At 40.8% G+C, this 72,089-nt stretch overlaps 1 protein-coding gene across 1 annotated transcript; it reads right to left on the bottom strand.

The window, feature by feature from the left end:
• Positions 1 to 18,795: 18,795 nt before the first annotated feature.
• On the bottom strand, positions 18,796 to 63,718 carry LOC142433750 (anaphase-promoting complex subunit 13-like). Its single transcript, XM_075538459.1, has 4 exons — positions 63,626 to 63,718; positions 63,382 to 63,504; positions 27,245 to 27,254; positions 18,796 to 18,899 (listed from the first exon to the last, which is right to left on the bottom strand). Exons 1-4 carry the CDS (start codon positions 63,716 to 63,718, stop codon positions 18,796 to 18,798), a joined length of 330 nt encoding a protein of 109 aa, XP_075394574.1.
• Between the last annotated feature and the right edge of the window lie 8,371 nt (positions 63,719 to 72,089).

The following is a 72,089-nucleotide window of genomic DNA, read 5'->3' as shown; positions in this document are numbered from 1 at the left end:
TACCAAATATGAAAAGGTCAGTGCCAAACTTCACTTGCTGATAGGACTCAGGCTGGCTTGAAGTGAGTAGATCTATGACACTGTGGTTTTGAGCTGCTGACCTAAAGGGAAAATGACAAATAGTTCAGTAGCAAACGGAAAGGGGAAATTTCCAATTTGAACCCATGGGAAGGTTGAATCCCAGCTCTGGCTACAACTTGCTCTCGCTGTTGGATACTGTCAAGCCAGCTCCGACTTATCTCGACCCTATGTACAACAGGACAAACACTGCCCAGTACTACTCCAGCCTCACGATTGTTCTTATGTATGTTGATCTTTAGGAGTGTTTTCTGGTTGAGTCTGATGGGGTGCCGTGTCCTGGCCCCACAGTTTATTTTTTCTTTTCCTCAGGGTCTTCCTTGCTCTTCTCCCCTTGCTGTTCTGTTGCACACCCTTCGTGTGGAGGGGACAGATCAGGCACAGTTCCTGCTCTGTGTCTCCAGTGTTGTCCCCCGTAGCGCTACTGTTCTCTCTGTGCATTGGGTGCTCTGAGCAGGAATATGGTCCTCAGTGCTTGGTGGGTCAAGATGTGCTCCACTCTCTCTCCCTAGCATTTTGTTTGCTCCTGTGTGTTCTGATCAGACATGTCCCTCTATTGCTAGGTTTTTCTCTTTTTTTGTCCTTGGTTTTGTTTTTGTTGTAGTTTTGCTTTCTTTTGTTACTTTGTTTGTGTTCTGTCTTGTTTTTGTGCTTATTGTTTCTGCATGTCTATGTAGATTCGGTAGGCTGGATAACTATCTGGAGGAGAACACAATGAAACTGATGGCTCTGAGGTGCACATGAGAGAGGGGGAGGCTGGGGAAAGGAAGTGGGTGTTAAAAATCCCAGGGAAAAGAGAACAACAAGTGATCCAAAATCAATGGCAAGGAGGGTGTAGGAGGCCTGGTAGGGCTTGATCAAGGGCAATGTAACCGAAAGGAATTACTGAAACCCAAATGAAGGCTGAACATGATAGTAGGACAAGAGGAAAGTGAAAGGAAATAGAGGACAGAACTAGAAGGCAAAGGGTATTTATAGAGGTCTAAGTAAAGGCATGTACATATGTGAACATATTTATATATGATGATAGGAAAACAGATCTATGTACATATAGGTTTAGTATTAAGATAGCAGATGGATACTGGGCCTCCATTCGAGTACTCCCTCAATGCAAGAATACTTTCTTCTATTAAATTGGCCTTCCATGATGCTCACCTTCCCGACACGAACACTGAAGACAAAGTGAGTGCATAAGCAAATGTGGTGAAGAAAGGTGATGGTACCCAACTATCAAAAGATATAGCATCTGGGGTCTTAAAGGCTTGAAGATAAACAAGCAGTCATCTAGCTGAGAAGCAACCAAGCCCACCAGTCTGTGAAATCATGAAATATCGATAGGATCAGATACCTGGCATCAAACACCCAGACCAAAAATTCATATCAATGTGAATGAAGTGGGATGTGGAGTGGAGACCCAAAGTTCATCTGTAGGCAATTGGGCATCCCCTTAAGAAGGGTCACAGGGAGGAGATGAGCCAGTCAGGGTACAGTATAGCAATGAAGAAACATAGAACTTTCCTCTACTGCTTCCATGCTTCCTCCCCCCACTATCATGACCCCAATTCTACCTTACAAATCTGGCTAGACTAGAGGATGTACTTTGGTACAGATAACAACTGGAAGCCCAGAGAATCCAGGACAGAAAAACCCCTCAGGACCACTATTGAGAGTAGTGATACCAGGAGGCTAAGGGAGGTGGGGGTAGAAAGAAGGAACTCATCACAATTATCTACATATAACCGCCTCCCAGGGGGATGGACAACAGAAAAGTGGGCGAAGGGAAACATTCAGTCAGTGTAAGACATGAAAAAAATAATCATTTTTAAATTATCAAAGGTTCTTGAGGGAGGGAGGGTGGGGATATAGGGGAATAAAATGAAAACCTGATACCAAGGACTCAAGTAGAAAAACAATGCTTTGAAACTGATGTTGACTTCTGAGCTAGATGGCCGCTTGTTTGCCTTCAAGCCTTTAAGACCCCAGATGCTATACAGAGAAGAAACACACAGCCTAAGCAAATACGAGGTGTTGAATGGACCATGTAGCAGACACCAAGGAACAAAAACAATCATTGGGTGAACACCTTCCTCACATAAACGCTGAAGACGAAGGTGTGCATAAGCAAGTGTGGTGAAGAAGGCTGATGGTGCCCGACTACTGAGAGATATCGCGTCTGGGGACTTAAAGGCTTGAAAGCAAACAAGCGACCATCTAGCCCAGAAGCAACAAAGCCCACACGGAAGCAGCACACCAACATGGGTGGTCGTGAAGGGCAGAGGAGACCAGGTCTCAAACAACAAAGGCGGGTGGTGGGGGTGGGAATCACATCACCGTGAATGAGGGGGAGTGCGTGATGGGGGCCCAATGCCCATCTGTAGACTGCTGGACATCCCTTGCAGAGGGGTCGTGGGGAGGAGATGAGTCACTCAGGGTTCAGTGTAGCAACAATGAAACTCAAAACCTTCCTGTAGTTCCTGAACGCTTCCTTCCCTCGCAATTATCATGACCCCAATTCTACCTTGCGGACCTGGTTATACCAGAGGATGTACAGCGGTGCAGTAGGGGTCTGGAAACACAGGGAATCTAGGACGAACGAACCCCTCAACACCAGCGGTGGGAGTGGGGACACCAGGAGGGAAGGGGGTGTAGAAAGGGAGAACCAATCTTGAAAGATCTATGTGTAACCTCCTCTCTGGGAGATGGGCAATGGGAAGGTGGGTGAGGGGAGATGCCGGGCAGTGTAAGATAAGATAAAATAATTATTTATAAACTATTAAGGGACCAGGGGGCAGAGGGAAGTGGGGAGGGAGGGGGAAGGAAAAAAAGGAAACCGAGCTGATTCCAGGGACCCAAGTGGAAGGCAAATTTTGAGAATGACGAGTGCAACGAATGTATAAGGGTGCTTTGCTCAACTGATGTATGTATGGATTGTGATAAGAGTTGTATGAGCCCCAATAAAAAGATTTATTAATTAAAAAAAGAAACTGATGTTGGCAACAAATGTACGAATGTGCTTGACACAATGGATGTATGTATGGATTGCAGTAAGGTAAGAGTTCTAGGAGCCTCCAATAAAAGGATTTTAAAAAATCAGGCTTGTATCATTTCATCATATGCATTCAATCTTTCTGCTGAGCAAATAATCTGAGAAGCTAGACTATATGAAGAACATAGCATTGGATTGGGAAAAGTTTATTAACAACCTGAAATTGGCATATGACACACCTTGCTTGCTTAAAACGAAGAGGACTTGAAGCACTTACTAATGAAAACCAAAGCCTACTGTCTTCAGTACAGCTTATACCTCTTCGTGAAGAAAACAATAATCCTCACAACTTGACTGTCGGCAACATAATCAGAAAGAGAGAAATATTGCCGTCATCAAGCATTTGATATTACTTGGATATACAGCTAACATTCATGGAATCACCAGTCTAGAAATCAAATGATGTATTTTATTGGGCAAATCTGCACAGATCAATTCCAAGTGTTAAAAAGCAAAGTTTTCACTTTCACGACTAAGTATGCATGACCAAGGACTTGGTATTTTCGATCTCCTCATATGCATGTAACAGTTGAACAAGGAATAACAGAGTCTGGAGAAGAATAGATGCCTTTGGATTATGGTGTTGGAAGAGAGTATTCAAAGCACCATGGTCATTGATCCACCCACCCCTGTGTCTCCTTTTATAAACTTCTAATTTATTTTGTTGGTTATTTACTTGCTTTCTTGCCAAGTGGATGTGGTTTTATTTTGTAATTATTATGATCATTCTGTGTCCCCAGCATGGCCCAGTTCTCCTGCAACCCTTAGGAAGGGCCTTGCTTCCCTTGGCTGCTGCTACCCACCCAGCTAACCCCAACCCTGACCCCTGCAGGGTCACCTCTTCCAATGTCTTCCTGTGGAGGGAAAAGCAGCATCCCTGAGCAGCGCTCCAATCCACTTGCTTGCAGTGCCAGAGCACCCTCTGGCAGCCCCAGAAAGGGAACGCTTAGGACATAACTTAGGCTCCCTGGTCATCTCCTTTCCGGACTCCCTAGCCCAGCGGTTCTCAGCCTTTGAGTTGCGACCCCTTTTGGGGTTGAGTGACCCTTTCACAGGGATCGCCTAAGAGCATCAGAAAACACCACTCCTCTATCCAACTCCAGGCAGGTCCACCCACATGCAGAGATGCCCACATAGGAGTACCCGGCGTGGAGACGGTTACCCATGTGACACCATGCTTCAAGACAAAATTTCATTGATGTAGAACTTGAAATAAATATTTCAAAATATATGACATTTTTGTGATGAATCACTATGCTTTAATTATATTCAATTTATAACAATGAAACTACATCCTGCATATCAGATATTTACACGACGATTCATAACAGTGCAGCTAAGTAGCAACAAAAATAATGTTGATGGGGATCACCACAACATGAGGAACTGTATCAAAGGGTCGAGGCTTTCAGAAGGTTGAGAACTACTTCCATAGACATAGTGGGCCACTGCCAGGCTACGGCATGGCAGCAGGTACTGCTGCCTTCCCTCTAGTCCTAGGCTCAGGGACCATAGAAAGGCCACTTCAGAATATGCCAATCTGTCTGTCTGGGCACAGGCTTTGCCTGGCCAGTCCATGGGGCCAACCTGGTGCCAGTCAGCAGCAGCAGCAGAGGTAGTGGTGGCAACTGAGCACCATAGCAGCCACCACATACTGACCACCTCAGCCCTGTGTCTGCCAGTGCAACCGCCATTCTGCATGCCCCCTTGTGTGCTTCCAGCAATGTGTGTGGTTCTGCCTCCTCCAGGACCAGGGCTGTGCACCCTCCCACACTTCCCGCTGCTAGTGCTTTTCCTTACCATTTTTGAATGTGAATTTTAAAGAGTGGAAAATTAGACTGTGTTTTTATTTCTTTATAAATGTTGCCTGGCCAAAAAGAAAGTGTATGTGGGTGGGTGGGGGTGTATGTGTACTGTGGACTTCCTGAAGAACAAACACATGTGTCTTGGGGGAAGTACAAACAGAATGCTCCTTTGAAGCTAAGATTCAAGACATCCTCACAAGCACTTTGGGATTATTACCAAGAAATCCTTCCCTGGAGAGGGAGACCATACTCGGGAAAGTAGAGGATTAGCAAGGAATAGGAAGAGCCTGGACAAGATGCATTGGCACAATGGCTGCAAGAATGGGCTCAAACAATTGTGGGCATACCGCAAGACAGGACAATTGATTTTCCGTTGCATACATAAGCTTGCTGTGCGTTGGAGCCTACTGAATGGCATTAGGTAAATATTGGAAGTATCCATGAAATGGGTAATTCGCCTCAGCATTACTTCCTTATTATGCTTTTACCCAAAATCTTGTATTTTAAAATATGAATATCATGTAAAAGACTCATATTGATATCAGAACTGGAAGTCTTTTATTCTTTAACATTGCTTTGTTTCCACCAATGCTTTTCTCTTGAAAGCTATAGTACTTAGATGTATTAACGTTGTGGCGTACAGCTTTGGTAAATGGTTCCTCCTGTGGAGAGAGGTAAACACACTGAGAACTACTATCATTGTTTTCTCTTTCTATGGGGATACATTATGCATGCTATCATTAGCTGATTTTTTCCTACCAAAGTATATCAATTTTTTAAAACTAGCATGGTAACAGTGTACTGCTAAAGCATTCTTGGGCTGTGAGAATCTTTGAGGCAAATGAGATGTACTCCTGGATGGTTTGGTTGACAGCCGGTGAAATTCTGGCTAATGACAATTGAGGACTGTATATCTATAGATGCCAGCTGGGCTGATCTTTTCTCTCCAAACTAATTGCATGTTTATTGATGCAATAAACACTATGAGGGCTCTAGTCTTTAGTGAGAGATGTTAACATATTACCAAAAGACTGGCAAATTGTATCGCTGCTGATTCTTTTGTTCCCAAGTCTAAGGTTTAACACTGTTTTAGAAATAGAGAATTATATATCATTATAATGTTCTGACTTTGTAGTTCTGACTATGCTTTGCTGTATGTATACATTCTAAAATGTAGCCCAATGGACTGATACAGTTTAAATCCTTTATAAGAAGCATAATATGCTTTTTTCTTCTGGGATGCAATTTCACTATATGCCACATCAACTGCACTCTTATCAATTACGTAGCATGCCATCTGGAAGCGTTAACCACTTTAGAATGTTAGTAATTAGATTCCTTGGTTAGTATATAATGTCGTGAACACAGTGCATTTCAGGTAATTAACTGTCTACTGGGCACCCCTTTAGCACATGTTTTTTCTTACAACCTATTTTTTGAGTAATATTTGTGTCTGTTTGCTTTTTTGTTTGAAACCAACTTGTATGTCACAAAATAGTTCAAGTCCATTTCAAGTTTCCTTTTCCTACTATAATCACTCCATTCAAAATTTAGATCAGATGGGTCAGAAATCTGGAGAGCTTTCAAGGCTTTGACCCATCTTTCTTTTTACAATATTAGCTTCATTTCTATCTATCTATCTATCTATCTATCTATCTATCTATCTATCTATCTATCTATCTAATCTGTATTTGAATTTCCCCTTTCTGTTCGTGGAATATAATATATACAAAGAAAAACATTTGCACAGCCATTTCATCAAATCACTGACTCGTTTAGAACTGATTGTCATTGAGTCAATGATGACTCAGCAACCGTCTATGACAGGGTAGAACTATCTCTGTGAGTTTCAAAGACTGTAACTCTTTAGGGAGTAGAAAGCCCCATCTTTCTCCTGAAGAGTGGCTGACTGATGGTTTCAAACTGTGGACCCTTCTGATCGCAGCCCAATGAGTAACCACTAGCCCACCAGGGCCCCTAAATCAGTGACAGTATCCCATTAATCCTCCAGTACATGTGGCTCTTTTTGTTTGTTTTTCCTCACCCACCTCCCATTCATATGTTCCTGGCCCCTCCATCTACCTCTGCGCCCCTCCCCCTCATCATAACCTTTAAAGTCATATCTTTCAGTGTTAAAACCATCTTTCTTTTTTCCCCCTATATAATATTAGTGTGAGACTTCTGGGAAGATGGCGGACCAGGGGATCCGAATACTCTGAGAGTTCTTTCGAACAAGGTGGGTTTGGTGTCCAGGTAGCCGAGTGGAAGGAGTCTGGTGAGTGAAATAACCGCCCAAACAGCACCCCACCCCCACCCCACGCATTTGTCCTGAACCAGGGCCTCGGTGATCCAGGATCTGATTCTTGGGACATCTCGGGTCATTAGGTTGCTGCCACCAAGGCCAAAACTAGCTATAGCTACAACTCCATCGCCAGACTGGGACCCCACATCCAGAGTTGCTTGCCCGCTCTGCCGAGACACGTGCAGTGGCAGCGGGACACCCTACAGCAGCTGCCCACTTGTGGGACTCCTCTAGGAGAGAAGCTTCCCTTTCCTGTGGTTTCCCTCTCCCCACATGGCAGCGATCTGCACATGTACCCGCATCCCTCCCTCCATTCATCCAAGGCCCAGGTAACTGACCAGCAATCTAGTGGAGGCTGCCTGGGTGACCACCACGGGGGACTGACCACCACGGGGGACCATCCACCCCCATTGCTGTCTGGGACCTCTCCACCAGCATCCTGTTTGCCTGGCCGCCCACTCCTGTTAGCTTAACTCGAGCTGCTGCGCTGCGCACTTCCCGCCAGCATGAGCCTGCAGCTGGAGCCCATCTGCTTCTATCCACTACACTGTGTTTCTGCTGGAGCCACTTCAGGCTGGCCCACGTCACCATGGAGCCCTGCCTGCAGGGGGCGCTCCTTCCAGCACTGACAGCGCCGGAGGTAACAGTGGGTGCTTGTGCCTAATGGGAGCCTGAGAAACAGGGCTTTGCACTCGCATGGAAGCGGCTTTGCCCTGCTCTGTGCCCTGCGTGGTTTCCAGCAGCTGGCAGCTCTGAGCACCAAGCCTGCCCGCTGCTGCATGTCCCTCTCAGAGCGGAGGGCAGGCGCCATTGCCCACTGTTTACCGCCAGAGCAGCTGCTGTCCGATCCAGCATGGACCATGTCGCTGAGGAGCCTGCTGCGCTCACAGGGCCGGAGGCTCAAGTGATAAACATCCCACCTGCTAGGTAGCTTAGGACAGGGCTTTGTGGTCCCTGCCAGAGCCGTCTGTGTGCTCCAGCCAGCCCTCACCACCGAGGTGCCCTGTAGGATCCCCAGCACCAGCTGGCATAGAAGGTGGGCGCTGCAGCTGGTGCCTCTCTCAGCATCCCTTGTGGCGAAAGCCTTTTCTGCCCAGTGCAGGAGGTTCTTGCCCCTGTTTTGCTTCTCTTGCCTATGTAGCCTCTGCCCACAGGCTTTATTCTACAGGCCTGCAGGGACATGGGAGGACTTGCTGATCTGAAGAGCATTTCCCCCTCACATAGCTCGGCTCCGGAGCCCAGACAGCACCACGTCCATGGCAGTGAGGCCTCGCCTACCTCTGCCTTCTATTAGGCATTGCTAGAACTTGGACAGAAAAGAAGGGGGAAAAATTCATATATCATTTATCTTTGCTGGTTTTTCGCTTTTTTCATTTATTTTCTGTGTTTCTCTCTTCTTTCTTCCTCCCTTTTCATTGTTACTATTACTTCTCTTCTGCCCCTTTACTATAGGTTTTCTTTTTTGTATCTCTTTTTTCTTTTTCCATTTTCACTATTATCACTTCTTTTCTCTCCTCTTTTATAGCTACTCCTTTCTCTATATCCATTTTTCTGTTTCCTCCACCAAAATTTTAAAATTATTTTTAAATTTTTAACTTTTTGTATTAAACAACAAAAAAAGAGCTGCTAGGGGTACCCTGACAGACCAGATCAAAGCAGCCTGAGGGCACTCACTGAGGCTCCAGCCCCCACTCCAGTCGCTGAACCATCTCACCACTGCTGGTCACTAAGCCGTCAGGGAACTCTGACTACACAGCAGTCTGACCCACCCTTATAATAAGTCATTGGCAATCGCCTGAAAGAATCCTTAACAGTAACACAGATAAGAACCCCCTGGCCTCCAAGAAACATAGGGCCTATGAAAGGATTGACGAAAATTCAACAGACTACATCACCCCCAACAACAACAAAAAAAACAGAGACAAAACATAGTAGCAGAGCTAACATCTCTCATAGAAGAAACAGATAAGGATCTGCCACAGAAGGAAATCTTCAGAAGTCTGTTTGTAGTGATACAGTAGCTGATGGAGGCACTCCAGAATAAGGATGCAATGATAGAGGAGATGAAGTCCACAATAGAGGGGATGAAGTCTACAATGGAGGGATAAAGTCCAGCCACCAAAGGGAACTGCAGGAGCTAACAGAGGAGGTAACAGAAACCACACACAAGGTCACAAAATTATGATTAGGCTTGAGGAGGCAGAGAACCGTAGCAGTGATCTCGAGGACACTCAAACAGACCTAAGCAAGTGAGAAAGACAATCAGATAGGAAAATTAAAGAAGCAGAAGATAATCTGAAATGAATGACAGATGCTATGAAGAGGAATAATACTCAAATAATCGGTCCACAGGAGCACAACACAACACACAAGTCGACAGCCAAGATAGCAAAGGAATTTCTGGAAGAAAACTTTCCCACCCTAGCAAGAGAACCAGACACTCATACAGGGAGCAGAAAGGAAGCCAACTAGACTAGACCCCAAGAAGTACATGCCAAGACATATAATAGTAAAAATATCCAACCTCGAGGAAGAAGAGAAAATTTTAAGAGCAGCAAGAGAAAGGAAGACAGTCACATACAAAGGAGCCCAGGTAAGAGTATGCTCAGACTTATCAGCAGATAGCATGAAGAGGAGGAGAGAGTGGAGCAACATCTTCCAAAAGCTGAAAGAAAAAAAAAAACAACGCCTCTCACAGAATTCTGAACCATGCCAAGTTATCCATTAAGATAGATGGTGAGATAAGGGTCTTCCAGGACAAGGAAAGACTCAAAGAATATGCTGCAAGACACCCGACCCTGTGGAAGATACTGGCTGACTCACTATGGCCAGAGGATCAACCTCCACCAAGAACAAACAGGAGACCACCCTATAGCCCATCTCCATCTAGAAGCCACCATGCCAGCAGCAATTACCAGGACAACAGGATCTCAGATGGAAAAGAAGCCAAGAAAGAAACTCTCAACTCAAACACAGCACACTGATAGTGAGATAGGTAAACAACCAAAACAAAACGGTATGACAACTATGAATCCACAGATTGTGATAATAACTCTAAAATCAAATGGGCTAAATTCATACATTAAAAGAAAAAGGCTTGAGGACTGGCTCAGAAAACACAATCCGTCAATCTGTTGCCGGCAAGAGACACATCTTAAGCGCACAGACAAGAATATGCTAAGAATAAAAGGCTGGCACAAAGTTTACAAATCAAATGATAACTCAAAAAAGGCAGGGGTAGCTACCTTAATTTCCGACAAAATGGACTTCAAGGTCCAAACCATATAAAGAGACAAAGAGGGACACTACATAATGCTCAAAGGGTCAGTAAAACAAGAAGCACTTAGGATATTGAATATTTACACTCATAATAATGGTGCAGCGAATTTCGTTAAACTATTAAAAAGTTGAAAAAAGAAATCATAAACTCAACAATCATAGTAGGTGACTTTAACACTCTGCTCTCAGAGAAAGACATCACTGGGAAAGAAGTACAGCAAAGAGGCAATAGAGCTAAACAATGTAATTAGGCAACAGGGCCTGATAGACATCTCTAGAGCTTTCCATCCAAATGCAAATGAATCCACATTCTTCTCAAGTCCACATAGATCTTTTTTAAGAATAGACCACATGCTGGGACACAAGTCTAGCCTGAGTAAACTCAAACACATAGATATTATCCAGACATCTTTCTCAGATTACCATGCCATAAAGCTGGATATTAATAATAATAGTGTCCTAAAATATTTATTTATGAGATGTACTAAATTTGTGAGCATAATTTTCTCTAAGTGTATCTATGTCTTAAGGATACATCATATTCCATTATATGAATTTAGCAGGGGTTGTCTATCCATTCCTCTTTAGTTGGGATATTTGGGATATTTCTGTCTTTTTGCTAGAATAGAAATTACTGCAACAACAAAAAATGTAGTGCATATATTAGTTCAAGTTTTGTACTTCATTTTTTAGGGTGCATAACAGGTAGAGAAATTGCAGGATTATAAGGTAACTGTCTTTGCATTTATTTAAGGACATGCCGTTCGTACTTCCATTTATTATATCTGTTTTTTTGTGAGTGTCAGTGTGATGTGGTAACTCAATATTGTGTTTTCTCTTATGGCTAATGAACATTAACATGGCTTCATATAATTGGTGGCCACCTGGATATAATCTGCAGTAAAATATCTTTTGGTTAGCTATTTTAAATGAAATATTTCTTTATTGGCACTGCTTCCAAATATAAACATTACTACAATCAATTTAGAACATTTTCTTCTTTCTTGTACTCATTGTTAGTAGTATAATCTCACTGATTTCTGTATATCTTATAGCCTGGCTAGGTTGCTAAAATTTAAAAATATATATTCATCACAGATGTTGGTGTTGTTGGGTCCTAACCCATAAAAAAATTTATGCACAACAGAATGAAAAACTTCTCGGTCCAATTTGTTGAAGCCAAGGTGTCAAACCATCTCTTTGAGAACGTTTTTCTTTTTAGCGGCCCTTCTACTTTAACAAGCATGATGTCTTCTATAGAGACTGGTCTCTCCTGAAATGTCCAAAATATGTGTGTTAGTCTAGGTAGACTAGAGAAACAAATCCGAAGGCACTCATAGATATATGTAAGACAACTTTATATCAATCAGCAATTGTATATTGAGCAAACATCCCAGCCCTGTCCAGATCAAGTCCATAAGTTCCATATTAGCTCACAATCGAATACTAGTCCATAAGTTCTTCTTCAGACTCATAGAGCACATGCAATGATGCTGAAGGCAGGGTGATCACAGGCCAGTGGGTAAAAAGTCTTGTGGATCCAGTGGCAGTGGAAGGATCTCAACACTGACTGCCATGTGACTTGTCAACACGAGGGTGAAGCAGAGAGAAGGCCAAAAGGAGGGATCACCTGATTGACAGGATAGATTCCACCTCTTTATTCTTATTTATCACGTTGACATGAAATTGTGTAACTACCACAGTTTGTAAGACAAAGTCTTACCATCCTTGCCTCTAAGGGGCACTCTGTCTAAACTTCTTCAAAGGCAGATTGGTTTGTCTGTTTAGGAGTCGATGGTACTTTCAGTATTCTTCTGAAGCACAATACAAATACATCAATTCTTCAGTCTTCAGTATTCAATGTCCAACTTTTGCATACATTTGAGGCAACTGAAAAGAATATGGTTTGGGTGAGGTTCACGTTAGTCTCCAAAGTAACATCCTTGCTTTTCAGTACCCTAAAGAAGTCTTGTGCAACAGATTTACCTAATGCAACTTGTCTTTTGATCTCTTCATTGCTGCTTCCATGAACAATGATTGTGGATCCAAACAAGCCATCATTTTTGATAACTTCAATCGTTTCGTCATGTATCATGATGTTAGCTATTGGTTCAATTGTGAAGATTTTAGTCTTCTTGACATTGCATTATAATCTATAGTGAGGATGTGATGCTTGATCTTCACAAGTAAGTGTTTCAGGTCCTTAAGTCAGGTTATGTCATATACATACCTGAAGTTGTTAGTAAGCCTTCCTCCAATTTTAATGCTATACAAATCTTATAATCTTCTTCATATAAGCCAGAGTCTTTGATTGATTGCTCAACATACAGGTTGATTAAGTATGGTGAGAGGCTACAACCCTATCACACACCTTTCCTGATTTTAAATCATGCAGTTTTCCTTTGATTAACACAACTGCCCATTGATCCATGTACAAGTTCCTCCAGAGCACAAACAGGCCTCTGCGTACTACTTTTGCTCTATCCCAGAGATTTTGGTGTGTTATGTTTTTCTTATTTGTTTTAAGCAATATTTTTATTATGTTCTTTATATCTTCAATTATTTATTTTTTTTAACTAAAGTGTTGTATTTCCATTTATTTGACTCTGTAGGGTTTATTATTCTATGGTTGATTTCTAGTTTTATAGGAGTGTGAATTTATAGGTACTTGATTTATGGAGTATGCCCCATGCACACTAGAAAAGAATGCATATTGTGCTTTTGTTGGGCGAAGTGTTCTGTATATTTATGAGAACAAGTTGATTAACGATACTATTTGGTTCTTCTGTACCTTTGTTGATTGTTTTTCTAGTTGATCAATCTTTGTAACGGATGTATTGAAGTTTCCTCACATTATCGTATTATGTTCTGTCTCTCTTCATTTTTATTAGTACATGACTAATGTATTTGGAAGATCTTTAATTTGCTGTACAGAAATTAGCTATGGTTGTAATTTTTGTTCTACTGAAACTTTCATGATTATATAATGAACAACTTTGTCTCTCATATGACTTTTACTTTTATGTCTACTTTGTAAGAAATTAATATTGCTACTCTGGATATTAGATTTTCTACTTCACATCATGGATTAACACCATACTCTAGTAAGGGTGGCAGACTTATCCATATCTTTAGGGGTAGAAATAGTATTACCAGTGCTGTTAAGCCTAATCAGGCTGGAGAGCCAATTTGAGAAGTCCATATTTATTATCTTGTTTCTCTGGAATCACTCCTGGTACCAATTGTGTTAGACAGTGTTCTCTAGGGAAAAAAGACCAGAACACTTATGAATAGATAGATAGATTGATAGATACACCACAAAGGAATATAAAAGCCAACTAGTCCACACAGCAGTACAGAGAGCTCAGTTCAACTCCCTTCTATGAAACAGTTAATGTACTGGAAGTCCTTCAGCTCACGAGGGCTGCTGGGTCCAAGATCAGACAGCCGAGTCTTCCTTAGAGCAATACAGGCAGTTTGTTCACAAGCAGCAAGCAGCAGGGTGGGTCACCAATAGTCAGCCAAATGACAGGGTCCCACAGCCCCCAGTTCAAATGATGTATGCACCAGCAGTGTGGCAAAACAGGTCTCAGAGGAGCCTCAAGCTCTAGTGACACAGTCCAGAGGTTTTGGTGTCCAACAGGTACTCACAAGTTGAGGCAAAGGTTGAGGCAAAATTGAGGCCACACAAGTTGTAGCTCACAAATTGAGGCAAAGAACCAGCCAAGGCAGCCACAAGCTGGTCTGATCACCAGAGAATCAGAGAGGTTGAGGGTGGGGGGTTTGTTGCAGAGCCATTTATGTCTTTGCCCTCCAATCAAACTGTGACCCTATTAATCCCAAATATTCTTATTGGCCAGGTTGGCACAATAAACCGACCTATCACAGTATACAAAACACAAATGTAAAGCTTAACAAATTATCACAAAGCAAGTATCCCTGTAACCATCAGCCAAGTCAAAATATAGACCCTTGATGTCACCATAAAGGCCCTCCGTGACTTTATTGTATTTTTAAATTAAAAGTGATGATTTTTTAAATTGAGGCTCTGCATATTACAAATTGGGAATCACTAGGTTGGGAGGATTCTGAACCAAGTTATCTGAAGAAGATACAATCTATGTTTTTATAAGAAAATACAAGGCATTTCAATAAAATATTCCATGGTTTGTTAGCATTTAGGTAATAATTTCAAAACTGGGTACATCTGATCAGACCTTGAAACATCCTGCCGGAATCACTGATGGGAGGACATGTGTAATTCTAAAGTTTATTTTGATTATTTGCTCTAAGAAGTGTTCAAAACCCAATATCCTGAGCAGCCTATAAACCTAAGGAAGGAAAACTCTGACACAAGTTCACGTTATTCCCAAAAATTGTTTACCGGGGGTGGGGGTGGAGGGGTGGATAGTGAAGGGGTGGAGTGTTATGGAAATGGCAGGGTATAATCCAAATGCAGAAGATCCTTTTGTTTCAAAGTTGACTTTGGGCCACAATCTCCTACCTGGAGATCTAAACTTATTTGGGATGTTCTTATTCACTCCCCATGTTTTTGATTTGCATATATGTGGGTGTGAAAGTGTACATGGCCCAAGATACACTATTTCACCAATTTGTCCATGCCCCCTTCTTCAAGTTGTGCTACCATTCTCACCAACTTTTTCTACATTATTCCACCACCATTCTCTAAAACTCTTTGGCCTATAAGCTTCCTGTCTAACCTTTCAGGTTATCTTGGCTTGACTTTTCTTTTTAAAAAGTGCATTGGCATTGATTTTAACGATTTTTGGACAATTCCTGAAATACAGTGTGATATAATGAAACCAGATATAGAAAATATTGTATTATAAAAGTAGAGCTCAGTAATAAATCTGGGACACTTCTAGTTGAAGAAGAAAATAGATCAATGTGTTGGTGAAAGTGGAATAAAGTCAGTGGAAAATCTTGTATATGCTTGATTATTGAACTAGTGCTCGTCCTACCCACCTTCCTCTGGGAATAATGAAAAAATCAGTTTCTAGCTGGGGAAGTGGTAGACCAACAGAAAGTAACACTTCTTAGTTCTGAGATATGAGCTAATAAGATTTTATTGATATCCGCTGCAGTGAAAGGCATTTCACTTGGCCTTCACGAATCCACATCATATTGCTCTAGAAATATTTCATCTAGTCCTCATACTTGATCTCAGTCTTAAATAATTCCTCAATCATATTAAAAAAACAATACGTACATAACAATTAGTATGTGCCTGGCACTATTCTAAGCAGTTTCCACATATTAACTCATTTGATTGTGATGATAATTTAAGAGGATGATGAAAGGGAGGTACAAAGTATTTAAGTAGCTGTTTTAAACATAGGCATTAATAAAGAAGATTGCATCTAGGTTTCCTTTTGTGAGCTGCATGAAAATTTCACATGTGCCACAAATTCAGAAACAATTTTTCATGGGTTTAAGTTTGTTAATAAAAAGAGGATATCTCATTTTTGGAGATAAATCTTGACAGGGAATATCTATAAATGAATGTTTGTACCTGCATGGGCAGTGCTTATTATTAATGTTGTAGACAGTCTGTTCAAAATACTACTGATATAGTTTGGACCTTTACCTTAAATCACGCTAAGGGGGCATCAATGTATCATTATTGTTTTTGTGATATCCATGGAAACATAGGCACAGAGAGATAAACAAACAATGTCTAAAGGGTTTTTAGGAAAATGGTGTTGATTTTGTGGACCTCATGGGAAGATCTGAAAGACTCCCAAGGATCCATGGAGCACACTTTGGTAACCACTGTGAGCAAAAATCAACTACTCTTTCCCTATTTAGAAACAGTTGTACTTTTCTGAAATCTTAGTTATCACCTCTGCCATATTTGGGATCATGGCTCTCCTGCCACTACCTGTTTTTTCATTTTTTAATTTTGCTGACAAATTTAATTCTCCTGGATTTTCACACTCATACCATTTGCAGCACCAGGAAAGGATAAATCATTATAAATGGAGTTCCCAAGATAAGAACTCCAGAACTCAGGATCAAGTTCTACTGTGATTTTTATAACATGACTTTCTTTCTGAAACTCCTTGAATTCTAGACAGTCTGGTCCCATGTACAGTTATCTGCTCAGGGTACCTTTATTTTCCACTGGAACTTGGCTTAGCAAATTGGGTGACTGGTAGAAGGCAGTTGAAATAAAACAAAGTAATAAATAAGGTTGGAAAATAGAGGCCAGTTAGGTCACTAGCAAGGCAGCACAAACTATAGTCAGGAGTGGCTTTCCTATGATTGTGTGAAGATGAGCTGAGTTACTTCTAAATCACTGACAAGCAATAATTACTTCCTGTGATTTTTAAGGATGATGTCTTCTGTTGGGTTCTCTACAGATATAAAACAGTGAAACACATATATGCATATGTATTGAACAAAGAAAACACAACCCCCCCCTTAGCACCATTGAGTCAATGCTGTCTCCTAGTGACACTATAGGACAGAGTAGAACTGCCCCTGTGGCTTTCCAGGACTATAAGTCTTTACTGGAGTAGAAAACCTCATCTTTCTCCCATGGAGTAACTTGTGGTTTCGAAATTCTGACCTTGAGGTTAGAAGCCAAATGCATAGGTATATATCAAGGAAATGGTTGACACATTTGCACAGGCAGGAAAGTTCCAAGTCCAGAATCAAATATCAATCTGGAGGCTTCTCCTGACTCACATAACTGTGGGGACTGATGAACTAACCTGAGATCAGCAGGTTGAATGATAGATCTCTGGCTGCAGATGAAAATGAATCCAAGGCTGAAAAAGATGGCATACTGCTGATGACTCCCAAGCTCAACAGGCAGTACAGCAGGCTACCAACTAAACCCAAAGGACCAGAGGCTAGATAATGATCCAGATGCAGGACCCTGACTCACAAAAAACAAGCAAGCATTTCTACAGTTCCATTTATATTAGAAGCAGGCCATTTCCCCAAAGAGTTCTTATCATGGGGAAATCACTACGTCTTCATTTCTAATCCATTGAGAGCCTGGCCCAGACAAGTTGACACAAAACTTTATCTATCACAGATGTGAAGTTTTAGTCATTCTTAGAAGCTTACTCCAAATATATATATATATATATATATATATATATATATATCCCAGTTGCCCTCTTTCCACAGGCAAGCTTAATGGTGATTACCTTAAAATGATGGATATGTTTGAGGCTGAAACATCTGTTCCATTTTTTTCCACTTGCTTATTGTAGCTATACAACTTATTTGCGGGGGGGGGGGTTCTTATTAAGGACTCCTAAGGGATTAGATTTCATGGGGTTCTTGACCTAGTTACTTCTGACATGAAAGGAAGTATAAGAGGACTTTACATTAGAGCAAGCAAAGGGTGAAAGTGGGAAAGAAGTCTCAGTCTGGGAAAATGTGAGAGCAACTTTAGCCATCATCATTAACATTAGACTCTTCTCTGCATAACTTGAAGATTATCTTCAAAAGCCTTTTCCTTCTTCCCACTGACCCTTTCATCTTTTTAAATACCTGATGATCTTATGACAGCTATAGTTAGGATGACAAATCTTCTCCTTATAAAAACATGTCAAAGTCTTGAAAGCTGGCTACAATTTCTTTTGGATTATAGGTCATTTTAACTCTTGTAAGGAACCCCAGTGGCATAATGGATCATGCATTTGGGCTACCAACCACAAGGTCAATAGTTTGAAACCACCATCGGCTTCACAGGAGAAAAATGAGACTTTCTGCTCCTGTAAAGATTACAGGCTTGGAAACCCAAAAGGGCAGCCCTACTCTAAGAGGGTTGCTATGAGTCTGAATTGCCTCAATGGCAGTGCATTTTTGTTTGTTTGTTTTTCATTTTTGAACCTACCTACTGGTGCTTCCGACGACAGGCCTGGTGCAGCATTTAAAACCATGTGAACTGTTCTATTCTGCGTTCATGGGAACACCATGAGTCAGAATTAACTCAACAGCCAGTAGACAGTAGCAACTAAGTTCAAATTACAATAAAGGTACTTTAAACTGATTCTTCATGTTTACTATAGTGATGAAAGATCTTTTTAGCTAAGCAAACATTTGGGAAGCATTTGCTAAGTGCAGAGATCTGTTAGAATTGTAAAAGGCTGGAGACAATGTATTTGCCCACCTTCTTGAAAATCTCCAATTGGGTCCAAAAATCTAAAGGAAAGAAGACTCTGCACTGGCTTACTTCAGTTTGATCCCCTGAGGAACACTTGCCTTTCCTCTGCAGATATACTGACTCACTATCTACATAACAATCACCCGGGAATCTTCTTAAAATATAGTTTCTGATTCGGGATATCTGCCTTAGAAATGGCAATTTTCAACAGTAGATAAATCCAGAACGAACTGGTCCCAAGCCCTAGAAAGAAAGAATATAAGGTATGAGTTACCTAAAATAGAAGCTAGTGGATGCAGAGGAGGCAAGGGAAAGGCTCTGCCTGGTGCCTGTTTAGCTCAAGGCTCTAATTATAATGTTGCTGATAAAAACGGACCTGTCCCAGAGGCATGAAAGTACCCATGGTGAGTCCTCCCCAGCCATTCAGACACAGGCACTGGGGGTTGATGAAGAGTCTGCTATTCAAACATTGACCCACTGGTAATGGACGTAACTGAGGCATCCAGATGTAGGTGGAGCTAGTTCATGGAGATGGATTTCAGTCTCTCCCACAGCTTTTTGCCAAGACACTGCACTTGGAAGCAATGGGTCCCATCTGGGACGGAGCTCTGTTCTCCTCTTGTATTGCATCCTGAAAAGTTATTATTTCTTAATTTTAAGAGAAGATAGGGAAGATCCCTAAATCTCAGAGTAGTGTTCAGGCTGTGATCACTAACAATAAGCAGTTTTCTCAAAAGTGTTTCTGTTTACCAGTTAGGGGATTGCCATCAGAAACTATGATGGGGATCATCAGAGAGTCCAGAGTGTCTCTTTCTAGAAAGATAGTAGAGGCACGGTCAAAGAGCAAACAGAACCCCCTCTAACCCACTCAGCTTTGATTTGGCAAGGAGATAGTTAACTAACAACATCAAGAAAGAAAGTGGCAGTTATAAAGCTTGCTTTCCATTGCATGCTTTTGCGGCAGCAATTACCTCAGCTACAAATCTCATTTACAGAACTCTTTGAAAGTGCTATCTGGACGATGGCAGAATACACTGGAAATCAATGGAGGGTGATTTCATTCCCAAATTGAAGTTACCATTTAAGAGTCAGGGAAAAAACACACACATGCATACCCCCACCTCATCCTTATTTATTAATAGATTCCTCAGTAGCAATTATGAGGTTCAACTTTCACAAACCCAATTACTCCTGGAAAAAATATGAATGATAAACATGCTTTACAATTGAAATACACTTGCATCCTAGCATCCAGAAGGAAAATAGACAGGAGCTGTTGGAAACGATCCTAATCATGATACTAATAGGTAATGGCCCAGCACGTAGCCAGAAAAACAGGCCAGCGCATGTCTTTATGCACCTACCGTTAAGTGATGTTTTCTTTCCCGATTTACAGTATCCTAGCAACCGGCATTCGCCTTAGTCTTAATGGATTTAAAAATGACGCGCTGGGAAATCTGTCCCTAAGGGCCTAATGCTTCAAGAAGGGGCACTTTCTTTTTAGAGGGCATGTCAATAGCCAAATAGACGCGTAGAGATTAGAGTTGCTTTCTTTGCTCTGAGATTGTCTTTGCCCTTCCTGGTCCTGCGTAGTCAGAGTCTGTAATCCAGGCTTAATCTAAACAGATGACAGTGCTGCCTACAGATTACAATTCCAAATGAATATTCAACAACAGAACCGAGGAACCTGGGGATGGGCATGTTGCCTGCTAGAGATGACCTGAAGGCTAGCAAAAATGGGTCTTGATACAAAGGCCCTATATTCCTACCTTCCTTAGCATTTATCGATTTAAGGCCAGAAGGACACTTCTGTCAAAATGTGCACAAAACCCAAGGATAGGAAGGCATTAAGCAATTCTCATCTATTGTGAATTGGATTCATTAACAGCGTGATCAGCAGCTCTATTAGAAAACAAGGCCTTCGTATTTTTGATATGGAAAAGGAAAGATTTAGACCTAAGAACTGATGAATAACCAGGTAAGAGGTAGCTTGGAGGAAGTCCTTCTATCCTTAATTTGGCCAGCGTTTTCCAAAGGCGGTAATGAGATGCTTTCAGGGACTTTTTCTGATAGGCCCTGTTTGATGAAGTAGGCCTAATTGATGAAGTACACCTGAGGGAGTAGGGTGGGCATTATAAAGTTGAATGTTCCATTAATATCATAGTATTGTCAGAAAAGATATTTTGCAACTAAAAAAGATAGGGCTACGTAATTTGGGAGTCTTCCATTCTGGCCTCAATCTCTGTGCCTTAACCGTGCACCATCATAAAGGCAAAACTTGCTTTCTACCATCACTGAGAACAGTTCTGATCCATGATTCTGCACTCTGACCCTTGATTAAAACCATCATCTCCTGTTAAATATATATTTTTTGCACTCAGCATCAATTTACTCCATAATTAAACCATTAGCTCAATTCTCCAAGTCTTTAACCCTCCACCATGTTTTGCCTTCATATTCACTTGACTTCTGTGGGCAGCATCTAACCACCTGCTATACCTTAACACTCTGACATTGTTGTCCTTCTTGCCTTGTCAATCCAAATCCTGGATAACTTCCACCAGCCACTTTGTTTGCCTTTAAGTACTGGGTGGTTCTAAAAAAAGAAAGATTTTTGTTAATCACTTGGTTCTCTATTGTCATACTCAATAATTTCAGCTGGGCCTTCTTAACTATTTATCAACACTTTTATTTCATCACTTATTGGCTTTCTTTTAAATTCATCCATCCATTCATTCAACAAACAATTGTTAGGTGATCCTTATTTTTCAGTTATAACTTTCAGAACTGAAGGTACAGTATTGATGGAGGCTGACCAGGCTCCTTCCTTCAAAGGGTTTATCATTTAGTAATGTCATTGTTAGGCTCCATAGAGTCACTACCAACTCATAGTGACCCCATGCCCAAGCGAAGGACAGTACCTGGTCCTGCTCATGTTCACAATTGTTATGCCTGAGCTCATCATTACAGACAGTTTCAATAGATATCCCTACGAATCATTCTCTATTTCACTGACCTTCTACAATACTAAACATGATGTCATTGTTCAGAGACTGGTCTCTTCTGATAATGTGTTCAAAGTAAATTAAATGAAGTCTTGCCACACTCACTTCTAAGGAGCATTCTAGCAGTAGTTCTTCCAAGACTCATACATTTATTCTTTGGGCAAGTCAGGGTTCTTTCGATATTTTTCACCTGCATGATAATTCAAATGCATTGATTCTTCATTCTTCCTTATTCAATACCCACACTTTCACAACCATATGAGGTGATTGAAAATACTATGGTTTGGGTGACCACACCTTAGTCCTTGATATGACATCCTTGCTCTTTAACACTTTAAAGACGTCTTGTGCAAGCAGATTTACCCAGTGCGATGCATCGTCTAATCTCCTGACAGCTGCTTCCAAGTAAAATAAGATGCTTGATAAAGTTGATCTTTCCCCACCATTTATCATGATGATACCTATTGGTCCACGTGGGGGAGGATTTGGGTTTTCTCTACATTCAGTTGTAATCCACATTGATCTTTGTCTGCAAGTGCTCCCAGTCTTCCTCACTTTCTGCATTCTTGTTTACATCATCCCACTTCTCTGGTTATTTGCTTAAAATACAGGTTATAAACAACCTTCAATATGCTGATATCACAACCTTGCTTGTTGGAAGCAAGGAAGCCTTTGATGACAAAAATCAGACTGGACCTTCACTATGGATTACAGATGATTGTAAAGAAAACCTAAATCATAAAACTGGACCAATGGGCAACATCAAAATAGGTGGAGAAACAATTGAAGTTTTAAAAAATTTCATTTTGCTTTGGGCCATAGTCAATGCTCATGGAAACAACAGTCAAAAAATTAAAGGATGCATTGCATTGGGCCAATTTGCTGCACAAGACCTGTTTAAAGAGTCAGGATATCACCTTGAGGACTTTGCCAGTGTGTTTTCAGTCTCCTCATCAGCTTGTCGAAGTCGGGCAGTTAACAGGCAAGGCTGGGGAAGAATTTCATGCATTTGGACAATGGTGTTGGCATAGAACACTGAGTGTACCATGGAAAGCCAGAGGAAAGAACAAACAGAGCTACAAACAGAAGTTTCCTTTGAAGCAAAGATAATGAGTCTTTGTCTCTCATTCTGTGGGCAAGTTATCAGGAGAGACTAGTCCATGGAAAATGCCATCATGCTTGGTGAAGTACAGAGTCAGTGAAAATGAAGACTCAAGGAGATGGGTTGACAATTTGGCTGTAACAACAAGCTGCAGCATAACAACAATGGTGAGGGATAGTGCATGGCCAGGCAGTGTTTCATCCTGTTGTCTATTGGATTGCGATTAGAACCAACTGGACAGCACCTCTCAACAACATCATAAGCATCCCTTCTCTCATTTCTTTTCCTGCCCATCTCCTTGGCTTGTACACCCTTGGTACCCCGCACAGCTTCTTGCTGCATCCTCCCACCTGCCAAGCTGAAAAATGGTGATTCCTAGGTGAAAAGTTCAGTGACCTTGAGAAGCTTTAAGGAGAGAAGCGGTTCAGCAGGATGGAGCATACAACCCTTCAATGCAAATCACATGGGGAGCCACTTTCGCCTCAAACATAAGGCCCATCTCCATAGCAACCACCCTTCTCACTATTTCTTTATGGCTGTTCATGGAAATGCCAGACTTCCTGGGGGGGGGGGAATGGTGATGAGGGAGGGGTGAAGAGAGTGGTGCTTTCAAAGGAGCTAGTGAACCCTGTCATGTTATTTCATATTTGTTGAGCACTGGAAAGATTTAGAAGTGACTAGAAAATTGATCTTGATCTGTGCATTTCCGCTGGACTCACATCATCTTTTATTTAGCAAGCTCAAAGCAGTACCAGTGCTAATGTGCATTACCTTGTTAATCTCAATGTCACAGCTGTGAGGCCACATCAGTAGTTAGATTTCTCATTTTCCAGATCAATCAATCAGCACAGATATTTTTAAAGCATGTTACTAGTTGGAGCAGCCTGGCTCAGACTTTGGCCTGAGATACAGAAATATGAGCCACAGCTCCTGTAGCATGGATGCGGGCTCAATATGTAAGAAGTTATCTGAAACCAACACAGTAATTAATCATGTGCTAAACTGATCATATCGACTCTGATTTTATCCTGAGCTTTAAGAGTGAAGCATTGGTGTTTCCTTTTGATGTTAAACTTGCAAATGTCAGACCTGAGAAAGGACCTGTAGTTTCATATAGTCATCTCATAAGTAACAAAGGATCTGAGACCAAGAGAGACTGAATTAATTAGCCATAGTCTTGGAAGAGTCAACAGTAGAGCCAGACGGACCCAAGTGGCCTCTGACTTCCAGTCTAATGTTCTTCATGCCCCAACAAAGTTCCCGTTGGTCATATTTTCAGTGTGCTGCTCTGCTGTGGCACTTTATTGGCCATTTGACTAGGATGCTATTAATGCAAAGGGAGAATTTGCAGTTTCTTCAACCATGTAGGTACCTCACGCAAGAATGACTTCACTGGATATCCTATATCCAGGGCCCAATGTTGTGGGGCACAGGTCCCCAAGATAAATATGCAGCTGCTCACAGCATCTATCCATAATCTTCAGGCCCAGCTCTGTGCTCATGTAAATAATCAGCAAGGGATTGACAGCAACATTTGTGGGCAAAACTCAGAGATGAGTTGGAAGAGACTTGTCTTTCTTTGCAGGGAAAGCTTAGAGTAATGGGAAAGGCCTACTTGCAATAAAAAGAGATACAAACCCCAATTTCAAGAAGGCCCATAGGTTGAGTTAAGAGAAAGGAGAAGAAAACCCTAAGCATATATATGACACACAGAGGATATACACACCCCATATCACATTCATGCCCCAAATTGTCATGTATTGACAAGAAAACAATCACAACTGAGTAAGTTCTTGAATTGGAGCTTTTTATTTGAAAAGATATCATGTTTCATTCAAGTGAATCCATATGACCTAGTTATATGAAGAAACTAGCAGCACTAGAGTTTCTCATATAAAATCTAGAGTGTGTCAAAATTCAAGCATTGCTCTAATTGGTGTGCACTTTGATATGTTGATAAGGACAGATCATTTCATTTAAAATAAAATATCAGCTCACAGTGGTTGTTGCTGTTGTGAATTTTTGTGGAGTAGACCCTGATTCACAGCAACTCTATAAATGGGAGAGGCTATGACTTTTCAGAAGCTGATTTCCAGGCCTGTTTTCTGATATGGCTCTGGGTTCCAACTGCTAAATTTTCAGTTGGTAGTCAAGTGCATAGCCATTTGTACAATCCAGGGAGGGGTATAAATGAAATCTTGGCCTTTAATTTCCTCTTTTTAGATATTATCATGTAGTGTTTAACCTTGGCACAGGGAGAAGTCTAGAAGTGAGGGGAAAGAAGCTGGTCTACTTATGTCATATACCTTATAAGAGACATGTACATTAGTCCAATTTCGACAATGAGATAGCTAAGGCTGTAATTGGATTGTAAAGCAGATCTGTTTTACTCAGAACTCTGTGCTATCACATTACAATATACAATAGATCATATTAATATCTCTAGCTAATATATAAGCAAACAGTTGCCATTGAGTTGATTCCAAGGTGTTTTGGAGTAGAACTGAACTTCATAGGACTTTCAATTGCAGTGACCTTTTGGGAAATAGATCCCAGACTTTCTCCCAAACTGTTTCTGGGTGAGTTTGAACCACCAATGTCTAGGTTAACTATATACAACCCAAACCATTGCCATCATGTCGATTCCAATTCATAGCAGCCCTAGAAGAAAAAGTGGGTGCTTCAAGTTCCCAAGGCTATGAGTCTTCATCAATGCAGAAAACCACAAGTCTTCCCAAGAGCCTCTGGTGGGTTCAAAGTGCAGACTTGCCTGTTAGCAGCTGAGCTCTTAACCCCTGGGTCACCATGCCTCCTTGGAATTCTATATATCCTTGCTATTGAGTCAATTCCAACTCATAGTAACCCTATAGGACAGTATAGAACTGCCCCTGTGGGTTTCTAAGACTGTAACTCTTTACAGGAGTGGAAAGCCTTACCTTTCTCCAGACTGGTGATTTCAAGCTGCTCATGGTTAGCAAGCAGCACAACCTTTAACCCACTACGCCCCAAGGGTTTTTGTTGGGACTCAATAGTACAGCCATTGCTTCTTAGAGGCAACAATGGTTAAACTTCATATCACATACTTACATACTTCAAACATGTTATCAGGAGAAAAAAGTCCATGGAAAAGTACGTCATGCTTGGTCAAGTACAGGGTCAGTTAAATAGAGGCAGACCTTCGGCAAGAGGGGTTGACAGAGTGACTGTAACAATGGGCACAGGACTGGGTGGTGCTTTCTTCTGTTCTATTTTAAGGCACCTAGCAATGGCAACAGCAACAACATGGCTATTTTGAAATTCTCTATTTAGGTTTTGACCACTGGGAATGGGATGTAGGCAATGAAGTTTTCCCAAAACTGATAAAAAAATCTCCCAAAATATTCACTTAAAATATATATTTTTAATTTTGTATTTTATTATTATGTTTAAATACTTTTATTGGGGGCTCCTACATCTCTTATCACAATCCATACATTCCTCTAATGTGTCCAGCACATTTGCACATAGGCCGCCATCATCATTTTCAAAGCATTCTCTTCCTACTTGAGCCCCTGATATCAGCTCCCCATTTCTCCCTCCTCAGGCCACCCTCCCTCACGAACCCTTGATAAGTTATTTTTGTAGATAACCAATACTGCAAAAATCTTGACTAGGATGTGAAGAAAGCAACAAAGCAATGCTAGAATTTGTTAATGAACTTATCCTATGTCTTTAGTTGTTTTTGAGCAGTGTACATTTTCCTGATTTGTATGAATCAGAAAGCAGTTAATTTTCGTTTTTTCAACCCCGTTTTGTCTAGTACATGCAATCAGTGAACTCTAATCCAAGCCTACAATTTGAATAAAGGTAGCAGTAAAAGGGAAACATAAAATAGATATGAACAAACTTCTGATTGGTTTCAGGCACGGAAGTTTCCAGACCAAGAATGAAAATTTAGGATTTAAAGGCAAGTAGGAAATGATGTACATTACAGCTGTTGTGCAAAGCCGCCATAGAGTGTTGACATATTCATCATGAATCCTCCTCTAGTAATGCACTTTTCCTGAGTGGTGAAGTGAGAGATGTTGAATCTCCATGTGGAACACTCACATTATAGCATTTCAAATACTTTCTGCATCGGCATTTTTCCAGTAAACCCTCACTTACCTGCCTCAGTCTAATAAACATAAAGTACTATGTTATCTTTTCAGAAAGTTCTCATGCAGAGGGGGTGATGAAACTAGTTCAAAAAATGAAGTCATCCCACTCGCCTAATCATGCGGGTCTGATAAGAACATTGTCCCCTCGGGTGGGCGGGGGGAGAACTTTTTTTGAACTCTATTTTTTTTCTTTTCTTAGTGAGTAGATTAAAGTATCAGTTGAAAGTTCAGAAAAGTTACAAGAATAGTAACTTATTTAAAATGATATGCCAATACAGTTACAAGTTATGTGTAGTGAAATCATACACTTAGTCAAACAAAATGTGGGTTCGTTGCCATTACCTGCTTCTTCCTGAAAGAAAAAAAGAGGAAATTAAGCAAAATTATGTCATATCAGGTATTTAAACCAATACGAAACCAACTAGAATCAAGTTACTTCCTAGTCCTAGCCACCTGTATAAAATTCCTGAGACTGTAAATCTTTACAGGAGTAGGCAGCCTCATCTTTATACTACAAAGTGGTTTATGGATTTGAACCACTGGATTTATGGCTAGCAACACCACCAGAGAGATACCACTAACTGTAGGATGTCCGCAGCTTGATGCAAGTGCAACCCAGTCACTTATATCTTCTGGGTCTTCATAGTTAGGGTCCTGGGTAGTAAATACTGAAGTTCCTAATGATGACCACTCAAGAGCTCCAGGCAACCAAGAATGATGGACTCTAAAGGAGAGAGGTGAGATAGTATGGAAAGCTTTTTCTGACAAAAATGGTGTAATTACAAAGGATTTTCACAGGGTACGACAGAATCTCGGCAGGTTAGAACTATGGAGTGATGCTAACAAGATGAAATATAATAAGAACTCATGAAACATTCTGTATTCAACGTCGCCAAGGAAAAAAATAGATGAGGAAGCCAAGGTTGAAATGATTGCCTGGTGAATAAAAGCCTAAGGACTGTAGTTGATTGTGAAGCCCAAACCAGTCAAAACCAATGCTGTAATCCCCAAACTAGTGTAATCTGAGACTACACTGTATGTTGTCTAGAAGAAAGTTAGTTCTCTGTGCTGTCCATATCCCATCTATCACATGGTGAAGGGGGAATTAGGGAAAATATTGAGAAACAAAGGTTTGATAAATAAAGATGGCTAGAATGTTTAATCATCTCCATAAGCAACGGGTGAAGAAAAGGAGGCTGTCAAACCTGAGTTGAGGGTAGAGAGCTTAACTGTCCATACATAACTTGTGATATGCAAAATACAACATAGTTGTTTATCTGAGGCTACCGAAGTTCTTCCTATGACCAATGGACTTTAAAAGATAGAAATACTTAATATGCTCTATCAGTTGATTTCTGCACTCTGTAGAGAGTGATATTAAATGGCCTTGAAGATGCCTTCAGGTTACAGCTTTCAAGCTTCTGAAATGCATCCAGTTGATTGTTAAAACTCTCTTCACACACACACACACACACACACACACACACACACACACACACACACCCTCACTATACAACATTCCTTTGGCTGGAAGAGACTATTGCACTGATTCATTTTGAGCTGAAGTCTTTCATACCAGATGTGTTAGTTGTGTGGGTCTGCTATAACCAAAATACCACAACTCAACTTGCTGCCATTGAGTTGATTCCAACTCATATGGATTATATAGGACAGAGTAGAGTTTGCAAGACTGTAACTCATTGTGGGTGTATAGCACCTCACTTTTCTTCTGACTTATAGTTTTGAACTGCTGAACTTGTGGTTGGCAGCCCAACACATAACCTACTGTACCACCAGGGTTACTATGAAATGCCATAAGTGGGTGACAAAAATTCATTCTCTCACATATTAAGAGACTATAAATCCAAATCCAGGGTGCCACCAGAGGACTCTTACTGGAAGGTTTTCTGTTGGCTCAAGAGAAAATTCCTTATATCTTCTGAAGTTCTGGTCCTGGACAATCTTCCAATGACTTCTCATATCTTTCCTCCACCCTTGGTTTTTAAATATTTATTTAACGGGATTGACTCAAGACAGTCACTACAACCAATCTCGTCTCATTAATTTACAGATGACAATTCACTCCCAAATGGAATTACAACTATAGGCTTAGAGTTTAGGATTATCCACACATATGGAAGCACACAATTAAATTCATTAACATTTCTCATTTTTGTCCCTCAAAATTCATGTCCTAGTCACATGAACAAAACATTCATTCACCTCATCTCACCATCCTAAAAGTCCAAGTCCAAAATCTTATCTTCTGAACCATTTAAATCAACATTCCTCCCTGGTGAAAAATTTTCTTCTGAGAACTTGTAAAATCTAGACTACAGGGACAAGGTATACAATTATATTACAAATGGGAGAAATTAGGTGAGAATAATGGATAAAATGCAAAGCAACTCTAGAACTCAGCAGAACAATTTACATCAGCTCTCAATGCTTGAAAAGAAATATTTTGTTTTGTTCTGTTTTTTTTTTTTTCCCTTTGAGACCTTCTAGGCATTGGACCTGACCAGCCAAATCTGAGAGTTGGCCATGATTTCTGGATTCTGAGTGGAAGCCCACTGGCTCTTTGCTTCAGGTCTGTCTTCCTAGCCCCCTGGGATGACAACTGTGCTTCCTCAACTTTGGGTAGTCCCAATGTCCTAGTCTATATAATAAACCCTAAACCTGTGGCCCTAGCTGGCTCTATTCTAGTCTATATAATAAACTCTAAACCTTTGGCCCTAGCTGCCTCTATTTTTCTATCCCTTGTGCATGGAAGCTCCACCTCCTCAGTTTGAGGTAGCAGTACCATCCTCCTGGAAGTTCAAGACTCCAGAAACAAGCTGATAAAGATCTACCTCTTTGAAACCTAAGAAGCTATGGCCTCACCCTTTGAAACCAAAAAGGTCCTGCTTTTTGTGCCCCTTTCAACTATTCTGCTGGCCTTTGAGTTGCTCCAAGAATAGCCAAATCCTCAAAATTCAACCAGTAGGTAACATCATGATAAATGGAGAAAATGTTGAAGTTGTCAAGGATTTTTTCCCCTTGGATCCACAATCAATGCACATGGAAGCAGCAGTCAAGAGATCAGAAGACATGTTGCATCAGGTAAATCTGCTGCACAAAACCTCTTTAGAATATTGAAGAATAATGCTGTTACTTTGAGGATTAGGATGTACCTGACCCAAGCCATAAGAGTCTCCATTGCATCATATGCATGTGAAAGTTGGACAATGAAGAAGGGAGACCTTTGGGAGTATCCTCCAAACAGTTCAGATGAGGTGCCAAGTGTTGTCCCCAGTCAGGAATCTACTTTTGGGATTCCTCTGAGACTTCGTGGTTTTGTTTCCATTGTTGATCTGTTGGAGTACCCTCTTGGTTTAACCATGTCTTGGTAACATCCAATGATTTGGGGGTACCATGCAAATAGGGTGTGTGAAACACTCAAAAAGGGGCTGGCCACTTTGGGTTGTCACTCCTATGTATAAGAGAGCTCTCTCAGAAGGAGGAAGAGAGGGAATTCCTGAGACCATCAAAGAAGAAGTGCAACCAGTGGAGCACGTTCTCTTGAGATCACTGCCTGAAGTGGTGGAGGCAGCCAAAGCCATGGAATGCTCAGACAAGAGGAGCCATAACACAGAACAAAGACCATGAGAATGTGAAGCAGAGAATCAGGTGAGTTTCTAGGCCCATAGTATAAGGCAAAGGCCAAGGGACCATGGGCTTGAGAGGTTGAAGACCAGAGAGCATTGATTTCTGCCTGAAGAGAGGCCTTGTTGTGAATCCGACACTGTAAATATTTTGCTGTTGCTGTTGTTTGTTTTGGTTGTATTCTGGTTTACAGTAACATGTTAACTTCCTAAGAAAGCTCCGTACTTGTTAGTATTGTCTGTGTGTTCTGTGTGGCCATTGAAATGGATTATTGAATCCAACAAAGAAGTTGAGTTCTGCAGGTAGAAAAGCTGGTGTCAGGATAGGGTAAAGGACGTTGGTGAGTGGAGGCATACTTGACCTCTCCCTCTTGGCAATGAACCTTGGTTGGTGTGCAGATGGATTCTCTTTCTCCCTTGTATAGGTAGAGGAGGTGAGATGTGGGTGTCATACCACTTACTCAATCAGGTATCTAGGAATTATCTAGAATGTGCCTGGTATATAGTAGGTGTCCATGGAACCCCATTGATACTTAGTCTATGCTGACTCATAGACACCTTAGAGAACAATACAGAACTCCTCCATAGGATTTCTGAGGCAGTAAATCTTTACAGGAGCACAGAGCCTCATCTTTCTCCTGAATCTTGTAGTTGGAAGCCCAATATTTAACCCATGCTTCCACCAGGGCTACAGGTGTCCACAAAATGGTATTTATTATAATTAGATCAATGAACCTAGCCTGGTTCAATTGCAGAGTATGCCCATGACGGACGCTTGTGGTGGTAGTTCGATTTTATGTCAACTTGAATGGGTATGGAAGTGTAGGGGTGGAGGCCAACCTGCCAATCAGGTCACAGCCCAATGACACCCCTTAGGTGGTGTGGCTGTTTTATAAGAGCAACACTGGGAACCCTCGCATCTCTCACTGCCTCTTCGCCTTTCTACTTTCTGGGGCTCTGTGCATACCTCCAGGGACAACCCCTTGAGGGTTACCTAATACTGAGAGCTATCTGTGCCCTGCCCTATTTCCAATGACCTTGGATAGAGAAGACTCTTCACTCACTGGCCTGTGATCTTCCAATATCCAGCTTCATTTTTCTGCTCCATAGGCTTAAAGTTATGTGAGTCAGAAGAGGGTTTTGGCTAACATCAAACCCATGGACTTAAGGTGGACTGGGCTACGATGCCTTCTTTATATAAAACTATATCGTAATATATAGTTTTTTTCCTTATATACATGAGTGTCATTTATTTTGTTTCTCTAGACCAGGGGCCCTCAAAGTTTTTAAACAGGGGGCCAGTTCACTGTCTCTCAGACCCGTTGGAGGACTGGACTGTAGTTTAAAAAAAACTATGAACAAATTCCTATGTACACTGAACATATCTTATTTTGAAGTAAAAAACAAAACAGGGCAAAAACACCCGGCGGGCTGGATAAATGTCCTCAGCAGGCCACATGTGGCCCGCGGGCCCTAGTTTGAGGATGCCTCCTCTAAACAACCCAGCCTAACCAACGTGTCTTCCTTTTAATAAAGGGAGCTTCATACGTCCATGAGAAAAATTGAACTAAAAGACACGGGACTTTTTCACAGACTTCTTGATGCCCCCTCATATTATCCTTCTTCCCTTTGCAACTTTATTATCTCTCCTTGGGTGCCTAGTTTGAACTAACCCCATGTGTATTTACTCAATCTGAGCCCCTCTCCTTAGGTGCAGACTTCTGACTTGACTGAGCTGGAATTCCACAGCTCAGCTCTTTCTTATTATTTAAAGGAACATACAAGAAAATATGCTACATACTTTTCTTCTTGGTCAATTTGTCTCATCCTGTCCTCACTGCTCCTCTCCCCTGCACTGTAGCTAGAATCTTTTGACTATTGATTTTGAAGTTAACATAACCAACCTGTCACTTGGCTTTGTGCTCTGACTTATCTGGGTCTCTCTTGTCCAACTATCACCCTCAATTCACCACCAGCAGTGACCTGCTATCTGCTTTCCCCTTTGCCTTTGACTCCTAATTATCCCTTATTCTACTGAGAAGAAAAGGTCACACATACTCTTATTCATTTGTCATCTCTTTAATGGCAAGTAAGTGCTTAGTCAACACCCATTTTCTGATTGCTACAGAAAAGTCTCTGTCCATGTTAATTCACTATCCTATATAGTAGACATTAGCCACTTATCGTTATTGAAATCTAAATGAATATTTTTAGTTTCTCTTTCTCTCATTTGTATGACAGAGAACAGAGCCTGGCACATGGTAAATTTATATATACGCTATTGTTGCTAAAAAGGGGCATAATATTCGAGAAATTGGGTTTTAAGTAGTTTTTTTTTTACCAGCATGCAACTTTTATAAGTCATGGCCAACAGAAATAGTGGTCTGTGAAACAAACAAAAAATAGTATGATTGCAATACAAATGATGTGTTAAAGCAAGAAGCCAAAATTCAGGTGAAATGTTTTACCCTTGGGACACATCTGGCTTTCCTGGTGGAGGGGTTCATGAATATGTTATATTTCCACGCTCAGTTTCAAATCCCGGGGAGATTTCTCAAGTGTGAGTAACACAAAGTAGCAAGAGCATCAGAAATGGTCAGAGAGGAGAATTAAACTGGAAAATTAGATTAAAAATCTGTGTAAAGATAGCAGTTGCAGCAGGTGTGGAACACCCACTGAAGGGTATATTTAGAAAACAGGCTGAGTTTTAGGGAAAGTGGGTATGCTAGGAGTGGTGTTAGGCAATCACAAGCTTAAAGAAACTCTAAAGGGCACAGAGATGTTAGAACTCCAACCTCTTCTCCAATCTCCAAACCCATGTTTTGATGAGCCTCAATATAAAGGCCTCAAAATATTTCGTACTGTCTTGACTTAGGAAGTGGAATATGTATCATAGAAGACTTTATTTAATTAGTGAGTCTCCAAAAGCATGTACATCAAGATGAATCTAGACTAGAAGACATTGTGTGCAGACATCATCTTTGGATTCCTTCCATACCTCACGGCCGTTTCCCCTATCATTCTCTACCCCATTCTGAAATCCGCAAGCCAAATTTAGGATGTCTTTATCACTCTACTGCCGCTGCTTGTCAATTTGCAGTACTGCCGTGGCATGCGTATGATTATGATGCTGGAAGGCATTCCACCTAACTTAAAATACTTATCTAAGGATAAATAATATGTGTATTTGGGGAAGTGTTCAGTATGTGTGGGTTAAGAATTGAGCTGCTAACTGAAAAGTTGGAAATTCATATCTATCAGCTACTTGACGGAAGAAAGATGAGAAAGTGTACTTCCAAAAAAAGATTTCTAGTTCCAAAACACTATGGAACAATTCTATGTGGTCTTACTGAAGCACTATGAATCAGAATTTACTTGATCACAGTAGATTTTTTTGTTCTGTTTTGCACTGTTTTGATAGGGTCATACAAGTAAAAATGGTTAATAGGAAGACAGATAATGATTCTGAGGCTTGGTGGCGAGAATAGAACTAAAGATACCGGTATTAGTCTGGGTACTTTAGAGAAACAACTCCACAGAAACTCATGTATAAGACAGAGTTTTATATAAAGGGTAAGTGTGCATCAAGAAAACATCCCAGCGTAGTGCTGCACAAGCCTACAAGTCCAACATTAGCCCATATGTTCGACACCAACCCACAAAGTCCTCCATCTCACAAAACACACACTATGATGCCGACTGCAGGAGGAAAGCCAAATCCATGAACTTGTAAGCATCTCAGCGCTGGCAGGGGTCTCCACATGGCTGCTCCAGCACCCTGGGCTGCATCGGGGTAGGTCCATGGGGCTTATCCTCAGGGATGTCTTGCAGGAAGGGAGCCTTGCCAGCTGAAGCAGGGAACTGGCTAAGGCAATTGCACCCTGGTCTGACCATCACAAAGCAAGAGACCTGAGAACTAGAAAGGCGAGGTTCATCAAGCCATTTAATTCTCTGTTCTTCAATTAACCCCACATGTGCCAGGTTGGCACAATAAAGTACGTAACTCTATACCCATTTCAAAAATGAGTAAGAGGCAAAATTTGATGGGTTTAGGAAAGTGTATAGTGGTATTTAAGTGACAGGTGACGTGAAATAAGGCAATAACGGAGAACGAGGAGGAACAATTGAAGCAATATGTTGAAGCCAATAAATCATGGTGCTATAAACATCACCAGAAGACTTAACTCCTAACCCTCACCATACAGAAAAATGATGGTCAGTGAAGCACATGGCTCAAATGAATAAAGGATTTTATATTTAGTGGTGATTGATAAGTTTCATGAGAATTCCAGTGGAGAAAGTGAAGCCAGATTACACTCATTTAAAATAGGAGAAGTAGGAATAGAGAGTTCAAATTTTTCACTGCAGATGTGTGTTTTTTTAGGCTGGATTCTCAAAAACAGGAAAAGAGAGAGAGAACAAAATAATGCACATGTTTTTGTACTGGGAAAGTCTGGGTAAATTCCAAGTCTCTGGGTCAGATCTTAAGTTGGAGGCTTCTCCTTATTCTCTTAGCTGTTGGGGTTGATGAACCCAAGATTGGCAGGAAGGTGACAAGTGTGTGGTTGCAGGCTGATGATAATTCTAAGGATAGGCAGGAAATATGGCAGATTGATGGCTCAAGTCCAAAACAACAGAGGTTGGAGAATGAGCCAGGTGCAGGCTCCTGAGCAACAAAAAGCAAGCAAACTTTCTCATAGCAACCACTTATATTAAAAGTAGGCTGCACTTTCAAGGAATCATCTTATTAATTGATTGAGCCAGTGCTGTGATCTTAGGAAGGGTGTTGCATCCCAATCTAACCGTTTAGCAACTGATTGGCATAACAGGTTCTATTATGGAAGTATTTACCTTGTCTTTAATCACATCATGGTTTGGACTAGTTATTAATCACCATGATCTTAGCTACTTCTTAACTACCAGCCCACTGAGAATTCTGATGAGCCAAGTTAATACAAAGTCTTCATTATCACACTTGGGTATGGCGATATGAAAGGGAGGGAGAGTTGAAGGACTGTGGTTCCTTTTCATTGCTCTTGGATTAAAAAGAAATCGGTGAAGACTTGAACATGCTCACTGGCCAAAAGGAGTCTGTTGTGTGGGACAAAATGAGGTAGTGATGTTGCAGCATCCCTCTCTTTAAGAAAAGGACATAGAAAGGAAATTTTGACTGAGGTCACAAAAGCTATACCACTGTTGGAGTGAGTCGTGCCTGAAAATCTCATCTGGTGCATGAGTGATCATTAATTGCCTCCTGTATTGAGCATTAATGAGAAGGCGGTGGTGACCATTAATTAGGAGGTGTTTTCAAAATGAGAAAAAGGTGTTCACTCTTGGGAACTTCAATGGGTGACATTAAAGGACACTTGCTCCTAACAGGATAAAAGAGAGGAATTAATGACACGAAAACTTGCATAGAAAAGGTGCCATGAAATGGTATCTAGGCAAGTAAAAGAAATCATACAATTCACATTATGAAATGGACACAAAAATGTGTCTAAACAAGTAGTTCATGGTAAATGCAGAACTGAAATGAATTTTTAATAATATTAAGGTCCCCAATGTTATTAGGGAGAAAAGGTAAATGTGTAAAACCAGTTTGGATTTCTCGGGGGTATGGGGGCTAAGGGAAACAAAAAACGTCCCACTATTCTCTACCTATCACATTCTCATGAAACTACCCCCTGAATTTGTCCAGAAGGATCCAGAATATAAAGAATATAAAATAAATACTTCAAATGAAAACAAAACACAGTCTTTACAATAGGTCTTTCCTGTAAGTGTTGCATTGGATTGCTCTCATAGGGTTGCTGTAAGTCAGAACCAACCCTCTGGCAGCTAACAACAACAATGTGGCAGTGAACAAGGTAGGCATTGCCTTGAAGGGGAGCTATATGCAAATCCACTGAGGTAGGTCCAATCAACACAGTGGCAACAGAAGAAAAACTCCTTAATACGTAATTTACAGGTTGAGGGACAGGCACACAGGCAGGGGACAGACCATGCCCAATGATGCTCACAGGATACCAAGATAAAGAAGGGGGAAAGAGGGACAGGAAGGGGAATAGGAAAAAAAGTGGGTGGGGGGAGATGAGACAAATGCATTGGTGGGAAAAGGGCACTAATCTACCACAGGGAGCATACTGTTTATGTCTCCACAGTAAAGGGAGAGAGGTACCGGACCTCAACATGGTGCGCCAAGCCTTGAGGGCAACATACTGGCATGAAGAAGTGAACTAACAAAGTGATCTTTGAGGCCAGCCCCTACCCCAGCTATGTCAGCCACCCACCCAGAATAATGCACTACAGAGGGCAGCACTGAAGGGATAGCTCAGGAAGAGCAGCAGGTCTGCCAAGACCATGGGAGCAAACTAACAGAGAGAGAGGGGGCGGGGAGAGAGCAGCATCTTATCCACTCAAGTTTCGAGGACGTCATTCCCACTTGTAGCAACCAATGCACTGAGAGGACTTTAGGGCCGACCTCACCGTGAGACACACATCCCCTTACTGACTCCACAGCATTCTGAGGGCAGCACTGGAAACACAGTGAGGGAATTGTGCCTGGTCTGGCCCACACACACACTTGGGCATAACACAAAGGGAGTACAACAGGGCAGCGAGGGGAGGGAAACAACAAATTCCCTGAGGAATTCTGAAAACATACTTTGGATTTAGGGGGTAGGGCTCGATACTGCATCAAATCCGATCAGAAAACATTCATGAGGGTCAGCAGACAGACCTGGAACTATCTGTAGGCTTTTCTTTCTTTTTTTTTTTTACTGTTCATATCTATCTATATAAGATAGGCAGGATAAACAATCCTGAGGAGAAGACAGAGGAGAGGAGAAGGTGGGGGAAAGGGAGTGAGTGGGTAGCCAAAAACCCAGTGACAAGGAAAGAACAAGAGATCTAAAATTGATGGCGAGGAGGGCATAGAATCCTTGGAGGGGTTTGATCAAGTCCAATGTAGCCAAGAGGAAGTACAGAGAGTCGAATTAAGGTCAAACATGATAGTGGGAGAAGAGGAAAGTAAAAGGAAATAGAGGAAAGAACAAGGAGGCAAAAGACATTTATAGAGGTATAAATATATGCATGTATATATATAAATATGTTAATATATAACAATAGGGATATAGGTCTATGCTTATCCTATCCATAATTATAGGTTAAAATTTAAGGTAGCAGACAGACATTAGGCCTCTACTCAAGTCCCCCCTAAATGCAAGAACACTTTGCTCTAAAAATCTGGCATTCTGTGATACCTTTCTGACATTATCGATGAAGACAAAATGGGTGCATAAGCAAATGTGGTGAAGAAAGCCATGGTGCCTGGCTAGTCAAAGAAATAGCTTCTGGGATCTTAAAGTCTTGAAGAAAAACAAGTGGCTAGCTAGCTGGGAAGCAACAAAGTCCACATGAAAGATATGTGATCACAAAGCACCCACAGGATCAGGTATCAAAAGAAACAATCATATCAATGCAAATGAGGGGGGTAGGAATGGAGCCTCAAAGCCCATTTGTGCACAATTGGACACCACCTAACAGAAGGGTTACAAGGAAGGGATGAGCCAGCAAGGGTGCAGTACAGCACTGACAAAACACACAACATTCCTCTAGTTCTTTAATGCTTCCTCCCTCTCGTTATCATGATCCCAATTCTATCTTAAAAAATCTGGCTAGACCAGAGTACATGTACTGGTACAGATAAGAGCTCTTGACATGCAAAATCCAGGACCTTAAACCCCTCAGGACCAGTAAGGAGAGTAGTGTAACCATGAGTTTAGTGAGAAGGTGGGAGGAGAAGGGGGAGTGAGGGGGAACAGTTCACAATGGTCTACATACCCCCCACCCCCAGGGGGACGCACAACAGAAATTTGGGTGAAGGGAAACAGCGGATGGTATAAAATATGAAAATTAAATAATTTATAAATTATTAAGGCTTCATGAGGCTGGCAGAGTAGTGGAAGGAGAGGAAAAAAAGAAGTGCTGATTCCAAGGGCCCAAGTAAAAAGAAAATGTTTTGAAAATGATGATGGCAACATATGTACAAATGTGTTTGATACAATTGATGGATGGATTGTTATAAGACTTGTAAGAGCCCCCCATAAAATGACTTATTAAAATAAAATATTTGCTCCAAATATTCCTTTACCCCTTAGCCCAATAGCTAATGTTATCAGATCCTATGTTGGACAAATAACTTTCTCCCTTTGTCCTGTTCTATAACATGTCCTTACATGACATACTCAACCTTCATGCATGAATTTGGTCTCTTGAGACTCAGACATAGATTTTGATGCATGGACCACCTTGTCACCACTGTTTTGTAGACTTAGAGAAGGCATTAGTCCAAGAAGACTTTTTTTTTTTCATCAAAATCTTACCTGATTTTCTTCATTTCCTAATTTGAGGAGAAGAAACAACAGGGATTTTTATTTATTATTTTAAAAATCATTTTACTGGGGGCTCTTACCGCTCTTCTCACAATCCATACATACATCCAATTTGTCAAGCACATTTGTACAAATAAAAATAGAGAATTTTAAGTTATGAAAAGACTAATGCTTGTGTGCTGTTTGTTGGTCTCTTCATCTTGGTAATGTTTGGGACATTGAACAAATGAATACAAACTTTCCTTGTACCTTCATTTGTATAATAAAGGGGTTGAATTAGATAAGGGGTTCTTAATACTTTGTAATTATTAGGAATTCTATTTATTACTAAAGAATTTTACAGACTACCATGGTTATCATATGTATGCAATATATTGGTAAATTGAATACCTACGTGATGACAGTAAGACTATAACATGAATATGCTCCTTAATAATTATAGCATAACCTGTACAATTTGAGAAAAAGACTAGTTCTTTTTATTATTTATTTAGCTATTTGTTTGTCCATTATTTATGAAGTGTTTAAAATATAACAGGAGTCTTACTAAGTAGCAGGGGTACAAAAATTGAATGACCAAGAGTCCTTTAAAATCTCATGGTCTAGTAAGGCTCATAAAGAAAGTTAAAAGAGAGGTATAGAATGGTACTCCTTGTGGTTGTTGTTGTTAGGTGCCATTGAGTGGGTTACGACTCAGAGCGACCCTATACATAAGAGAATGATCCACTTCACAGTCCTGCACCATCTTCACAATTGTTCCTATGCCTGAGCCCATTGGTGCAGCCACTGTGTCAGTCCATCTTATCAAAAGATTTCCTCTTTTCACTGCACCTTCATTTTAGAAAACATCATGTCCTCCAGGCACTGGTATCTCCTGACAGCATGTCCAAAGTATATAAGAGGAAGTTTTGCCATCTTTACCCCTTAAGTGCAATATGGCCATACTCCTTTCCATACAGATCTGTTTGCCCTTTTAGCAGTCCATGGTACTTTCAATATTCTTCTCCAGCACCACAATCCAAATTCATCTCTCCCTTATCCAATGTCCAATTTTTACAGTCCTATGAAGCAATGGAAAATATCATGGCTTGGGTCAGGTGCACCTTAGTCCTCAATGTAATACTCAAAAAACATCTTGTGCAGCCGATTTACATGATGCAACATGTCCTTTGACCTTTTGATGGCTGCTTCCATGAGCATTGCTTGTGGATCCAAGCACGATTGGTTTAGTGGTGAGGATTTTTATTTTCTTTACATTGAGTTATAATCCATACTGAAGGCTATGATTCATGATCTTCATTAGCAAATGGTTCAAGCCCTCCTCACTTTCAGCAGGCTAGGTTGTGTCTTGTACATATTTCAGGTTGTTAAAAAGCCTGCTTCCCATGATGATGCCACAGTCTTCTTCATATACTCCATTTTCTCTGAAAAGGTTGAATAAGTAAAATGAGAGGATACAACTTTGGGGCACCTTTTCCCTTATTTTAAACCATGCAGTATTCCCTTGTTCTTTTTGTCTAACTGTCTCTTGACCCATATCCAAGTTCTGAATAAGCACAGTGAAGTATTCTGGAATTCTACACATATCTGAAGATTATCGACAGTTTATTATAGTCCACACCATCAAATGCCTTGGCATAGTCAATGAAGCACAAGTAAACATCTTTAAAGTATTCTCTGCTTTGGGCCAAAATCCATTGGACCTCAGCAATGATATCCCTTGTATCAAGTTGTGATAGGGCAAGTATAACATCCTCTGACAGTTGACAGGAGCAAAGAGTGAATTTGAAAGTCTTCAGAGAAGGCTTTCTAGGTGAGGTTATGTCTAATACAAGACACGAGTACCCAAAATGTCTTTAGGCATTATCTAGGTAAATAAGAGAGAGAAATATCTTTCAGGCTGAGCTGACATATTATGGGTACTTATCTGTATTACTCAGTTGGCATATATAGACTTGCATGACAGGACCTTCACTCATGAGTCTGTGATACATAGAGTGAGAAGGAAAAATCACTAATTAAACAAGTAGATCAAAAGGGGAAGCCATTGTTTCTCCACACGCCTTCCATATCTATGTCAATACCATCAGTAAGGTGATGTTTCCATTTGTCTGTGACCTTGACTGACACCACTTCCAAATGGCAGTTTTGACATCTTCACAGGACTCAAGTAGCTGTTTGAAAAAGAAGAAAATGTTCTGTGATTTGGGGGAACAAAAATAAGTCTGAATGGGCTAGATCAGGGCTGGAGAGTGGAAAGGTATTGTTTCCCAATGAAAGTCTTTTACGACAATCTTTGCTATCATCAAAGAACAAACCGGTTTGCTATCAGGATGGGGGAAAAAATCTTTTTTGCAATGTTTTTCGGCCTGTTTATTACAAATGCCATTTTAAATTTTCTTAAATCTTCTTCACAACAATCCTCCATGATCATCCTTTGTATTCTAACAAATACCCAAGCAGTTTCCATAATTTCCCGAGCTGTCCTCTCCACCTGACTGTAATTTGTCCAATAGACCCCGTCCCAAGCCACTGTTTGGATGCAATCTTCTAAAGCACCGCAATGAGACCTAAGACAAGGGTATTGCTGAGAGAACTTGTCTGCAAACTCCACTGGTTGCATAAACATGTTTAAACGAGTTTTGTTTAGAATAGACCATGCGTGTACAAACTGCAACCCCAGTAGCAATACTCTGTGACTCATCCTCATACAGATTCTTCCCAACTCCTACAGTCGATCGTGTTGAATCTCTAGTAACTAGGTACATGACGAATCTCTGCTCATTAGGGGAAAATATGCCAAGGAATCAAAGGGATGCCCTCAATAATTCTAGTAACAGCACACAACCTTTGCTTAATCAAATTATGGAGAGTTTGTGAACTTTATTTTCTTGCATCTGCTCTTGAAGATATCCTAAATGTATGAGAGTCTTCAAGTGCGTTCAAAAGTTGTTCTTAGCAATCTGCTGGGTTCTTGTCCTTCGGATTGGTGGCTGTTTTGTGTTTGGTGGCTGTTTTGTGCCCACAACTACTGCCAGTTCTCAGGCCCCACCCTACCTCTATGCCTCTGTGTTCCATAATACAGCCGAGAAATGGCAAGGATTTTTTAGCATTATCAGATACAGAATTTGAGGAGCTCAATGAAAAAGGAAATGTGGGCCACTTGTTTAAAAAATAGTGTGAATTTTAGAACAATGACCATAGCAGGTTAAAAGAAGTTTAGGAGCCTTCTATGTGTCAAGCTCTGTGTAATGTTGCATGTGCTTAAATCTGAGCTTTGCTTTTAGAACACTTTACTGCAAGGGCAGTGATCATGAAAGGGAAACACAACATGGAAAATTCTTTACCGTCACCACTCCCACTATTACATGTCACAGGTCTTAAAGCTCATGGGGCTGTGTTAGACCTTACATTCTGAGCAGTGGGGTTGCAGAAGGCTATACTTTACAGTGGGAGCCCTAAATCCATTTTTGAGTCTCCACAGGGATTTAACCCACATTGAGTTCTTTCTGAGCAGCAATTAACCGTAATTTGAAAGGTTTTGCCTTCAAGCAGAGTATGTTCAAAATTGAATGACAACCACTACCCTAGACAGACAGCCCCTGGAAGGGTAGCCTGTCCCATAAGAATTTGCCTGGGTGTGCCTTGCCTGAAATTTTGGGTACTAGGATAGCATAGTCAAGAATCATATGCTGACAGCCTTGATTGGGAGGCGCTGAGCCTACTTTGTCCGCCTTTCTAATCTGCAAATGTGTATGTATCACCCTCATGGTCCCTTTCCAAATACTCTAGCCCCACCAGCAAATGTGATGAACTTATCTGCTGCCAATCATGATTTTGAATCAGTGTCCTTTGTTCTCCATGCCCTATTGAAGTGGCTGTGTTTGTGTTCATTCTTAGATAGCATTTCTGGCCTCATGTTGATGGTCTCCCTCATCTTGATGTCTTTGTCTTGTCTTTGTCCCGTTTAAGGCTTAATGTGTATCTGTGGATAATATTTGAAATCCAGATCTCCTTTTCCATATGAATAGGGTTAAACCTATAAGCAGGGTTTCATAAACGCTTTCTGTTTAGCTGTCAGCTTGCTTCAGTGTGGCCAAAATACAGCTAATAGCTATTCCCTGCCCCAACCAACACATAATTAGAGCATGTTTACACAATAGGTTCCAGATTAATCTCTAACTCCTTCCATGCTCAGAGATGAAACGGTTTTTCTTACTTCCAAATGATATCCAATTCCCAAGTTCCTATTTCTTTGGCCAAACTCTGCACTATTTCAGGATGATTGCTGATGGGACAATCAACTCAAGTGTGGCATTGTGAGAATTATATTTGCACTGTTTTATATTCATACTTATCAAACCTGAAGGTCCCTCATTCAAAAACTCTGACAATGAGTTGATCTCAACTCATAGTGACCCTATAGGGAAGGGTAGAATTGCCCTGTGAGTTTCCAAGACTGTAACTCTTCACAGGAGTAAAAGCCTCATCTTTCCCTCACAGAGAAGCTGGTGGTTTCAAATTGCTGATCTTATGGTTAACAGTACAATGAGTAACCACTCCATCACCAGGGTCGTACACATGGTTTTTGCCCTCAAATACAGACATAAAGGTAGGAAGTTTGAAATTAATAAGTGGTGCCTGGGATCAAAGATCTAACAATTTTCTTCTGTAAAAAATTGAAAAAACAAACTAAACTTTACTGTAGAGTTCATTCTTACTCATAGTGACTCAGTCTACAGGATAGAGTGGAAATGCTCCATGGGAATTCTCCGGCAGTGTGGGAACTGGCTGTTATCCCCTTCTTTTACAAAGCAGCTGGAGTTTGTTGGGACAGTTGCCCTTTTGGTTAGCAGTATGTAATCAATTCCCTAAATCTGAGGTCAAGCACTGAGGCATAGCTAAACTGGATGTCTTGCGCTTGAATTGACTCCACTTTGCTATCTACTCTTGTTTTTTTTTCCTTTAACTGCTGATGAGTAAGCATTATACTGCTAACTGAAAGGTCAGTGGTTCAAACCCACCAGGCACTTGATGAGAGAAAGATCAGGTTTTCTGTTCCCTTAAAGATATACAGTTTTAGAAACTCTATATTGAGTCACAATAAATCAGTCAGCTAGACTGTGGTGAGTTTGGATTTATTTCAGTTATTTACTCACCGTTGAACTCTTGTAAAATTTTATCTACCTTTCTAAAATAGAGGTGAAGGCCATGGATGTAGTTAAGATTACAGTAATGTTCCAGAAAAACAGCTGTCTACTCCCTTCTTCCATAATTGGTTCTAAGAAGAAATACTTACTTCGGGCCCCCTAACAAACACATTTTTTTAAAGAAAGCACTTATAATGTCTGTCCTAAGACGCGTACATGCTAGAAAGCAATTCCATTTGATATGTTTATGGAAACTTCTGGGATCTTATGATAACTTAATGACTGATTCTGCAAAGCTCTGTAAAGATCATCTAATCAGAATAATTTTTAATTCCTCATATCTCTGTATTTAAAATCCTTTTTCTTTCCATCAAGAAGTCCTGATCATGTGTAATGGGTTAACTTTAGGCTACTAACCACAAGGTGGGATGTTCAAACTCAGCAGCCACTCTGATGAGGCTGTCTACTCCTGTAAAGATTTAGTCTCAGAAACCCTATGGAGCAGATCTACTCTGCCCTGTCGGATCACGATGGGTTGGAATACACATGACAGCAGTAAATTTGGTTTGTGATCTTACTCCAGCTCATGGCACATGGTGTTTTTCCTGTAAGCTGCTCATTTCAGAATGTTCTATTTCTCAAGAAACCTCACCCTTCCTGCCTTTACACAGTGCCCGCTCTTTTATTATACTATAGTAGACTTACTGCCAACTGTTTATGAAACTCAATTCTGGCAGCCTGTCTCAAGTAAGTGAATTCACTAGATGGGGCAGAAGGGAGAGCAAGGGTATTTATTGAAGACTTGAACTTAGTGAGTCAGAATGGAGCTTGTCTACCACAATTTGCCTCCTGGAGCAACGAGTCAAAGGGTGTTTTATTGGCAAGGCTTGGGGGAGGGGATCTTCTAGAACAATCTGGCTTGAGAAAGGCCTTCTGGTTCTTATAGTGTTCTCTTTGTTTGGAGGTGAATGTCCACTTTCCAGCTGCAGGTTTTGTTCGCTACTTCCCTCCTGAAAATGGAGGTTGGTTAATTTCTAACTGCTTCATGAGACAGCAGAGATTTGTCAATTTACTATGCATTCTAAAAGAATTATAAGATAGAAACAATGGAGATCATCCCAAATCACTCAATGGCTGTACCACTAAAGCGTCTTTCTCTAAAGATTACAACCCTGAACCCTATGGTGCAGGTCTATTTTGTTACTGGCAAGTCCAGGAAAATGGATCTACATGTTGGTTGTTTATTTGATTTTTTTTCGATCCTAAGGGTAGTCACATCTGAACATGATTTATTAGTTACCAGTGCATTCCTCAAATGTGAATGTATTGGTTTCAAACAACAAAGTACAGTGAGTAGAATACTACCAATCTAGTCCAGTTTGAAGCACATGAATGTACTGTGGTTCTCATTTGTAAGAGTGCTGCGGTAGGTAAAGATCATGAGAATTGCTCAGCCTCATCTAACATTATAAATTCCAGTTTTCCCAAGAAACCTACGCATAAGATATGAGGTATTGCCACAAGATATTGCACTATATGCCTCATAATTAACTCGTACTTTCCTTACTGATGAAGGAGCCCTGGGGATTATAAATTGGGCTGCTAACCACAAGGTCAGCAGTTAAAACCACTGGCCACTCTGTGGGAGACTGGTGAGTCTTTCAGCTTCCATAAAGATGCACAGCCTCAGAAACTCACAGGGGACGTTCTGTTCTGTCCTACAGGATTGCTATGATTCGGAATCAACCTGATGGTGGTTAGTGGTTTTTCTTTTGTTTGGTTATTCTTCTTTTTTAAGAAGAACCTTCCTGATAACCAGGGAAGCCTCCAATGCAACAAGTTCGCATGGGATATTCTAGATCTGGCCTGCCAAAAAGTGCACTGAAAGGACGGTCACAGCCTATAGTTTTCCCTAGAACAGAAACACTTTGGTCAAGGAACCAAAAATCAGCAGAAAGAGGTCTCCAGGCCAACTCGGAAGACCTTTGGAACTCAGAGGTCTGATAAGCCATATCCGGTCAATAATCATAACCCCACTCTAATGTACATTCATGAACATTGATCAAAATGTATAACATATTCACAATACACTCAGTTTACTTCCTGGTGTACTCAGAAAGCTGTTAACCTCACTCTCTTTGGGGGTGGGGGCTCGTCTTGGTGACTCTAGTCACCAATTGCTCCTTGCTTCATTGACCAAAGTAAAGCTTTCTTCTCTCACTTTCATTCCAGTCTCTTGTCTTTATTTCTCAGCTACACCGAGCGAGACCTGGATTGTTAGCATTTATGTCTGCACACCTTTCCTTCCGTTCTCTAGGCATCAGCTAAAACTATCCAGTGAGAAATTGCTACACCAAAACACTTGTACATCTTCAACTGAACAAACTAGAATTGGAGCATTTCCACAGCCCCCCAAAGTAACTCAACTCACCATCATTGAGTTGTTTTTGACTCATAGTGGCCTCATAGGATAGAGTATAACTCCGCATTTGAGATTCTTAGCATGTAAATCTTTACAGGAATAGACAGCCCCAGCTTTCTCTGCAGGAGCAACTGGCAGGTTTGAAGTGATGATCTTGTGGCTAACAACCCCCCAAAAACAAACCAACCTACTGCCATCAAGTTGATTCAAACTCATAGCAAGCCTTTATAGGATTTCTGAGGCTGTATACCTTTATGGGAATGATAATCCTCACTTTTCTCCAGTAGAGCAGTTGATAGATTCGAGAAGGTTGATCTGTTGTTAGCAGTCCAATGCTTATCTGACAGTGCCACCAGGAATCCCCCAACTCAACCATACCATAAAGCCAATCTCACTGCCATGTATTCGATTTTGATTCATAGCAACACTATAGGACAGTATAGACCTGGTCCTCTGCACTTCTGAAATTGTAATTTTTTTTTTCTTTCAGGAGACTAACATTTTTTTAGTCATTTTATTAGGGGCTCTTACAATTCTTATCACAATCCATACATACATCCATTGTGTCGAGCACATTTGTACATTTGTTGCCATCATCATTCTTAAAACTTTTGCCTTCTACTTGAGCCCTTAATATCGGCTCCTCATTTTTCCCCTTCCCTCCCCACTCCTCCATCCCTCATGAACACTTCATAATTCATAAGTTGTTATTTTGTCCTATGTTTTACTGTCCAATGTCTCCTCTTGCCCACTTCTCTGTTGTCCATCCCCCAGGGAGGAGGTTTTACGTGCATTCTTGTAATCGTTTTCCCCTTTCCACCCTACATTCTCTCCACCCTCCAGGCATCGCCACTCTCACCACTGGTCCTGAAGGGTTCATATATCCTGGATTCTGTGTGTTTCCAGTTGCTCTCTGTACCAATGTACATCGTCTGGTCTAGCCAGATTTTTAAAATAGAATTGGGATCATGATAGTGAGGGGGAGGGGGAGGAAGCATTTAAGAACTAGAGGAAAGCTATATGTTTCATCATTGCTACCCTGCACCCTGACTGGCGCATCTCCTCCCCAGAACCCTTCAGTAAGGGGGTGTTCAGTTGCCTACTGATAGGTTTTGGAGACTAAGTCTTTATAGAAGTAGAAAGGCTGATTTTTCTCCTGAGAGACTGGCTGGTGCTTTTGAACTGCTGACCTTGCAGTTAGCAGTTCAACGTGTAACCACTGCATCACCAATTCAACCTAGTCTGATTTCAGATAAAATGACTCCCACCCACTCCCAAAGCAATAAAAGCTGCAGATAGAGGCATGACTCTGTGATATAACCATTTACATTACTGAATAGAACACTTATAACGGAGTGCAAAACATCTATATTTTGATTACTTTATTGTTCTCTCCAAGAAAAAGAGATGCTTTTCATTTATGAAACAAGGGATCATTGAGGGGATTATACACCCCCCACAAAATGCCATCAGTTCCAAAGGTGATCTGAATACTTACCATTTGAGAGAAGGAAATTACTTACAGTTTTTGTGTGACAGATTTTTTTCCTCTTGTGACCATCAAGTTTTCTAAAACCTCAAAGCCAATTTTCAGTCAGAGTTATCCTGTTTGAAGAGAAAAAGAAACAGAAGTTACTCATAATTCTGCCAAAAGGAAAGACTTAGGGAGCAGGGTTCCCTAGCCTGTTGTTTTTATTTTTTTAAGTGCTCCTTTAGATTGCACAAGGAAGTCACAAATCCCACCAATCATAAATCTTGAACAAAGAATAGAGTAAAATGTGAAAGTTCTGATTGAAGTCTTCCTTCCCTTCATCCTTATTCATTTCATTTTACGTATATACACACATAAGCGTATATATACCTGCATATACTTGCATGCAATTGTAGGATAAAAAACAAACAAAAAACCAAACAAGCATTGCCAACGAGTTGATTTTGACTGGTAGTAACCTTATTGGGCAGAGTAGAATTGACACAGGATTTTCAAGGCTGTAATGTATAATGAGTCAGAATTGACTTGATAGTAGTGAGTTTGCTTGTTTGTTTTTAATATCTGGGGAAGCAATTGCCACACCTTTTCCCCAGGGAGTTGCGAGTAGATTTGAACCACTGACCTTTCAGGTTAGCAGCCAACTGCTCAACCACTGCACCATCAGGGCTACTTCAATTGTTAGGTAATATTAGTATATGTATGCTCAGAGGATCTAATGAGGGTGTTCTAAAATTAAAAATAAAAAAATAGTTCATGGAAAACTTCCATGATATTTTTTGGTCATCTGTACTGTTTGAGTTCACTTTTATTTTAATTTATGTGAAGGTTTATAGAGCAGATGATCAGCTTAACATCTGTGATAGGTAGGATTATTGTGTCAACCTGGCCAATAAACACATGTGGGTTAATAAGGTTGCAGTATAATGGAAGGGACTTTCTGTCTTCTGCTCTTTGGTTATCGGACCAGTGTGAGGCTACCTCATCTAATTCTCTGCCTCAACTTGGGAGTTACACTACCTGTGGGACACCCAACCCCTGGATTGTGTCGCTATAATTTAAGGTTCCTTCAAGACCTACTTCACCACACTGATGGTATATACATCATTTGAATTGGGGACTGTTGGACCCTGTCATCTGGCTGACTGTTGGTGACCCACCCTGCTGTTTGCTGCCTGTGGCTGGAGTACCTGTATTGTTTTACAAAAGACTGAACTGTCTGCTTCCTTGACTTGCACCCCGCAGCCCTCTTGAGTTGAAGGACTACTAGTGTATTAACCATCCCACAGACGTGAGTTGAAATGAGCCATTTGTACCGCTCTGTGAACCAATAAGCTGTTTATTACTTATAGCTGTTATCTATCTATCTATGTATCTAACTATGTATCTATCTATGTATCTATCAAATTATAAGTGTCCTTATTTGTTTCTCTGGAGAACCCTGTCTAACACAACATCCAATAATTCATATACATTTTGCTTCAACACATATACTATAATATCTTCAATGTATCATCACTTATCCTACTTTTTCTGTGTTTCATGTCTCCATTCTTCCTTTTCTAACACTCTATAGTATAGAGTCTATACTTTGTATTTGGATAAATGTTGCCCCTTTGGTATTAAAAATTGTTTACTCACCTTCCCTTCACCCTCCCAGTATCGCCACTCTCACCACGGGTCTTGAGGAGTTCATCTGTCCTGGATTCCCTGTGTTTCCAGTTCGCACCTGTAGCAGTGTGCATCCTACGATCCAGCCGGATTTGTAAGGTAGAATTGGGATCATGATAGTGGGGTGGGGGAGAGAAGCATTCAAGAACTAGAGGAAAATTGTATATTTCATCATTCCTACGCTGCACCCTGACTGCCTCATCTCCTTCCCATGGCCCTTCTGCAAGGGGTTGTCAATTGCCTACAGATGGTCCCTGGGTACCCACTCTGCACTCCCCCTCATTCATAATACTATTATTTTTTAGGGGGACCTGATTACAATGATCTACATATAACCTCCTCCCTGGGGGACTGACAGAGGAGAAGTGGGTGATGGGAGATTTTGGATGATGTAAGATATGACAAAATAATAATTTATAAATTATCAAGGGGTCATGAGGGAGGGGGAAGCAGGGAGGGAGGGGAAAATGAGGAGTTGATACCAAGGGCTCAATTAGAAAGCACATGTTTTGAGAATGATGAGGGACACAAATGTACAAAAGTGGTTGACACAGTGGATGCATGTGTGGATTGTGATAAGAGTTGTATGACCCCCCCAATAAAATGATTTAATTATTAATAATAATACAAAGGCTGTTAAATACATTAGTTGGATGTTTAATATTTTTAAAGACACTGCCAAACTACTTTTCTGAGTAGCTATACTATTTTACACAATAAAGGAGCAATCCAGTTCTTTGGGTAAAAAAATACATATAAAAGAGAGGAGATGGGTCAGTCAGGGTCCGAGGTAGTACCGATGAAGAACACAGCTTTCCCCCAGATCCTGGATGCTTCCTCCTCCCAACTACCATGATCCGAATTCTACCTTGCAGGACTGGATAGGGCAGAGGTTGTACACGGGTGCATATGGGGGCTGGAGGCACAGGGAATCCAGGGTGGATGATACCTTCAGGACCAAGGGTGTGAGGGGCGATGCTGGGAGAGTGGAGGGTGAGTGGGTTGGAAATGGGGAACTGATTACAAGGATCCACATGTGACCTCCTCCCTGGGAGATGGACGGCAGAGAAGGGGGGAAGGGAGACTCCGGATAGGGCAAGATATGACAAAAGAACAATGTATAAATTACCAAGGGCACATGAGGGAGGGGGGAGCGGGGAGGGAGGGAAAAAAAAGAGGACCTGATGCAAAGGGCTTAAGTGGAGAGCAAATGCTTTGAGAATGATTGGGGCAGGGAATGTGTGGATGTGCTTTATACAATTGATGTATGTATATGATAAGGGTTGTATGAGCCCCTAATAAAATGTAAAAAAAGAAAAGGGAAAAAAAAAAGAAAATGATTAGGGCAAAGAATGTACAGATGTGCTTTATACAATTGATGTATGTATATGTATGGATTGTGATAAGAGTTGTATGAGCCCCTAAAAAATGTTTAAAAAAAAAAGATTTACTTATCCAATATATCATTTTTTTGTCCTGCAATAACGAATGCAGGGGTGTGAGGGCACTTGGCTGAGCCATTCTTTTCACTTTATCACTGAGATCATGGTACAATTTGGCAGTTATATACTGATGGAATTAGTCTTTATTTTGTGATCTGATGTGGTCACCCTCCATTTTTTGCATAATGACTTCATCTTTGGGAACTAACCATGCCCATGACTGAGTGCATTTGTGTGTCATATGCTGTTCACATTAGTGACATTGTACAGTATTTGTCCTTTTGTGATAGACTCACTGCACTCAGTATGTTGTTTTCAAGGTTCGTACATGTTGTGGCATATTTCAGGTTTTAATTTTTATTGCATGACAGAATAGTATATATGTAAATGCATATACCACATTATATAGGAGCCCTGGTGACATAGCACATTATGCATTGGGCTGTAAACCACGTGGCCAGCAGTTCAAACCCACAAACTACTTAGTGGGAGAAATATGAGGCTTTCTGCTTCCATAAAGATTTATAGGCTTGGAAACCCATACAGGCTGTTCGACTGGGCCCTATAAGTCTGCTATCAGCCACAATTGACTTGATGGCAGAGAGCAGTCAGAATACCACATTATGTTTATCCATTCATGTGTTGGCTATTGTGAAGAGTGATGGAATGGACATCAGTGTATGCAATTCTTTTTGCAGCTTTAATTTCAAATGAGGACATTTATTTTTTAAATTGTCGCAGACAGTGCCAACAGTCCCTTCAAAACTGTAAGTCTAATTCATAGTATGATATACAAAATGTCTGTTGCTATGCATTTTTACCAACAAACATTGTCATTGAGTCAATACCAACTCATAGTGACCCTGCAGGACAAGGTAGAATTTTCCCGTGGGTTTCAAAAACTGTAACTCTTTATTTGAGTAAAAAGTCTTATCTTTTTCCCCAGGCACAGCTGATAGTTTCAAACAACAGGCCTTGAAGTTAACGGCCTAATGTGTAACCACAAGGCTTCCAGGGTGCAGCTGACCTACACTGGATAATACTAATCTTAAAAAAATGTTTTCCCAAATGAATTTCATATCCTTGCATGAATGTGAAAAATATGAAAGATGTTTTTCATATTTCATAGAGCATGACCTCTTCCTCTATTGTTCCTTTTTTCTGAACTCTAATATGGGAGTAAGGAAGCTATCTTCTTCACAGGACTGTTAAGAAAGAGAGGTAGGTGAGGGTTAGACAATGGACAATTTTACAATGCTCAGTAAGATTGTGGATTTATTCAGAGCATGAGAGGGAATGTTTCAAGCATAAACATGATTTGCTTTACACATACTTTTAAAAAATCACTCCGACTAAAAAGCTTGGTGTTGATAACATTCAAAGGAAGCCCACATATTGATTTGCTGGTCCCCCTCCCAAGTTGAAAAGTGAAAGCTCTCATGGGATTGTTGCAGAAATGGTAGGGAATAGAGTTGTGAGAATCAGCAAATTCAAATAAAGGATATCCAGTTAAAACTTTCAGATGAACAAATATTTTTAAAGTATAACTTGCCCTGAATATTATATGTACAAGATTCATGCTAAAATACTACTATATATTTTAAGTTAAAATGTGATGAGCACCCTGATTTTTTGTCTGTTTTTTTTTTGTTTTCCTTTAGCTGGCCACTTCTCTGGGAGGTGATTATTATGGAACTGGTTATGTTTTCTTTGTCTTCCCCACTTTAAATATAGATTCTATCATCACTTTTTTTCTTCTGAATTCCCATGACCATATATGTTGACCCTTTCTTCATAAACTACTTGGTGGCAGGGGTTATGTCTGATTAACTCATTGATGTGTTGAGCACAATGCTTGAATGTAGTAGTGACTCAGTAAATATTTGTTCAGTGAAAAATAGAGATCTCCAGAAATGAGAGGCAGGGATGACTAGAAGAGTCACTATTTCATTATTTTGGTTTCTTTCCTGTATTTCTGTGTCAGAGAAATCTGCAGTGAGCCTCCTGATAGATGATTCTAATTAGAGCATTTGGTGATTTATGGGACTTTGAATATTAGGAGGAACTGGTCCCCGTTGATTAAACTTCTAGCCAAAGGATGATAGAGATGAATCTGAGAGCTCCATTAGTGAGGCCTCTCAGGCTGTGGGGCTGGTCCCTTCTCTGTAGTAGTGTGGTTTACTCCCTGGCTGTTCCATCCTACCTCTTTTTCTTTCCAGAAGGAGCAACCTCAAAGATTATTTGACCAGTATTTATCAATTTTTTATTTCCCCAGAATGGACAAAGGAAATTTACTGGCCTTCTGGGTCTTTTGTTGGGTGCTAAATGGTGAATTCGTTATTTGGGGGTAAATCAGAATGCGAATTCTATAAATAGTAGCTAAACCATATTGGTAGAGGACAGAGTAAGGCCATTTTTTCCCCTGAGAAAAATGTAGATCATGTAAAATTTCTTCTCTCTGAACTTGGAGTCAAGGCAGAATGAAGCTGGGTTATAATTGGCTTTTCTGCCACCTCCTTATACCACAACACTTACTCTTCAGTATGTTATTACATAATATATATCTATATGTGTGTAGACTTTTATGAAACATAGATTTATTTATGGAAATATATATGCATGCATTTATACATAAGATGAAATTCACTGAAAATAAACACTGAAGGTTGTCTTTTAGAGAAACAAATGACATATGACACGTGAGAGATGCATGTAGAGGAAGGAGGAGAAGGAAGGTTTGAGAAAAGAAGGGTTAGGACCTATGAGCAATTGTGTATCTACCGGCACCTGGAATTCCATCTCCATTTCTTGAGTTTGTCCATCAATTTTGAGACTCACCCTTTAGAACTGAACGCCTCTCTTTGAGATGAACAGCTTGTAATTAATTTGAGACTACCAGTAGCTAAGTGTATCTTCAAAGCTGCAGTGCTTGATGTTTGAGCGGATGTCTTGACACACACATGCAGAAGGCATTCTATCTTTACTTTATGGAAATCACCATTACTGAGCTTGTTCTGGTCTTGGCATATATTTAGATTTCTACATTGGAGTCACCTTGGTTTTCCTGGTTAAAATTTGCTCTGTTTCCAGCTCTTGAGTAGTATTTCCAACATCAGAGAAAGAAAGCAAGTTCCTTATTTGAAACAGTCTTAACTAAACACTGTGAAGTCTACTCTGAGCTTGGGTCCGGAATGCTTAGAGCCAGGGATGCAGTGGATAGGTGTCACTCTATATGGTTTGTAGGGAAGCGATGAAACCCTTGATCGCTCACTTTCATTCCCCACCATTCAAGAAGGGCACTGACAACCCACCCCCAGATATAAATCTCATAAGATATTTCTTTGGGATAACCTGAGAGGACAGCAAATCAAAGAAGAAATGGAGTCGCTAGATGGTGCAAACGATCTAGCATTCGACTATTAATGGAAAAGTTACAGTGTGAACCACCAGAGATGACTCAGAAGATGAACTTGGTGTTTGATTTTTGAAAGGTCACAGCCTTGGAAAACCGTCGTAGCAATTTTTTTTTGCATACGACAACTAACAACAGAAACAAGGAAAGAAAAAGCAAATTTCACAGAAATACTGGGAGGAATTGATCATTCCACCAGACTAGGAGAGTTTTAGACATTTCTCAATAACTGACAGATCAATCAGATAAAGCTGAATGACTATATAGAAGATTTGAACAAAACAATAAGCAAGTTTGACCTAATGGATATGTAATTAGAATACGGTCATCACCTATTACAGAACAGAGATTCCTTTTAAGCACACAAAGGACAACACCAACATCAGATCGTACTGTTATTGTTGCTGAGTGCTGCCCAGTGGGCTCAGACTCTTAGCGACCCCATGTACAACAGAAAAAAGTACTGCCTGGTCCTGGACCCGTCTCCCAGTCCTTAGGCTTGAGCCCATTGTTTCAGCCACTCTTTCAAATTAATCTTGGCGAGGGTCTTCTCTTTTGACTGTCCTCCTACTTTACCAAGCATTTTGTCCTTTTCCAAGGACTGGTCACTTCCAATAACATATCTAAGACACGTGAGACAACGTTTCATCATTTTCCCTTCAAAAGAACATTCTAGTTGTACTTCTTCCAATACAGACTTGTTTGTTGTTCTGGCAGTTCATGGAACTTTTAGTATTCTTCAATAGTACCATAATTCAAGTACATTAATTCTTCTTCAGCCTTCCTTGTTTAATGTTCAAATTTCACATGCAAATGAGACAATGTCAGGTGCACTTTAGTCTTCAAAATGACATAAATGCTCTTCAACACTGTAAAAGAGGTCATGCGCAACAAAATTGGTCAATATGATACATCCTTTGCTTTCTTGGCTGCTACTTCCATGAGCATTGTATGTGGATTCAAGCATGAAGAAACCATGACAACTTTATTCCTTTCTTTATTTATCATGATATTTTTCGTTGGCTTAAGTTTGGAGATTTGGGGGTTTCTTTAGATTGAATTGTAATCTATATTTAAATTTACAGCCCTTGATATTCATCAGCAAGTGTTCAAGATTTCTTCGATTTCAGCAAGTAAGGTTGTGTCATCTGCATATCTCAGACTGTTAATGTACTGTGGTAGTTAAATGATTTCATGTCAACTTAAAGATGTATAAAGGTCCAAACTGTCAATCAGGTCACAGCTTGATGGTGACTCCTTGGGGGCATGGCCTTCTCATAAGAAGGGCCCTGGGAACCTCCTCCATGTCTCTCCCTCCCCTCACTTTCCTGTTGTTGGCCACTCTGAGAGCTGCCAGAGCTCTGCCATGTTCCCATCGACCCTGAATCCACTAGATGTTGCACCACTGGCCTGTGATCTTCTTGCGTTCTGCATCATTGCATGTGGCTATGTGAGTCTGAAGAGGGACTTATGGACTAGTATCAGACTTATGGACTTTAGCTTTCCTGGGTTGGGATGTTTTCTCACTATATAATTACTTCTTGATATAAAGTTCTTTCTCACAAACCTACAATTGTCTCTGGGTTTGTTTCTCTAGTCAATTCAGCCTAACACATGTGCCTCCTCCAATCCAGATGAATTGCTCAGACTACCGTTTGAATAAGTATGCTGAAAGAGCACATCCCTGACACACACCTTTCCTGATTTTACACCGCTCAGTACTCCCTTGCTCTGGTCTCAGGCCATCCACTTGTTTCATGGACAGGTTTTTCACGAGCACAATAATGATTCTGGAATTCCTATTCATTCTTCTCAATGCTAACATGGTTTCCTATGATCCACAGAGTCGAATGCCTTAGCATAATCAAAATTATCAATAATTGTTCTGGATTAAGAAGAAAAAGACAAGGACTGAAAACACAGAGAGACATTTTACGGAAATGGGACTTTTCCCTCCGATGTGCAGCGCCAGCGTGTTTAACATTCAAGATGGCTTGGTCCACTAGAGCCAATGGTGAGCTTCTCAGAACCCAAAGTAGAAAACTTGTCTGATTCCTCTCTCTCTCTCTCTCTTTCTTTTTCTCTCTTTCTCTTCTCCTTTCCTGCCTCATTGAATAACTGTGTGGTAGGCATTTAGAGGCACCATCAACTTTGATTGGAAGGACTAGGTGCTGTGTTTACATAACATTGTACATAAGATTGAGATGGCATCAATTGTCCTGATAAAGGAAAGGGGTCAACTGATGGCCTCTCTGATGGCATCCACTGACCCACTCTGAAAAGACTGTTGATTACTTTCTGTTATCTTGATTCCGGAAAATTACTTGGGTTGGGTGCCTTTGCTCCCAGGTTTTTGACTGTTGCTTCCTTTTCATGATAAACCTTCCAAATAGATTCCTTTTTTTTTACTTGTTTTATTTTGGTTTCCGCCCATTCAGTAGACACAACATATGCATTCTGCTTTCGTTTCTTTTCTATAAAGTCAGTGTGGTGCAGTATTATCTGCTTCTGCTTTTGTGATCCCAGAGACATGAAAATGGTCCGTAAAAACACGAAAATGTTCTTTCGGCCTTTAGTGAACAGTGTGAAGGGTGAAATTGAAGTGTGCTAGTTTGATGGTATTCTTCCTGTCATTGAAACCTCCTACACCACTGCCCGCATCCCTCTGGGCAGTGCTACTGATTTGGGACAGTCTTCTAGTTCATTTAGAATAATTTTGCAGGTGCTGTTAGGAAAAACCAGCTGGCTTGAATGAAATTGCCCCCTTGATGCCAGCTAGCTATGATATTATCAGCTTTTTGAGGGTTTTCAGAACAACAGATGAGATAATAGTAGGCTTTTAAAATCCTAGTTTAGATCCAATTTGCTGCATTTGATGCCAGCGATTTTGCAGAAGCTGTTATGTTTTGGTTCTATCCCTCATGAGTTCTTCTATCTTCTTCTCTTCTTGCGTTTTTCTAACCAAATCTCTCTTTAAATGTACCCTACACCTACACACACACACACACACACACACACACACACACACACACACACACACACACACACACACAAAAGCTGAACCATAGTCATATAGGTAAAGAACTGAGTTCAAGTCATTCTTGGTGAAATAGAAAAATTTAATGTCTAGTCTGTTGTTTGAATATTGTAGGAATCCATGATAGTAGTCAATGTTAAAAGATATTCAGGGCACTATTATTAATTAGTCACATAAGTATTACCATCATTCAAAACTCTATTGTTGCCAACCTAGCTCACATATTTAAGTGAACGTTCCCAATGTCTTACACTTCTAGCATCTTTACAGAAAATAGACCCATACAGGCCCACACATCCTCGTTGAGAGACACTCCTCTTCACTTTTGCTTTATGAAATGTCTCCAGGTATTTATTCCTTTGGGTTACAACCGTAGTCCAAGTGAAGCTAAGCTATCTCAGGACATTTTTTTGAGTACGGAAAAATACATGTGGAAGAAATTCACGACTAGTCAAGAAATTAGAGATAAGCTACATTTATAATGAAGCCAGTATCCATCATTAACCCTTTCTTGACCTGTGAGGTATATATCTCCCACAAACTTTTTCACCTTTTCAGATTTCTTGAAAACCTGCTGCCGCAATGTGGGAACCAGTATAATTTAATAAATCTGAATAATTGAACCTTCTCTTCTTAATAATTATAGCACAAATGTCCCCTTGGTCCAAATGCATGTCATATATCAAAATTCATATTATTTCAAAAATGTCTTTTCCTGTATTTCAGCATGCCTTCCATTAGTATAAACTCATGGTGTCAATAGAAAATTCAAAGTAGAAAACAATTGTACAAGGATAAGGTTAAAATCCTTCATATGAAGTAATTTAGGTTGCTGACAAGCATGGGTGGGAATTAGTTTTGGGAACAGTCAGGCATTTGGGTGGGCAATGGGAGAGGCAGGACTTCATTTTTCATATCACACCCACAAATAAACTAACACTGTCTTTATTAATTGCATATCCGTGGCTTCTAAATAAGATTTTAAGAGTCCTGGTGGTAAAGGGGTTAAGCACTTTGCAGTTAACCAAATGCTCGATGCTTGGAATCCACTCCACAGAAGAGGGGATATGTTTCTCTGAAGAGTTACACTCTCAGAAACCCCACGTAACCATTGTACCCAGTCCTGTAGGGTTCCTATGAGTCAGAATCAACTCAATGGCAACGGATTTGCGTGATTTTTCATACACTGGTAAGCCAAAATTCCAAAGACTGAAAAAAGTTTGATGATCATTATACCACCTGGAAAGTCGTATAGTTTTAACACTGGAAAGAGTCTAAGATATTCTCTCTTTCTATCATACCATTTCACATACAAAGATATGGACACAAAGGATTGTCATATTGTTAGAGGTTGGTAACCCCTTCTCCAGGGGGACCTTGGCACCACCAGCTTCTAGAAAGGAGCGGTGGCATGGGATCAACTCAGAGAGCCAAAGAACAGGTAGTACGATGCAGCACAGCAGGCTTATTGGGCAGTAAAAGTCAGGATACACTGGGGACACGCCCCCAGCAGGTCTATACTAGGGTGAGAAGCAGCCTAGAGCTGGCAGGCTCTTTGTATATGTCTGGCAGGGGACTTTGAGGTTGGGGTGGGTTTTGTTTTGTTTTTGTTTTTCAAAAAAAGCAGTTGTCCCTGATTGCCTGGGACCTAACTATGTCCTGGATGGTCCAACTCATGGCCTCTGGCCTTCTCATTTCTGATATATAGTGACTCAGACCGATCAGAGAGCTTTCCCAGTTCTTGTCAATATATTTACATGAAGATTATATGAATTAAATATCTTTATACAAATTCTGCAACCCTTTTGAGTGTTAGTTTTCCATGAGTACTATGCATGTTATATATACGTGCATGTTATTTCCATGGGCATAAACTTGCATAAACATATACGCTATGTGATTTCCTCAAGGTCATAACTTGTCCGTGGCAATGCCCCCTTGATCCTGAATCAACATATGCTGTCCCAGACTCCCAGCACAACCCTTCCTGTCTTTTTCTTAGCACATTGGATGAACTCTTCCAGAATGTGCATGGCCAAACTATGGCCCGTGGCCCAAATCCAGCCTATAGTTTGTTTCTCTGAATAAAGTTTTGTGGGGACACAGCCGCACTCGTCATTTACTATAATTTATGGCTTTTCTTCTGGTTACAATGGCAGAATTGATTAGTTTCTGACAGAGGCCATATGGTCTGAAAAATCTAAAAATATTTACTATCTGGCCCTTCACAGAAAAACATTGTCAATACCTGACCTGGATCCTAATGTCTATTCTAGTTTAACTGGGTGGAGGCAAGCTAGCCCTTTCCTAGTCACTAACAGCCCATTGAATAGAATCCGAAGGAGCATAAGACAAGGTTGATGACTCGTTCCAGTGGCTTCACGCCAGCAGAGTGAATATTTGAAATGGTCCTTTTCCAATTAGCCCTTTCCTTGCCTGTCAGCTTCCAAGTCACTCCAAGCTGCTAAAGTCTCCCCACCCCACCATTTGCCAGGCCATCTGCATGCAATTGGTCTCCTTAGTAATTCTTCTAGCATGATTTCTGTCCACCTCAATCTAGCTACTGATTTTTTAAAGGGCACACACCCACATTTTATCAGAAAGCATTTTGTAAAACACAGTTATTCAAATTATAGTGATATTTTCCTTTTAATGGAGAATTGAAAGTGTTTCTCCACTGGAAGCCAACCTCCTGATAGATTAACTGCCTCGTTTGCCTTGAGGCCTGTGGAATAGTTTGCACTAAATGCAATGCTAGGCCTTGTGGGACCAATCAGAGTATCTCCAAGCTTCTGAAAGCTCTAAAGAATATTCCTATCCCATTTGCCATTTCTGGCTCCTGACTAGGAAGAGCTTTGGAAAAGGAGAGGATAAACGTTTAAAAGGCTACCTGTGAGCGATGACTTTGTTTCCTTCAGGAGCCTGGGTGGTGCACTGGTTATGGGCCTGACTGCTAAACAGGTCAGGGATTGGAGCCCCTGGCCACTCCTCTGGTAAAACTTATGTGGCAATCTGCTGACCCCAAAAGGAAAGTCTTGGGACCTGTGGGCAGTTATACCCTGTCCTACGTGGTTGCTATGAATGGCAGTTGACAAGAAGACAATGAATTTGGTTTGATATAGCATTCAGAGCCTATGATTTTTTTTCTCTATAATACATATATGTGATGTCTTAACAGTAGTTTCAGTGCTGGTTATGATGGTGGTGTTTATTGCAGTTGAGTAGATTTGGATTCATAGTCAGCGTAATATGGCAGAGTAGATCTGCTCCAGAGGGTTTCTTAGGTTGGACTCTTCATAGGACCACATGGCTAAGTGTTTTCTCCCGGGAAGCCCCTCCTGAGTTTAAACCACTGCCCGTTCTGTTTGTGGCTAAGGGGCTAACCCATGTGCCACCAAGCTTCCTTATTTCAGTACTGGCGTACCTCATTTTATGACATTTTGCTTTATTGCACCCCACAGAGTCTGTATTTTTTACAAACTGAGCGAGTCTCTAGATGTCATTTTTCTAACAGCACATGCTTTCAGTGACTCTGTGTCGAACTCTGGTCATTCACACTTCAAACATCTGCATAATGTGCAGGCACACTTTAGTGCAAACCTAACTTTTATTTATTTATATATTTTATTGGGGGCTCCTACAGCTCTGATAATAATCCATGCATTAAGTATATTGATCACATTTGTGCATGTGTTGCCAGCATTATTTCCAAAGCATTTTCTTTCTTCTAGAGCCCTTAGTATCTGCTCCCCATTTTACCCTCCCTCCCCCACCCTCCTACCTTTGTGAACCCTTGATAAATTATACATTACTGTTATTTTCATATCTTACCCGTCCGCTGTCTCCCTTCACCCATATTTCTGTTGTCTGTCCCTGGGCGGTGTTATACATTTATCATTGTGATCGGTTACCCCTTTCTTCCCCTTCTCCCCCCACCTTCCCCCGATTCTCAAGGTATTGTTACTCCCATTATTGTCTCTGAGAGGTATATCTGTTCTGGATTCCATGTGTTGAGAGCTCTTATCTGCACCAGTGTACGTGTTCAGGTCTAGCCCGGGTTTGTAGGGTAGAACTGGAGTCATGATGGTGGGTAACTTGGCTGACTCTTACCTCCCTTGTGACCCTTCTGTGAGGGAATGTCCAATTGTCTACATAAGGGCTTTGGAACTCCACTCAGACCCTCCCATTTGCATTGATATGATTGTTTGTTTTGGATCTCCTGATGCCTGGTACCGGATCCCATTGACGCCTCGTGATCACACAGGCTGATGTGCTTCTTCCATATGGGCTTTGTTGCTTCCCTGCTAGATGGCCGCTTGTTTAACTTTAAGCATTTAAACATAAATTTTTAATATACTGGAGAAGCAACAAAGTTATGTGACTCACTTTATTGAGATATTTGCTTTCTTGTGGTGGTTGGAACCAAACCTGCCATATTTCCAAGGTACACCTGTGTTGGTAGCTAGTGTCAATTGAGTGCTTACTCTCTGTCAACATCTTTTCTATACATTTGCTACAAAGTATAAGTACTGTTCTTGCTTTACATTTTGAAGGTGAGGAAATTGAGTTTCAGATTAAGTGACTTGCTGAAGGTCGCATAGCCCATTAGAGTCAGAAACCCGATGTTTGAGTCCAATGTCTTTCCTCTAACTAACTTTATTAACCTGCATTTTGAGTGGGTAACTGTACAGACTTTGTAATACGAAGATGAAATATCAGAAAATCATGTCAGCATCTATATGACAAGCTCCTGGATGAATATATGTGTCTTAACTCCATCCTAAAATTTTGTATTGGCTGCTCTTTTACAATAAAACATTCAGGCTGCAGTCAGAGATTGACAGGGCTTTATAATTGCTACATTAAATCAATTTAACCAAAATTTGTTGAACATGTAATATGTGCCAGGAACTTTGCTGGGTTCTAATTCTCTGTATTAGTTGTTGTCAAATTTGCTCTAAACCTACGTGTCATCAAAGCATAACCACTATCATCAAGTCTATCCCGATATATAAGTTCATGCAAAAAATTCTATTAAAAAGATAATGGAAAATTTTTCATGAGTTTATGAAGCACACTCCTACAATAAAATGAAATACATGGTCCTGTGTTTTCATGATTGTTGCTTGAGCCCATTGTTGCAGCCACTGTGGCAATCCACCTCAATGAGGGCCCTCCCTCATCTTTACTGACTTTTTTTCCCAGAGGAGCAGATGATTTTCTAATCTGAGAACTTATCCATAGTTTGAAACCACATGGGGAAGCTTAGGGGTCACAGGAATCAGCGAGTGAGGTATCTCTAGATCTGTAACATATGCCCACAACGATACCTGTCCATGCACGAGGGCTAAGTGCACACCCACCCTCCACTCAGGCTGCTTCTCTAGAAGACTCCAGGAGCAGTTAATCACTGTTGTCTGGCTTCCTTTGCCTTTCTCACTGCATCCTCAATCCTCGTGTAGCACAGGATGCATAAAAGTAACGAGAAAGTGTTCAACAGGGGCAAGAAGACAAAATCAGAGTTAAGGGCAAGCGTTTAACAATCATGTTCAAACACCCACCACTGGATGAAGAGTTCAAGGCCAAAAGAGCCAAATTTTCCACATTCTTGGGAAATCTCACTTAGCTTGTGTTCCTGGTGAATAGTTCCACATTTTACATTGTTGCCACAATCGATGTGGGGTATATTTTTAGGTGTTGATTTCTTGCTAAGAGATTTTTGTTAGAAAGCATTTAGAAACACATGTGAGTGCGCGCACGCACACACTCACTCTTGCACACACACAGACTGCCAGAGCAAGGAGCCAGATGTCAGTTACTGAGGGGGGCATGTTCTCATGCAGGTACTGTAAGGCCAAGTGTGTCCACTTCACTTCTTGTTCTTTAACAGATTCTGTGGTGCCACCCTGATCGTGCTCAGGTTTAGGAAGCTCATTCTTTGGCTTTGGTGCTATGGAAGGCTTCTCCTGCAAAGTGGCTGGTGGTTTGGAACTATGGACCTTGTGGATTGCAGCCCAATGCCAGCAGTTCTCATCCTGTGAGTCGAGAACATTTGGGCAGAGCTATTGCAACATCTTCATAGGGCAACTTGTCTTCACGCCAAGCGTCGTCAGTCAAGTCCAAGGTCCTTCCATCTCTGTGCACCTCACTGTCCATGCTATCAGATCAGCACTGGGCCTCTGCTCCCGCCAAACCACACCCTCTGCGGTAGGAGCCCGCCCGCTCTGCCTCTTTACTGACTTTCTAGTTTACCAACCACGATGCCCCTTTCTAGTGATTTATCTTTCCTAATGATGTGTCCCAAGGAAGCGGGCCAAAGTCTTGCCATCCTCCCTTCAATGGAGCCTTCTGATTGTGTTCTAATAAGGTCAAGTGACCCCCAGACGTGTTAATTAATGACTCAACTTTGATTTCAGATGTCTTTATTATTAAGAAAACCCTACAAGTTTATTTTCTTGTTTTATATAATCTCTGAATCTTGAACTCTGCCTGACAATGTGCAACAGAACTCCAGCTGTCTTTCAAATGGATTACCTTGATATGCTTCTGTAATTTTAAGAAAAGTTAATTTCTATGAATTATACATATATTATTCTGAATAACTGTTGTGATTAATTAAAAATAACTGATGGATTTGCTGGGATTTAATGGAAACCTATAACATTTGGGCTTACTCTTTGAGGTCATATGTGCACATTTATTTCATTTATGGATTATTATCTCTTATAGTGAAAGGGTTATATTTCCTATAGTACTGGGCAAGAAGTAGATATGCAGAACTAATGTGCTAAATCAAATCAATGCCAAAGGAGACTAGAGCACAGCATGATATTCCATGTTAAAAGGTGTCTTGTTCAAAATAAGTGGAGCTTAGTATGGAATTGACAGGCACAGAACTGATAATTTTATAAATTACCTACGTGTCATGCATTGCCCTTGGTGGGTTATGCATTGAGTTGCTAAGCACAAAGTTAACAGTTTGAACCCCCAATCTCTATGCAGTGGAAAGATGAGGATTTCTACTACCAAGAAGAGCTACAGTCTCAGCAACCCATAGGAGCAATTGTATCCTGTCCTATAAGGGTCACTGTGAGTCAGAAGTAACATATGTGGTGATAGTGAGTTCAATTTATTGTTAATTGGCAATTAATACATATATCATCCCATAGTTCACTCATGTCAAACAAAATTGTACAATTGCTACCACAATCAGTTTCAGAACTTTATTTTTCTTCTTGGACTCCTTGACATTGTCTCCCTTTTACCCCGCCCCCCACTAACACTCTACCCCCCCAAAAAAAACAGCCCTTATTACAGTACTTGCTGTCCCTACAAGTTCATCAATCCTGGGTTTCATATACTGAAACAGACAAAAACATATAACACAAGTTCATGAGGGTGATCTCCAGTGACAAAATGCCTCTGAGATACACCTTGAAATAACAAACACACAAAAAACACAAAATTACAAAAAAAGTTGTAAACCACATCTAGTCTAGAAGGTGTCTGAGGGGGATCAACTAACAAAGTTTTACCTTTTCAAGTCAGAGCTATGCCTTTGTTCTTCTGTACTCATCTCTCCAATGCACTCTGTTTACTAAGCACTTTCCTTCATCCCTCAATTGTGGATGGAGGGAGCTCACTGGCGGTTTATTTCCTACATAGTTCCCACACATGAATCTTGGGCTCCCACGGGCATCCAGAGTCATCTTCGAACCGTGTGCTCATAATTTAGTACCATGGACTTCTGAAAGGACAAAAGGATCTGTATTAAAAGAAATAAGGCCAGAGTGCTCCTTAGAAGCAAGGATGGCAAGACTTCCTCATGTAAAGACTCACTGCTGTTGCGATGATGCTGACTCACAGAAACCCCTGTGGGTTTCTGAGAATGTAACTGTTTACAGGAGTAGAAAGCCCAGTCTTTCTCCTGCGGAGCTGCTGGTGGTTTGACAGTACACACCATGCAGATCTCAGTGCAATGCGTAACCGTTACATCGCCAGGGTTCCTTTGTCTTACATACTTTGGACATATTGTCAAGAAAGCCCAGTACCTGGAGGACATCTTGCTATGTAATGTGGGAGGGCGGCACAAGGAGACAGGCTCAGGCAGAGGAACAATTGTAAGGACTGGGCAGCATCGAGCAGTGCTTCCTTCTGTTGCTCGTTGGGTCGCTAGGGGTCATTGCTGATTCCAGGGCACCTAACAACAAGTCCTGCTCTGGGTTGAGGAAAACCAGCATCTCCTGCCGTGGCCTCTTGAGCCTCATAGCTACATGTCGTCACAGTTCTCAGTGTTGTGAAACCTTTCTCTGGTTTTAACCCCTCTTTGTAAACGTTGTCCTCCTTCCGTCTTGATGCCCGGGCTCCTCTTATCTTTTGTCCTGCGGGCTCCTGGCAACCCTTCAATCCAATCACTCTGGTTAAGGGACTTCTCTGCAGTGTAATCTCGAGCCACACTCGGGATCCTGAAAGTTAACATTTACCCCGAGGCACACTCGGGATTACCGCCAGGGAGGTTAAAGGCTTGCAGGTGAACAAGCAGCCATCGAGCTGCGAAACAATAAAGTCCACATGGAAGAAGCACACCAGTCTGTGTGATCACGAGGTACCAAAGGTATCAGGTATCAGGCATCAAAGACCCAGAGCAAAAAAATCATAATATGAATGGGGTGGGGGTAGAGGGGGGATTGCAGAGTGGGGGCCCAAAGCCCATCTGTAAGTAAGTGGACATCCCCTTCCAGAAGGGTCGTAGTGAGAAGATGGGCCAGTCAGGATGCAGTTAGCACCAATGAAACATACAGCTTCCCTCTGGTTCTTTAACATGCAACGTGACTTGCTTGTTTCTCTAAATAGTTCCCTGTAAATCCCAGAATTGTGGGAAGGTCACAGATTGAACAGAAGGCTAGTCAAGAGGATCTAGACAATGGGGAGAACACTTTTTTCCCCTTCAGCAGGTAAACTCAGATTTGAAAATCTGGATTTATCCAATAAATAAATCAAGAGGTAATTTTTCCCTTTACAGAAGGATTCACCATGGGGCTCCTTTAAAGAGCTAGCTCCCTTTGTACAAGTTAAAATAGTATTCTACTGAAAAAAAATTCAACTCCAAGTTCACATTTCAAAAAGAATAGGCAATTATTACACCTGTAAAATTTATACATCTTTCTTACCTTGAATCTAACTTTAAAAAACAGACCTCGGTTCCTATGGATGGGACTCTGCTTAGCTCGATTTCTCCCCAGAAGCCACCCACCACAGAATCACCTATGTCCTTTCCGAATGGCCACCCTCTAGGGCAGTGCTTCTCCACCTTCCCAATTTCATCACCCTTTCACACACTTCCTCATGTGTCGTCACCCCCCAAGCAGAACATTATTGTCATTGCTACTTCATCATTGTCATTTTGCTACTGTGATGAATGGGGCGACTCTTGTGAAAGGGTCATTTGGCCCCCAAAGGGGTTGCAACCCACAGGCTGAGAAGCGCAGTTCTAGGGTAAAGACTTGAGAACCTGTTTTTGCAAACTCTTCTGGGTGATTCTGATGTACAGGGAAGTTTTTGAGAACGATTGGATTAGATTCAAGTCTTTCCTTACCTGTAAGATCATGTACCATGGTTTGCAACTTTAGCTGTTTCATCGCTGAGGAAATAGAAAGGTCATAGTAGGAGCAAGGGATGGTGATGATGGATATTAGTCTCCGTGTGTGTGCAAGAAGAAAGAAAGCTTTAAAGCCATAAAGGAAAAGCTAGTGAATACTGTAATTTCTACATTTATGATTTCTTTTGTATCCGGCCATAAGTGACTGATGAACAGATACTATCCAGTGGTCATTGCTGTTGCACATTTCATTCTTTTAGGTAGTCCTCAAAAAGTTTCATGCTTAGGGAGGAAATCCATCCAGCATAGATTCTTACTTTTCTATGCATCTGCTCTGATACTTTTACTACCTCTCTCTTTTTCACTTGCTTATGTCTATAGAAAATCACCCCTTGATTGCTAAGCTTTGTAGTAATCATGTCAAGCTTGTTGAGTTGCGGGCAAAGTAGTATGCAGACCCAGACCATGAAGTCACTGGAAGGCTCAGTGGTGTGTGAATGCACTTTGACTCAGAACGGAAGAATGGTAGTGAATAACATAATGTGAACATACCTTTCAAAACCACTGCCCACATCAATAATGATAACATTAGAAGGCATCGAAGAGTTCCCTGTGTTCATTATAATCGCTTTCCTTCCCAAAGGTAAACCATAATTCTGATTTTAAATACCATAGCCTCTATTGGTCTATTTTTAATTTTGTAAGAATGGATTCATTGTTTCAACACCATTATATGCAAATTATGTTATTCAACATTGTGTTGATAATGTTCTTTTTTTATTAATCCACCCCTTTGTCAGTTGTATGTGGCAAAAGTCATTTGGTAACTTTTGAAAAACTCTATTAATTCTCCTTCTACACCAAAGTTCTTAATTTTAATAAATTCTTAGATATCAGTGTTTTCCTTCAGGCAGTAAGCCTTTCTTACCCCAAAGCTTAAAGATAATTGCTCTATATCATTTTCTAGAAAAATGGTTTATCTTTCACCTATGGTCCCCTCAAATGGATTTCTTTCAAAGCTATGTATTTAAATTTATTTTTACAAAACAACATTAGCACCTTCAAAGAACTCTCCATTATACTTAATACATTTGTCAAATCCGTGATCCCATTCTTGGGAACATTTTTCAAACTCCTCTGTTTGGGTGGTTGACAACACCTCCCTCCTTTATTTCCCTTTACCTTTTCTGTGTCATCAAATTGCTGTCCTTTCATGTCCCTCTGCATTCACAGAAACACAAAGAAGTCACACAGAGGTCAGGTGAGTTAGGTAGACGGGGCAAGAGAGGCATGCTGTTTTTTGCCCCAAACTGGCACACTGAGATGTCTGTTTGACCAGGTGCATTTTCGTGGTGTCAAAACCATGGTCCCATCTGCCACAAATCAGGCCTTTTTCTCACACACTGTTATGCAGTCATTTCAGAACCTCTAAATCAGCAGTTCTCAACTGGTGGGTCACGACCCCTTTTGGGGGGGGTCTAACAACCCTTTCACAGGGGTCACCTGATTAATAACAGTAGTAAAATTATAGCTATGAAGTAGCAATGAAAATAATGGTATGTTTGAGGGGGTCACCCCGACACAAGGAACTGGATTAAAGGGTTGCAGCATTAGGAAGTTTGAGACCCACTGATCTAAACAGAAAGCTTGATTAAAAGTATGACCTGGTAGAACAAACTCCAAATGCACTATTCCCCTCATATCAATAAAACAAGTGTGCATCGTCTTCATATTTGATTTCACTTGATGGCTTTTTTTGGGGGGGTGATGTGACGACGATGTCTTCCAATGGCTTAATTGATGTTTGGATTCAGGGTTGTAAGAATAGCACCAAGTGTAATCACCAATAATGACCGTGGGAAAAAAAGTCTCGGTTGATTTGGAGCTGTTCTCGCAAAGCACGACAAGTTTATATTGGACTCTCTTTTTCTGGTCAGTCAGAAGCTAAGGCACAAATCTCCCAGTGACCTTCCTCATTCCCAAATCTTCCAGGAAAATTCACTGAACCGAGCTCCAAGATTGTCCGATGACTTCCCCAGCTCTTCAATGGTCTGTCGTTAGTCTTTGAGAACAAATACACAACTTTTGTCTACATTTTTGTATTTGGAAAGTTGGCAGATGTCCAGAAGGAGGTTTGTCATCCATCAACATTTTGCCTCTTTTGAAATGACAAAAACATTAATACAATTTAGTTTTTCCCATAGTGCTCTCCTTGTAAGTCATGTTCAACATCACAACAGTTTCTGGGGCATTTTTCCCGAACAGGAAACAAAATTTCACAGCTGCACACTATTCTCTTAAATTGGCCATTGCACACACACAAATAAACAAGATTGAAATGAAATGGCTGTTACAAAAACAAAAAATCACTGTGACCAGAGAGAACTTTCCCAGGTGATGCCACTGGGTACATGTACTCAGAGTCAGTTGCTTCATGCTTGTCTAGTGGGAAAAAATGCATACTATGAATGCTCTGCCCAGTGGTACTTTTTTGGGGTTTTTTTTAGGGGGACGGTATCCCCTCATATAATCCATTTTGAAGTAATTTATCTGTATGATATGAGGTAAGAAAGAGAATGTGCAGAGTTTCCAGAGATAGATTTTTAGAATAAGGTCATTCCAGTTGGAGACTACAGATGAAATAAAGGTGTACTTCTCAAACTTGACCATACATAAAAATCACTTGGTCGATAAAGAGCACACAAGTAACAAGGTGCTATCCCCACAGATTCTCACTCCATCAGTCTGGCATGAGGTCCAAGTGTCCGTTTCTTTCATAGATTCATGTGGTATTTCTGAAATTAGTACAGGCCTACCACAGAGATATTAAAGAATTTCTTCCAGACTACTACAATAAAGCCAATACTGCAATACAGTGTGTACAGAATTTTTGTTTACACTACACTGTTATCTAAAGTTAAAAAGTTTGAAATATTGTTAAAATTCTCAAAATGAGACTGAGCCATAAATTGAGCATGTGCTATGTGAATACTGACACCAATAGACTTCTGTGATACAGGATTGCCATAAACCTTCACTTTTTAAAAACCATGACAGCTGTTAAGTGCAATAAAAGTGTGCCCATATTCTTAAAATAGAAAGAGATAAAACACACGTTGAGATGATCTTCCTGAGTGTAACTCCTGCTGACTATTAGTAATCCTTTATTCTTTTAAAATGTAAATCAGATCACACAACTTTTGTTGAAAACCTTCCAAAGACATTCCATTAGCATTAAGCCCAGACTCCCCTTTCTTTGCAGACAGAACTGTATCATAGTCTCTGGCCACAGGGACTGGCGTTTTCTCATCTACCGTTCTGCGCCCAGTTTCCTACACACAAGCCAGGTCTTTGTGTTCCTCTACATTTTTAAGGAGTTCTTGGGGGGTACAGATGGTTATGTGCTACACTAGTAGCTGAAGAGTTTCTGGTTCAAATTTACCCAGAGGCCCTCTGAAAGTTGACTTGGCAATTTGCTTTGGAAAACTTGCAGCCCTGAAAACCTTATGGAGCGCAATCTCTTCTGATACTCATGGGATCACGGAGAGTCAGAATAATACTACAAGGAAACTAACGACAGCAATTTGAAGCTCACTCCCCCTATGCCGTTTATGTGCTCATGGTTTTCCCTGTCTGGAATGATTTTAACCATGATCCTGACCTCTGCCTGACAGGTTCATTCCCATTGATCAAATCGCATGGCAAATGGCACTACCTCAAAGAAACCTTCCCTGAAAATACTATATAAATTAGCAACTGCTTGCATGCCAGTCAACCTTTATCCTGTCACCCTGCTAAATAAATTCCCTTCCTATTGTTCACATAATCTGAAGGGATTTGTTTTCTCAGTGATTTTCTTCACTACTAAAATGGAAACTTCCTGAGTGTAAGGATACTAACATGTTTATTGCTGAAATAAATTGCCTAGAAAAATAAAAATAAAAAACAACTTATGCATGGTATCATTATACAAGGGGACCTCAAAAAATCCATGAAGATGTTCCATTACCTTTTATTGCTCTTTTTCCATAAACTTTTTGAAGCCCCTCTTATGTTTGCTGAAAAAAAAAGAATAAATTTGATCATCACTTCATGCTGTCTATCAAAAATCCCTGATTGGTTTTTCTCTTACAAATGTCCATAGGCTAAAATATTTTTACGTTATTAGATGCTTTCAAAATGGAAATACCCCTCTGAAGAATACTTTTGTTACACCTTCTTTGTCCCGGGGCAGAGATTGAGAGACATGAAAATATATGAGGGACCTGAAATAGAAGATTCTAGAGAAATAGTCATGGCTAGTTGGGGAGCCCCAGTGACAATTTCAGATACAGAATACACAGAGAGACTGGAAGAAAACTTCTAAATATAAAATCTGTGGGCTTCCAACATGGCCAAAAGCCAAGTTTGAAATGAAAGCACCCTTTTACCATCTTTCAATTTGTAAGCAGTTTTCATTTCACATCCAGGCTCAGTACCTGCCCTCCCTTCAGAAAACCGTCTTTTCAAATTCCTGGGACTTATTTGTCATTTTCTTACATGCCACAAGTTGTGTCTCTTATTGTGTTGTCTTGGTGACAGAGCAGAATCGATCATGGGAGATGCAAGTATGGCATCTCAGCGACTGGTAAATGGGAGATGACAGAGGGTTGGATTCTAGAGAAGTGAGATGGCACATGCCTTTGCTGACAGAATCTTAATGACCAGATGGGATTCCAAGTCCTCATTTATGGGCCGAAGCTTTAGTGGGAGGGTTCAGGCTTTTAATGGGCTAGTAGGTTTAGCAACACAGACTGAGAACCTGCTGTGAGCTGAAGGCACCAGTGGGATCCCTGAGCCAAGCCCTCAAGATGTTTGCCAAAATGCTATTATCAGTAGCTAATATTTACATAGCACTTACTCTCTACCAGTCACCATTTCTAAGTGTGT

Source organism: Tenrec ecaudatus, chromosome X (assembly GCF_050624435.1).
Source record: "Tenrec ecaudatus isolate mTenEca1 chromosome X, mTenEca1.hap1, whole genome shotgun sequence".
NCBI lineage: Eukaryota > Metazoa > Chordata > Mammalia > Afrosoricida > Tenrecidae > Tenrec > Tenrec ecaudatus.
This window is presented reverse-complemented; position numbering and strand designations above follow the sequence as displayed.

What these genes read in the sequence shown, in the direction of transcription:
- LOC142433750 (XM_075538459.1), bottom strand. Translation starts at nt 63,718, where the DNA reads ATGGACAGTGAGGTGCACAGAGATGGAAGGACCTTGGACTTGACTGAC. An exon ending in CCTATGAAGATGTTGCAATA is followed by an intron (nt 63,505 to 63,625) that starts GCTCTGCCCAAA and finishes ATAGCACCAAAG; the next exon opens with CCAAAGAATGAGCTTCCTAA.